The sequence below is a fragment of the Pempheris klunzingeri genome, chromosome 5 (genome assembly GCF_042242105.1).
Source record: "Pempheris klunzingeri isolate RE-2024b chromosome 5, fPemKlu1.hap1, whole genome shotgun sequence".
In the NCBI taxonomy this organism is placed as follows: Eukaryota; Metazoa; Chordata; class Actinopteri; order Acropomatiformes; family Pempheridae; genus Pempheris; species Pempheris klunzingeri.
The window spans coordinates 10,348,785-10,420,873 of NC_092016.1; the positions used below are offsets into that span (position 1 = coordinate 10,348,785).

General features: G+C 41.4%; 2 protein-coding genes across 2 annotated transcripts in view; one reads left to right on the plus strand and one right to left on the minus strand.

Annotated features, from left to right (window-relative positions):
- Positions 1 to 17,653: 17,653 nt before the first annotated feature.
- Positions 17,654 to 50,316, plus strand: tspan18b (tetraspanin 18b). The gene is made up of 9 exons (XM_070830925.1): positions 17,654 to 17,890; positions 36,101 to 36,182; positions 45,538 to 45,633; positions 46,738 to 46,932; positions 47,242 to 47,316; positions 47,599 to 47,697; positions 47,958 to 48,134; positions 48,833 to 48,916; positions 49,428 to 50,316. Exons 2-9 carry the CDS (start codon positions 36,180 to 36,182, stop codon positions 49,473 to 49,475), a joined length of 777 nt encoding a protein of 258 aa, XP_070687026.1. The 5' UTR covers positions 17,654 to 17,890; positions 36,101 to 36,179; the 3' UTR covers positions 49,476 to 50,316.
- Positions 50,317 to 64,993: 14,677 nt separating this feature from the next.
- LOC139201387 (homeobox protein aristaless-like 4) overlaps positions 64,994 to 72,089 on the minus strand; it is an 18,135-nt gene continuing 11,039 nt past the window's right edge. Inside the window, exons 3-4 of the mRNA XM_070830684.1 lie at positions 66,893 to 67,021; positions 64,994 to 66,244 (exon numbers count right to left, since the gene is read on the minus strand). Coding sequence (XP_070686785.1) covers positions 65,924 to 66,244; positions 66,893 to 67,021 — 450 coding nt within the window. The 3' untranslated portion in view covers positions 64,994 to 65,923. The remainder of the gene's footprint in view (positions 66,245 to 66,892; positions 67,022 to 72,089) is intronic.

Genomic DNA, 72,089 nt, shown 5'->3' on the forward strand with positions numbered 1-72,089 from the left:
GGGAGACATATTTACATACAGCACAGCACCCATAGGATCTGAAAAAGTACCTTCAGGAATCTGTCCAAATCTGTCCTTAAAAAGAGAGCGTCATGCATATCAGCTTTGATACTGCTCTATTCTCAACAGGTGCCATGAGTCTGGCTATGAGCCACCGCCCAATAGTGAGTGGTGAGGAGATAGAGGATGGCAGCGAGTGTCATTATAAATCACTCATAGAGGAGTTTTACTGGCTCGTCTGCTGTAGTGCATATGCAGACGTGCTGGTAAACCTCAGAAGTCTGCCTTGTGATTCGAGAGAGAAATTATGGGCCTCTTGGTTAATGGGGAAAGCAACCGGTGGAGGAAGCCTGTGTTTTTCTAGCTCATCTGGCTTAGATTAGAGCACGCCTGCACTCCACTGTCACAGTCAGAGTGGAGAGGAGATAGAAGCATTAAGATATGAAGCGAGCAGAGAGTGAGGAGGGAGGGGACCAAGTGGAGGGAGGGAAAGAGAGGGGAAAGGGGGAGCGAAAAACAATAATAAAGGCAGAAAGCGACGAAGAAGGAGACAAAGAATTTGCAGAGGGTTTTAGGATTTGTGATGAGCTCTGGCTCTGTCACCCCGAGTGCTTAGCACAAGTCAGAGGCATAAACCCTTTAGATAGGCCTTGTGTAACAATGGAAGGGGAAAAAGCTCTTAAGACGAGACCATGAATGAAAGCAGAGGGTCTGGGAGCAGGGAACAGAGCCAAACACGACTGTTTGCCCCTGGCACGTCCTTGCCGGCTAACTGAGAGCAAGTGGCTGGCACAGGAAGACAACTTTCACCCTCCATTCTCACCTTCAAAACATCCCTCTGCCTCAACAACAGCCCTCTCCTCTTCTGCTAATGCACTCAGCATGGCCCCCAACACTCTGACAGTTGCTCCTCGCAGTCTAAATTAGGGAAAGAAAACCACAAAGACAAAAAACGAGGGTATCCATATCACTCACTGCAGGTTAGTGCTGTTTACGTGGGTTGGCAGCTTCCTTGCAACACGCTGTACCTGCAGAGTCACACAAAACAAGTTTCAGACATGCCGGAACTAATAGTCTCTTCTGTTGACAGCTGCACAGAATGATTTCAAAGGCTTTTAAATTAGTTGCCTTATTTCAGCATTGGCGCTCCTCCCATATCTGTTTTTGTCCTGCAACATGCAATGCTTGCAGGGTGTGTGTTTTTATGGGTGTATGTTTTGTCTGCATGTATGTTGTGTCATAAATGTGTGTGTTTATATGTGTGTGAGGGATAATCCAGTCTTTTAGACAGTGAGCTGAGTGGAGGGATTTGATGTGTTTTGAGCCTGTCAGTCTGTTTCAGCTTGTTGTGTAGCCTTCGTGCAGACAGGTTTTCTAGGTCAGGCCAAATTGATGACCTGTATTAATAACAGTGAGTGGCGTGTGTGTGTGTGTGTGTGTGTGTGTGTTCTTGTCCTGGATTTTGCTGTCTCACTGTCCTCAGGCACAGCTGAGACCCCAAACCACCCAGCCCCCAAAAAGCCCACCCCTTGTAACCCTCCTCCCCTGCTTCCTGGGGTTCCTGCTATTTTTGGGAGAGTCAGTAGTGTGTGTGTGTGTGTGTGTGTGTGTGTGTGTGTGTGTGTGTGTGTGTGGGAACGTCCTGCTGTCACTGCAGGCAGGCCAGTCTTTGTCCACACCCTTGTCTATTTTGTCTCTACACTGGGTCCCTCTCCCCAGTGAGGGGTGGGGGTGTTGGTAGGTCGCAGTCTGAACAAATAACATCACCTCTAATCCTCTAATTAGTAGACAGTAAGAAGCAGTGTCACATGGCGGGCAAGTTTCCACTGGGTTATGAACAGAAAGAAATAGAACCTCTTTTTGATGAATTGAACCTCTAATGATAGCATGAATGGTTTCGTCTCCATATAAACGCATTCATGCCTTTATCTGTGGTGGCTGTGGCTCAGGAGATAGAGGTCGTTCGTTTCGATCCCCACCTCCTCCTTACCATGTGTCGAAGTGTCCTCGAGCAAGACACTGAAACCCGAGTCGCTCCCAGTGTGCAGGCCAGCCCCTTGCTGGTGTGTGAGGGTGAGTTTGTGTGTGAATGGGTGAATGAACACTGTTAAGCGCTTTGTCCGGAAAGCTAGGAAGGCAATATATATAGACGCAGTACAGTTACCATTCATCTCTAGCAGCACTTGCTGCTGGAATGGAGTCCAAAAAGACCATAGACAATCACATCACATTCAGAATAGTTTAACAGGAAGAAATGAACTGATTATTCCTGTTCTTAAAATTCTTTTTCTATTATGACTTGACTTTGCTAAAAACATTTCAGGTGGGACAAGAAACAGCCACCTAACCCTAAACCTAACCTGGTTAGCCTGGGTAGCTTTTCTAGAAGAGAAAACAAAGGCTGTAACTTTATTAGCATTAAGTAACATCCATCACAGTTTCTGTAATTGTGATCAGACACAGTTTTCCTGTGGATTGAAGGGCTGTTACAGACATTACAGGCATATTTCCTCCAAAATAAAGTGGAGTAGTTTGTTTACAACCTGTTGGATTGTCTGTTGCTCGTGGCCCCAGGAGTAATACACTCTGGCTCTTGTAAAAGCATTTAGTTGTAGCATTCTGAATGTGCTGCAGCTGTCTTTTTCTTTTAAAGATTATTTCGTTTTGCTTTACTTACTAGTAGACAGTTTAGAGATAAAAGGGAAAGATGGTGGAGAAAGGAGATAACGTGGAAACCCAGACCGCTACAGAGAGAACTCAGCCTTGAGCTATGAGGTCTACCAGGTGAGCCCCAGAGCACCCTTATGGTCATTTTCAGGAAGCCAGAACCATCCTTTAAATCTTTACGCTGACTTCCATGTAGTTCATGGGGTAGATTTTAAAGAGCGTCTGCTAGTTTATGAATCACTTCACTGGTCTTGGCCCAAAAATGCATTTCTAATTTGCTTGAAGAATATAAACCAAACACAGGCCTTTCATATCTCTATGGAACAGTCTACTCGAAGAGCTTCGAAGTTAAAACCAAAAACATTATGAAGCTGCTTTTAGTTACTGCACTGCACACAAATGGAACCAACTTGCTAATGATGTAAAATGTGCCCCAACTCCAGCCACTTTATAGTGAAATGAAAAAGTCTTTTCTGTCCTATATCTTTGATTGATAATTTATGTCCTGACAAAAAGCTTCTACTTTTTATTTTGTTTCATTTTTACTCCACTTCGATTTACCCTTCCTCTTAACTTTGTTTTTTTTTTTTTTTAAATGCATTTCTTTGTGTTATATAAAGCACTTTCAGATGCTTCTGTGTATGAAAGCTGCCATACAAATAACCCTGCTTTGACTCTCTCACAAGGTCATTCCTCTGCTGGAAAAGTGAAGGGCTTTGAGGACAGCTTAAGGGACGGACCCTTGTCATTACAGAGGAACTGTCTCATGGGAGAAATGACTAACTGTATGATGTAAACCCTCACCTCACAACCTTTTTTCATCAGGAAAAAAAAAAAGAACTTTTCCAGCCCTGACTTCTGGTGGAAGATATTATGTCTTCCTCTCACAATGAGCAAACTTCCTCGTTAATCTTGCAGAGCGCACTTTGAGCCAGCGCGTGCATACATGCTGAGTCTGGAATCGAAAGCTGTGTTACCTTGAAAGCAGAAAGTCAGTAAGCTGTTCTCTCCAGAGCAAATCGCTGCTGCTGCCCGGCCTCCTAATCCCTCATGGTGCTGCTGTGTTCAACACACACTTCAATAACTCTCCGCTTCTGTTTTCTGACACACGCCTCAGCTTTATCTGTGCTTCCTGTCTTTCATTTGCTGGAGCTGGAAAGGCCCCCCCTTCATCCACCATCCATCTTCTATCCCACAACCGAGAAATCTTGTCCGTGATCACAAAACTTTAATATTCCCTCGAAAGCCCAGAGCTTCAGAGATCCTACCTTTGAATGTGTGTGTGTGTGTGAGAGAGAGAGAGAGAGAGAGAGAGATGGAAAGAAGTGAAGTAAGAGGGAAATTATTTGTTTGTTTATATGAGTGCTTGTGTTCATATGTACAATTCTTTCAAAATTCCCCCTACGACTAACATCTGACAGCAGGAGGACAATAAATCTCTGGCTGCTTGTTAAGACAATATTTTGGACTTGGACTCAGGCACACATTGGTCTGTGGAATGTGAATGTGATAGCTTGTAATTCCTCACATCTGCTTTCCTCATCCACATCTTTATATGGTCAAAGTATTCTGTGGCTCCTGCTATTTGGTAACAATGTCTAGAAATGGCCTGAGATCACCTAATCATGTCCGTATCCACATTTTGACATCTGTGGTGGAGCATACTAACAGCGGTAACATTAAAGCTGTGTGCACTCTCTGTGGCTAAAACCTGCGTCCTTGTGATGTTCAAGTACAAGTTAACACGCATATTGCCGCTGGAGTGTGCACACTTAATGTGCACATTGTTTCCCTTCTCTATGAGAATCATGCTACTTTTGTCTGAGCAGACTGAAGGGGCCAAGTCCTGCTCGGCTCGCTCGCTGAACTCTGTTGTCATGGCGACAGAGACGTCGTGGCAGTTGGAGTGCATCTCCTTCGAAAATAAGACCAGTACTGAGCATTATGCATCTACTCGTGCTGCCTCTTTACTATTAATGGACATAAATATTTATGTGGTTTGGAAGATATTTTCACGGCGGAGAGCCGGCGGCCTGCGGCGAGCAGAGACATGAGCTGATGAAGTGGTCTGTGTCAGACATTTGTGACCGTGTGCTCATGTGTGGACACACAAGTGCATCTCTCAGCACCCTTTAATCTCGCATGCTTAAACAATAATGATGTAGGATTTTAATGCGGCACAGAAACAAGCTTTTATTGTGTTTTCCATACATTTAAATCCCCTTCATCTCCCGTCCTTTCATTTGAATTATTTGTCTCTGTTGTGGAGTCCTGATTGTGCAGTATATTTACTATTGGATAATTCGTTAATCAGTTTGTCAAGAGAACCAAACATTCACTAATTTGAGCTTTAATATCTCAGCTGTTTTATATCACTGTATATAGTTTTAGGCTTTTTTAAGTCTTTTAAGTCAAATCAAACGTGCAGATGCCACCTTAGGGTTTTAAAACTTGTGATGAGGACTTTTCACTATTATTTGACATAAAAACAAGTAAGTAAAAAGTAAGTAAATCTAAAAATACATAGATTAACTGATTATGGATAAAATCATTAGTTCACACAAACACATTTTGATTATGGTTAAATAAAGCAGGTTTGAACAACAACACAGAATATTTAATAAAAGGAATAATCTGTTAAATATGAAGCTGGAGCCAAGTAAGGGTTATCTTAGCTCAGTGTAAAGATTGTAATAAGCTAGCCTGATGAGTAAGACTCGAGAAAGTAATTGCTCCCAGCCAAGAAATAGCCCAAGAAAATAATCCTTCAAATCCCTCGTAAAATCCCAATATATTCTTTTTAGACTTTTGTTTTTGTAGGTAGTAAAGAAACAAGATAGATGCTCACATAGATACTATTTTCAAAGACAGAATAATAGCTTTGCTCTCCTTGTGATGGGGATACAGTCCAGCCACTTTGCAAAATGTTTAAAGTTTAAACCAAACAATGTAGAGACGTAGAGAGAGAGAGAGAGAGAGAGAGAGAGAAAGCAGGCTTACATTAAATAAATACTGGCCAACCAACAGTGTTTGCTTTTTCTTTTTCTTTTCTTAGCCTTTCACAAATGACACTCTGGCTACAAGGTCACCCTGTCACTTCATTGTGGTGTTTGGGATCTATATTTTATTGGCTTCTGTGCTGCCTTTCATGCTTATCGCGCTGCTCCTCCATTTCTCTCTCCAGCTTTGTCCTCTTTTGTCTCGCCTTCCTCTCTTAAGATTCTCTCGAATCTGTAACATTATTTCTGCTAAAAGTATAGGATAAAGGCTCCTCCCTGAGGGCCTCCCACAGTGTGCTCAGCTTTATAGCAGAATAAATCATAAGTAGAGCCTGTGGAATCATCAGAAAGAGAAGAAAAATCATCTCTTTTATATTTCATTTGCATGCTTCCCTTATCTTTCCTCCAGGCCTTTTGGTTAACGTGACCCACCTCCCATGGCTGTCTCACAATCTATCCTCTCCATGATGACTAATTTAAATGGCTTTGATAATCCGTTTGTACTATGAATTAAATAGCCATTAGAAGAGGGTTCACAGGGAATGAGGTGAATAGAGGATGTGGCCTGAGTCTCCTTTCAATCTTGCCTCTCACTCTGCTTTCACTCGTTTAAAGCAGTTGTTAAAAACAACAGGAGCTCTGCCAAAAGGCTCAATTACTGTCCTATCATTCAAAGTTTATTATCCTTCAAGATAAGATATCACTATTTTGAACAATTATTGACACTGGGCACTGAGTTAAGTCCTTCCAGACACAACAACACCAGGTTGTCATAACATATGGTCCATTGTGTAGACCTGTTTCAGCATTTAAGGGTAGTTTCTCTCACTTTATGTTGACAATATTTTTTCAGTTTTTTATGTAGTATGTGCAAAATATATTATTAAATGTAAAACCCTTATTAAATGTATAACCCTTATTAAAAGTAGAAAATCATAATAATTTTCCACCTCCAATGAAATTCTTTTCATGGATGACTAATAATACCTTTGTGGCAACCTGCAGATAAATCTTCCCACATCTAGGTAATTATTCACACTTATAGTCTTTGACATGGAAAGTATGTTCTGCTATGTCAGCTAATAACATTTTATAAATATGCAAAATATCATTCTTAACTAGATATTCTAATACCTTAAAGACATACTCAATTTTAAGAAATAGCCTATTTTATTCACCCTTTTCGCTGAGGGTTAGATTTGACTTTTGATTCCATTGTAATACGACCAGAGGAGCCAGACTCGCTGTTTCCCCATTTCCAGTGTTTGTGTGAAGCTAAGCTAACCAGCTGTTGGCTTTATCTTCATATTCACTGTACAGAAATGAGGCTGGTGCCAACCTTCTAATTTCTCTATCGCCAAGTAAGAGAATAACCACTTTCCCATAATGTCAAACTATTGGGGCTTAGAGAAAGACATAAACTCACTTTTGTCAAATAGTTCATGGGTTACAATCAGGCCTTTGTACATCTGCCCTCTGAAATCACTATAACCACATCCTGAAGATAGGAGGTAGTCTATATCACTGTGCAGTTAAAACTTCTCTTTTTGTGTTTTGGCAAAAGTCATAAATAATGACACACTCTGGTCATGATATTTCTTTTGAGTCCAGAGTTTGACTCTTGTGGGTGGTATCTTTTGACCAGTGTTTCCCTAAAAGAAAACAAGCAGCAATTTGTACTGGTCCACCATGTGGTGTAGCTTGTCACATCCCTGCTTGGAGATAGGAAAATGCTTTCATTATTAAACAAAGCCCTCCGGCGTCAAACATCTGTATCATTAGCGGTAATTAACAATGCACTTTCCTCCAGGATAAACAGTTTAACAAAGGAACGGAAAGCAGCCGAGTTGAAAGCTCTTGACACAAGGCGAGTGGTCGAGCAGATTTACAGCAACTCATTCTGTAAAGCTCCAACGAGAAAAAACGATGTAGGGGGCTTGCATTTTTATATCAGCAGAATTCCCTGAGTCTACATCTCACGTTAAAATTTCATGTATCTGTCGCTTTCTGAGTGGTATCGAGGAGTCAGAGCAAATTGAACATTCATCCTGAGGGAATATAAATATCACATCAAAGAATCCGATCCTTTTTTATTAAGAATATGTACACTGCCAACTGACAAAGGCATCAATTCTCTCCTGAAGGACACAGGCTCTTGGATTTATGATTTAAAAATGAGCTTTTATATGAAACTAGACAGTCAGGTGTTACCCCCAAACCTACCTGCTGAGTTTTGACATGAAAGGGAAAATAAGAGCCAACGTGTGCTGCTTTGATTTTCCTGGTTACTTCTGTTGCCCTCATTTCTTTCCTCTTTTCATCAAGTCCTTCATCTCATATGGTGTGTAACATGTTTGCCATTTATTCTTTGATTCTGCAACAGATGGATTTTGAAGTGGGGCCTTGATATGACAATCTTTCACTGGTGATACTTTGAGCTCATTGGCTGAGCTGTGAACCACGGCTGACTGTGATCCAAGGTTAAAGCTTCACCTTGTCTCGTCTTTGTACAGAAATAATTACACCAGGGTGCCTCTATACTGCTCATGATTGACCATTCCAATCAATCACCTGGATTATCTTTAGAAGCCGATCGCTACTTCAAATAATGACACTGAGATCCATCTGTAAATTAATGTGTCACATCAGCCAGACATGATGGGACTCATCTTTGCCCTGCTGGACAAATAACTGTCCATTTCTCATCCATCACTCCACTTTCTTTGACACACTTGTTGGCGACATGACCTTTCCAGGCAAAGTAGGTGACCCAACCATAATTACTGGCTTCATTTCAGGTGAATTAATTTCAATAATCTTAAAACAATATCTTAGTATAGATGATATCTTATAACATGATTCTCTTTAATGTCTTATTTATTGATCGTAATGTATGGTAGTTGCTGTGAGCAGAATGCTGGGTTTAACTCCTGTGGAGGCAAGCACCTGGGGGCTAAAATGTCCTGAACTGACGAGACAGGAAACAATTTAATTCATTTTACTTTATTTATGGGTATAAATATTCAATGTACTGATTTTTCAGCAGCAAAAATAAGTTTAAAACAAAACACAGACATATTATCACCTTTTGAGTCGATTTGGAAAACTTGTAAGCAAACAGTTGCCTTTTTACATTTCTATATTCTATTGTGTAAAACGGCTCTGAGAACAGTCAAGTTTCAGGTTGTAAATCCAAATAATGAGATGAAAGATGCTAAAAAGGTCTGTGAAACTGGGGGATTATGTGTGGATTCATCACTATGAGCTACTTATTGTACAATTACTTGGCCATTTGATCCATTTTTGATATGAAATGTTAATCCTAGCAGCTTTAAACAAGCAATAAAACAACTGAAACATATAATTAGCGGTAAAAATTTGCATAGTCTATCAATCAATTGTACATGGTTTTAGCTTACATTGTTTTCTTGTATTGACCTGTCTGCAAGGGTGTTCTACACAACAAGTTCGACAGCTGGCTTGACAAAACCTAAAACACCAATCAGAGATAATGGGTATCACAATGGTGATTATCAGCTTTCTTTCTTAAAACAGGCTTTCCTGGCCAAACTATCATATTTTCCTCAGCTGAGAATCTATGTCTCGTAGAGAACATTGTCAGGAAAGGAATTATTGAAAGGTTGGCACCTTTTACAGCTGGTTAATATCTTAAACTCTAATCTGTTACCGGAGCAGATAAGGGTGCAGCACAAGTCACCATGATGATCTAGCCACGTTAAAAGAGAGCCAAGTTCATGGCATTTAAAATTTTGGCTTTATGCTCAACATACCTCGCTAACCCACAAATCTTTCTTTGTAATGCACCCCCAACCAACTCTAGATGGCAACTTCACTGAAGCTTTGGTTTCAGGGATTATCGGGAAGGGAAAACCTGTGCTGCTGATCTTGTGTGACCATTAGAGGCTGTTAGTGGAGCCAATTTACAGTAAGTTATATTGTATATATAGTATAGAGTAGTTTTATATACAAATTGGCCAATGACCTGATAAGATCCTCTTATATTTCTATCTGTGCAGCTAGTTGGTTTAACAAGAACTGCAACTTGATGCCTGGTGAGAAAAATATCCAAATAACACATAAATGTCAAAGTGTCTCTTTAAGCATGATATCATCTTTTCTCTAAACTAAGGTGTTTATTCATCTATCCTTGGAAATACAAACAGAATACTAACCATTCATAGCAATACGTACTGTTTTGGACACTGATTTTTGGGTATCTTTGTTCATCACTGGAAGCATGGCTGCCACGCATGTCAAAACAGGTTTGCAAACCTCATGGGAGAAACACCTGATTTGTGGTTTATGTTCTCCAATGAAATTATGCATGCAAGTTCTGGCACTTTAAACATGTTTGAGCAATTTTCGTTTTTCTCTGGGACTTGTGTTTACATCCATATCTGGTGACATCTGGAGTGTGATGAAAAAGAAATCCTTTGTTTGTATTGTGAGATATCTCTTCAGAGCATTGGACAGGTGTTTCCAAGGAGCAGGCCTATTTTCCTTATTGGCCACACTGTGCACACACGCACATGTAAGTCCCTGATGGTTGTCCTCAGGCCTGGTGAATCTCACATAGAGCAGACAGTAATGAGAAAAAGGATAACTGTGTTCCATCAACAGCTGAGCCCTGCAGCTCCTGTCAGAATTAAATGCACATATATAGCCGCTGGCCATGCAGTTGCTAAGGAAGTGTTGGTATCCAAGCAGGAGTTGGCAGGGAAACATCCCCAAAGTTGATTCAGGAGCTGCATCCATATTTCATTTATGTATACTAGTTCTCTGAGGGGAAAGAGGAAAATTACCTGAACATCTGTAATGAGCTGCAACGTAAAGTTTAACAGTAGCAGGTCCAAAATAAACTCTGGGAACATCATTATTGGTTTCTGGACACGAAAAGATGTCAGTGGTGGGATGAGAGCAAGAGTTATGGCTCTGAAAACCCCAAGCTCAAACTGTATTAACAGGTCTCCATATTAATCTCGGTCAAGGAGGTCTCAGGCCGGAAGCAAAAAAAAAAAAAATAGTGGCCACCATGTAAATGCTGTTTCCACACCTGGTTACTGCTCTCCAGTTAAAAGCTCTCAGAACCAGACATCCAAGCCCCTGTACATGTGTCACCTGTAAAAAGTTATACAGGAATACTGATGAACATGAAGTCCTCTGACTTTAAGTATTGTGACTTAAAATGTCATTAGTCATGAAACTCATCAAATTTGTAAAGGGATTTGTTGGAGTTTAATGCCGATTTGTTTGCTGAGCAAAAAGGTGTGCCTCAAGGTTTTACTTTAGGACCACTTCAGTTCTCTAGTTTTAGCATATCATCACTCTCTTTTGACAAAGGCTGTGGGAGTAACCTCAAATGTGTTTATCCTAGAATCAGTACAAAAACAGCCAAAGCTGATGTCACGTGACAAAAGAAATGTTGACTGAACTAAGAATTTTAAGTCTATTGAACATGTTTAGCTCATTATGATTTAATACGCTTTCTTTACCGGTGGAATTACAGATCACTTTGCTGATTTGAAACGTTTTGTTCAGTTCAGTACAAAGATCCATAGTCACTGACAATGCAGTTTGCTAATTTTTGTCATTGTAATGTAAACCGCTACTAATATGACATGATTAAGTCAGCCAGTTCTGCTATATGCATTAGTTATTGGCCCAAACCAAATAAACAAACTTACCAAACTCACCTTATTTACTCCACTTCACAACTGAAAGCTGCTGATTCCTCTAGTGAAGATTTGTTGTTGCAGACATCTACTGACCATCTCTGTTTCTCCTTTGTTGTTAAGTCTAACTATCTTACAATGTTTTACAGCGTACTGGGCCACAACGCCTCAATCCACAAATCATAATTCATTTGGATGAATAATCTTTTAAAACCCGCAGTTCCACCTCCCCAGACCAGAAAATGTGTCTGGGCTGGACGAATAACCACAGTTCTTCATACTTGAGCTGCACACATAACCACTGTCCCCTGACAGAAGAAGTCGCTCAGACCTGTTTGAATTAAGCTAAACAGGGATGTCTTGTCAAAACACACGCAGAATGTGAAGCATATCTCCAGTAAATGAATGCACATAAGGAATAAATCTCCAGAGTTAAAAATGCATGTTCCATCTGAGAGAAATGAAATCCCAAAATGAAACGGAGCAAAAGAGGAATTCTGTGTGAAAGACAAATAGATTTCTCCCTCCCAGTGAGTCAGATTTCTGGAGGAGGAGGGGATGCAGCGGTGGCTCCCCTGGCCTACTTTCCTCCATTCACCAGCCAGTTCATCCTCCTGGGAACACTGGAGGTACAGTATATGGAGGGAGTTCAGTCACGCTTGGCCTGTCACTGCAAGACAGCTAAGAAATGGCTGCACTCAAAGAGGTGGATAGGACGTGGGGAGAGTCAGTCAGCACACTTACTGTACATAAAGAGGAAACAAGGGCAAAAATGGTCCAGTCATTCCTTGTTTCCATCTTTACACTCTCCATTTCCTCTCACTCTGCAGTTGCGCTGCCTCATATGTGTTTTCTTGCTGCTTGGCTAAGCTCAGACCAGCAGATGTATCTGTTCTTACTCCTAAAAGAAAAGGTGTATGAAATATCTGGGGAGATTGACATACATCTCTACAGGCTTCCCCTACTTTCCCTCCCACTCTTCCTCACTCGCTCTCTCTCTCTCTTGTGTCCTCAGGCTCCTGTCACTGACTGAGCTACTGCAGGTAGACATCCGTAATTATTAAGGTGGAGGAAACACTCACGATGAATTGCCCACAGGTGTTTGTAATGCAGTGGAATGCACACAGACAAAGAGAAAAAGTAAAACTAAAATATAGCACAGGGCAGTCACAATACGGAAAGCATTAAAGCTTCTTCTAAAAGCTCTCTAATTCCCAATTTCGGATTTTTTTTCTTTACGCCTCTTCCTACATATTCATCCAATTACTCGTTAAAACAGTTTTGAGTGCTTGTTGCTAGGTTACAGACAGGTAACACACACCATAACCAGGAGTTGTTAAGATGAAAGTGTTTCTAAATAAAGATGATTCATTACATTCCAGCTTAAGAGTGAAACTGTCATGTCTATTGTCACCTTCCTCTACCCCCTCACTGTCAGCTTGGCTATGTGACAGACACAGACAGGCTTACTAAGCCAGATGGAGATGCATGAATTCACAGATGATTTCATGTGAAAGCACACTGATTTTGAATGGTGTCTCAGACAAACTCTTGGGGGGAAAAAACGTTTGCCACTTGTCTCATGAGGACGGTTTCTGCTGAAATATCTAGGTTGAGGAGAACTATTTTCCAAAAAGCTTCACCTCGAGACAAATACATGTTGAAGTTAAATTCTGGAACATTAAACTATGACTCAGACAATACAATGGAAAATTAAGGACTGAAAGCCTATTCAGCAGTAGTGTAACTGAATGTGTGCCCGCGCGTGTGTGTGTGTTCCCCTAAAGGGCATCCAGGAGATGAGTCTTGCCAATCTACACCCTGTCTCACAGTTTGATCCTGGTCACGGAGTCATAGACGGGGCAGGAAGCTGTGAGGCATGGCATCTCCCCTGGGCGCTGGCTGATGCCCCCTGACAGATTGAGGCTGCAAGGATGTGTTCGGCGTCTTTCTGTATGTGTCTTAGGGATGTTACATTTATCAGAATAATGGGAGGCAAACCGCACAGTTGAGACAAGACCTCCACCGCTCTGTTTGTTTGTTCAAGCAAATGAAATAGAAAATTTTGAATGAATGAATTATAAAACATCATCAGTGTTTTGTGACTCATCCTCCTACTGTGGTTTCCGCTCTGTTTATTTATTTTTGTTGCCAAATAACTTTTTAATTGCCTTTTTGTTAGTGTGAGCCTAATCCGAACAATTTATGTTCAATCTCTGCTCTAAATTTACATTTGAAAGGAAAAGTTTGACATAAAACTGTAATTAAAAACACGTTATGTGGGTGGTGGTCATGTGGTGGAACTATTTCTTCAGGAACTGCAGCAGGACACAGTGACTTCAAGTCGTGACTGTGAGGTTGCCAGGCAAGGGATGGAGACTCCAGGAATCACTTGTTGGATTTTTCAATTTAAGAGAGAACCAGGCTAGCTGTTTTCACCTGGTTTTGGTCCTGATGCTAAGCTAAGCTAATGGCATTCTGGCTTTTGCTACATGCTTAACACTAGACCTAAAACAAATTTTTACTTTTATTTTGATCATCAATTAATAATTTAAGCTTCTCTTGTGTGAGGATTTGCACTTTTAATATAACGCCTTGGTCTCTGGAAAACTACGACACTATTTTCACTGATTTCTGACATTTTATAGACATTTTATTGTTGCAGCTGTCCATGAGAGTGGAATCAATCCCAGCAAGACAGAAAATAAGCATTTTTCCCAAAATGTCAAACTATTCTTTTACACTCCTCACTATTCATACCTGTTTTCATAGAAATTTAATAGGAAGCTGCACAGTTTCAGTGGAGTTTTTATGCCATTTTAAACCTGGATAACATGGTTCAACATGGGGAGGAAACATTACGTCTTTCTGCTTTAATATTTACATATTCAAAACAACATTTAAAGACAAAGCAATCCATCACCAAATTTCCTAAAAATGCAATACTAAATTACTCCTATGCTGTTGCTGGGGAAATTCCTTAAGACCACATCCCCTGTGTGCACAACAATAAGGCCTACTTTGTGACAGCTTGTGAAGCATGTCCACAGCCTGTTTAATGAGATAGCATGTGGTATGATGCCATGTGTGTGAAATTGCAGCACGGGCTGTATAAATTGAATTAAATGGTTTTGTGTGCGATAAGAATGCGCATGTGAGGAACTAGCATAGTCCGCCTATCAGTGTGAGTGTGTTATGTGATTAACATGGACACAAGAGTAAATTTTATCGCCAGCAGCTTGGATGTAGGAGGAACAAGCTTACTGTACACCAAATACTAGCAGCAATTTAAAAAAGGGGTTTCAAATGATTTTTGCACACATAATGAACACTGTACCATCCAAATTCCCTCAGGTTTAACATCCACATGTCTTCATTGAAAGCTCCCACTGAAATTAATAGTTTGTTCTACTTCAGTGCAGCAGCAAAAACCTTCCATCACCTCATCTAAGTCACCTCAAATGGTATTAATTAGCGATGGATAGTGAATGGCATCCTGGTTTTCTTTTGCAAAATCCTTTCATGAATGAGTTTAAGATCTGAATCACAAATGTTTCCTTGGATTCTAGCAAAGTGACTTAGACCATCACTCAAAGGTCAAAATCTGAGACCGTAAACTGATTTTGGAGCTGTGTATTGACTCGTGTACCACATCCCCAGGGCCACAGATTACTACATTTGTTGATCAATCACTGATTAGCTAAGAAAAACAAATAATCACTGAAGTGATCTGTGTCTGGGCCTGAAGAGCGGACTTCTCCCCAACACCAGTGATCCATGTGAGCGCTCAAAGGCGGGGGGAGGAGTTAGTTAGTGATTCACCTCAGCCTTTCTTTACTCTCTGGGCCCTCTGAAAATACCCAAGGAGCCAAAAAGAAAATACCTCACAGCTGTTCTCTCTGCTGCCAAGCCATTCCTGTGATACTTTTCTTACACAGGCGGAGGCCCTACGTCTGAACTGAGCTCCTGACGAGTCTCTCAATCCAACCTTTCCATAAGCTAATCTCTGCCTTGTTTTAAACTTCACTTTAAACTGCTGGTTGTCATTTACTCTTGACTTGAAAATGCTCTTAAAATGGCAAAAATTCCTAAGGGCCAATAAGAAAGGGATCAAGAGAAAACACAAGGAGACTGGGGGTTGGAAGTATCACGTATGCCACTGGGAATGTCAGTGTCACGACCTTAGAGGAGAAGGCAAAAAGATCTCTGGAGCGCTTATCTTGCTCTCCATCTGTAGTAGATTTTGTGACACGAGGAGCACAGAGGGATAGAAAACACTTCAGGCCCCCTTCTCACCCCCTCCAAACCTGAAACAAAAGCACTCCTCTTGTTTTCTGGCTGTTAGAGAGGCACACAGCATGAATAATTAACAAGGGACAAACAATAACTATCGGCTGCCTATCTGAGAGTTGTCGCAGCTTATCTGTCGCTGGAATCAAAAACAGTGTTGAGCTTGTTTTTCAAGAAAGCAATACTCATTACTCTCATGAAGATAATATTACTTCATCCCTTAGGATACTCTTAAGGAGCAGCAATTTGTTTTAGTCTGTGTTGTAAAACTTCATTAGAATACTTTAATTTCATTACTTTCCCCACAAGTGATGATTGCATCTTGTCTCATCGACTATACAGCTAAGATGTTGACTTCCACCATGTCTGTACGTGCAAAAGATCATCAGGGAAAACATACCAATGTCCTTCACTTCAAAAGAAAAGCCATATCCCCTCTGAGGGTAGCAGCAAACTGTAGAGAAAGATAAGAGACACGTGTGAAAATATTTGAGTTCTGATATCAGTATCTGAGGTAAATCTCATAAAAGTCTTCATGTCCATAATTCCGAAAACAACTTCTTTCTAAATTAAAGCAATAGTTTTTGGGAATAAGCATATTTGTCTTTTCGGCCAGAGATGAGATGAGATGGCCGTTCCCACACTCATATTTATGAAACAGATATCTGTCTGTTAAATATAAGGCTACCGCTGGTTAGCTTATGCTGGCCTTACAACAAACAACTTTTCAAGCAATTTCACTGCCACAAACAAATTTCTAATGTCGCAACAAAATCCTGAGAGTTGGGATACGCTCCCATCATCTCGATCATTAGGTGTAAGGTGATAATAAGGAATAATCTTGCAAATAGTGAGCCTGAAAGATCCCCAGTATTTACAAAATCCTAGTCTGTGACTAAAAATTCTAATCACACATTGTTTTTAGTCCAATAAAAGTCTTTCAAAAGTCTTTTTAAAGTCTTCTAGTGTGTGGAAGGTATTGACTGGAAACAGTTGGAAGCAGCCAACTTGGCCTACCAGCCTCACTAAATGAATTCACAACTTAACAGCTATAGTTTACTACAGGTGGGCCTACTATTTTTAGTTTTGGCTTGGTTTTAGCTTCCTGAAGTCTTGATGTCACCAACCAGAAAAGTTACCTGGCAACCTCACAGGTGACATCAAGACTTCAGGAAGCTACTTCCCCCACCAAGAAATAGTGACTGCAGCTTCTCTTGTGTTTAATGTATGGCTGTACAGGACTGAGCTTCAGCTGGTAGGCAGATTTAGCTGTTGTTGGACAGGACAAAGTTAGCTGCTCGCCCTGTTTCCTAGTCTTTATGTTAGCTTAAAGCCAAAATTAGCAAACTGGCTGCTGTAGTTAACCCTTTAACGCCAAGTGTATCATATTTGATATATGAGTTTTTGATACCTCTACATCATCAGTGTGATATTTTTTGGTTTTTTGTATCTTATCTGTGAATGAACAAACTGTGAGCAATAAATTGCACAAAAATGCCGGATGTAGCAAAAACGATACAAATTAAGACTTTTTAAACGTAATTTTTTTTTTTGTAATTTGTCAGAAGGTTCAACAAACACTCCAGTTTCAAAAAAATCTTTCTGGCAATTATTTCATGGTTCAGGCATTAAATGGTTAAAGAGCAGACCTACCAGTCTTCTCCTAACTCTAAGAAAGAGGGTGAATGGAGATTGTTTTAGTAAAATTGATGTGCTCCTAATCTGAAAAGCGATTTAACGTGTCCCTATAGAAAAGGAGACAAATCAGTGAGAATTAACTTTTTTTTTTTACTTAAATTCAAATGTATAAATCCGTGGGTCAGACTCACTGCTGCTGCAGCTGGTAGAAGCCAGTGTTTCCCAGTCCAGTGCTACATGGGTGACAATGGAGAAGGTGAACCGGAGGCGTGTCTGACGGAGGATGTCTCCGCCCTCCGGAGCACAGCAGCCTGCTGGATGAGCCGCTCAGCTTTCAGTGAGTTCACAAAACTGTTTGCATACCAGTCTCCCCTCAGCACTGCATGCTTGTCCAAACTGGGATCGCAGATCTCGAAGCGCTGGATTTTACTAGTTGGAGGCTGCTTGGCGCAAATCACCCCCGCGGACGTCCCAGCTGACCGACAGCTTTTGTTTAATTTGAACACTTACCTCCAGCTGCCCTCAAATCGGCTGTTAAGTGACATTTTCGCAGGGAAACAGCTTGTCACAGACTGAGGTTTCGGCACTGAGCTGCGCTTTGAGGTAAGAAACGCGTCGCTGCTTTGCAAAAGTGTCTCCAACTTAAATGTTGGGTGAAGAAATGAATGAGCTGAATGATCGCACTCTGATTCGGTTGTTTGTTTATCGTGGCCGCCTTGTTGAACGGGCTCATTATTTACAACAGCGTGTCCAATGGGCGATGCTGCGTGCTGTGTTTGATTCCTGCTTACTTTGTTGCTGCAACTTACATTTTCTCCTCAAATGAGCTGCAGAACTCACAGCAGCCTCATGAAACAGAAATCAAAGAAAAGATAAATCTCATTCTAATTGTTTAAGTCGTTTATTTGGCTGTTCCACCATGTAGATTTGAGTTAACCTCAGATCAGATTGGTGTTTTGTTTTTTTTTCATTTTGGAACAAAACAAGCTCATGCATACACATGAAATACCCTCTGGTGACTAACTGTGCCCTGAATCAGTGTGCGAAATGTGGTTTAACATGCAGTCTGCAGATAGGCTAATAGTAGGTTGCAGTATGAGAAACCTGACATCAGGGGAAATCCTGAGCGATGTGTGTCAGTCTCCAAGCTGGCATCCTTCCCACGGGGGTCCAGCCATAACCGGGGAGCAGGCTGTCTGGAGAGATGTTAGGGGTCACCAGATGGATGTCTCTGACTGCGCTACCTTTGCTGTAGGGCAGGAGTTCACTGTCAGTTTGCATTAATCACACGGATTCATCATCCAAAACCACCTCATCCCTCTCTCCCTGTCTGATCTCCACTGGAGCAAGCATGACGCATTCAAGAGCTTGGAGAAAGAAAACACAGTGCTTCTAAGGGCGCTGTTAACATGCTTTAATGCGATCAGGCCTAGTTTAAAATGAATTCAGGCTGATTTCATCATTTGAGAAAACTTTGGACACCAAGCTCTAAAAATAACAGTGCAGACTCAGAATAAAAAGTTAAGTTTCTACTCACAGGACTCAAATGTTACAGTTAGGGCTGGAAATCAGGTTATAATCAGATTTCGCCTGAGGAAATTTACTCCAAGGGGCCCATTAACAGGCACCAGTGTCCAGGTGAGTGTGCTGTGCTGGATTTTCTTTCCTCAAGTTAAAGTCACAGCCACTCGCTCAGACTTTACGTCTCCCCGAGGCTGGTACAGCATGTCAGGAAAGAGGAGAGAAGAATTATATCAGGCCCCAGCAGCTTGGACAGACTGACAAATCAGCTCCTGTCATGATTAATAAGCTGGGCTACTATACTGCTGCGTCATGTTAAGGCTCCTCTCTTTCTGTCTTTTTGTTCCACCCTCTTTTTCTCCCAAATCTAAATGATGGGGAGTTAACAATGTGCAGACAGAGAAGCACACAAACTGGAAACAGAGGCATGTTTGTTCACTATGTTGCGGGTGAACGTTTGCCTTGTCAAAAAAAAAGAAAAAAAGAAAGGAAAAGAAACAGTAGTATTGATGCTTTTGGAGCAGCTGCCAACACGGATGACTAAACTCCGCCTGCAGCCTTTCTCTCTCTCCTCCACTTGATTCACATGAGTGTTGGGAAATAGTTTTGTTGCTCAGACACACAAGTGGTGTCAGGCAGGATAATGCAAACAGCAGGGTTTGTAAACCTACAGTGTAATTTACACAGGGGATAAAGGTTAACAGCAACAATGCGGAGGATAGCAATTAGGAGTGAGCGCGTTTGAGTGGATTCAAATCTCCTCCGAGCCAAGCTGGTATTTATTCCGCCTACAGACTCGGAGCACCTGGTGTGAGACGTGCCACTGGTGATCAGGAAACTAATTTTAATGGTGCCTCGGATAATATGTTGCTCCTAATCACACATTCACAGTGCCAGCAATGAAACGAACAGCAAAAAAAGAAGAATTGAAAAGGAAGTGTGAGATGGAGGCAGTGTGTATGTATGTGTGTGTGTGTGTGTGTGTTTGTGTGTGTGGTGAGTTCACTGCTCCTCTGCCACCCAGTTCTTGGCAGAGACAGAAAAGTGTGAATTGCAGTGTATGGCAGCTCCTGCTGAGAGGGACAGGGCGACTGACTTGATGCCGCCTGGCCTGGCAGAGCAACGCTCATTAAAAGCCTGAAATTAATCAATCTGCGGTTCCACATGGTTGGGTGCCTCCGATTCCTGTCCCTCCCCTCCTCTCCCTCTAACACTTTCAGTCTTTCTCTCTTTTGGCTGATGTGCCTGTAAATGAGGCTGCTGCCTTTTTGGCCAGTCATTTGATCACTGGCCCTGATTTCACATCCACAATTCAGCTCGCCACAACCTCCTTCCATCTCTTCAATCTGTCCCTCTCTGTGTATCATCTCATCTATTTTTCTTTCTTCCTCTTGTCCCCATCCTTTCTCCTCTTCCCTTTCTTCATTCCGCCCTTATCCAGCCTGCGAAACACGTCTGTATCCATATCGATGGGTTCAGAGCAGCAAGACAGAGGGGAAACGAGGCAGGGTCATCATTCTACACTCGCTTTCCCCTGTATCAGCCCCACTACGGCAGCAGCGGTCTGTAGAGAGCCCGGAACTAAATGGAGTGTCTATTGGCTCAATGAGAAAATTGCTTTTTTCGATTGCTAGAGGACCCTTCATTTAATGTGTGTGATGCAGAGGCCTCAGCCAGTAATGGGTTCAGCATCTTTGTTGTCAGGAGACATGAGAAAATTAAATTTGCTTTTCAGCTGGCAGAAATAATTTACTCTTGAAAAGGTGTATTTTTCATCAGTTGTTTAAAAGCTGTGTAGGTGTGTGTTATTATATATGTCTATGTATGTGAGCGCTCACTGTTCAAACCCTGTGGTTTGATGTTTTAGCTTTAAGTTGTGTCATAATAAACCTCTGCTGCCATATAAAGCAGGCTGGTTTGGTGCCTGCCTAAAGAAGGAGTTTTTGTTGTCCATCAGAGAGTTAAATTGTATCTTCAAAGCAGACTATAGCTGATATAAATACTACTACACCTTGGGACTTTGGTGGGGAAATACACTTGTGTTCTTTGTTTAATGGCTTAATGGCACCTGACTGGAGACTTGAAACCTGACGCTGCAATGGTAACACTTTACTTTAATCCCCTATTTATGGTTCACAGACAGTATACTGTATAAACATAGTAAAATGTTAATGACACATTACGTTGCAGTTATACATCGTAGGACATTCAAGTTTTTATTGGTGTAACTATTCTATTGATAACTTCTTCCATGAAGACATATTTCATTTAATTACAACTGAGTTATATTATATTGTCATTGTTTATCGGTTTACATACCAGCATCTAGTTGTGGATGGGACTACTGTTCACCCCTTGGACCAAGTATAAACCCATCTTTAGATTATCTTTTCATTGTTTTTTGGTCACTCTCTTGCATGAGAAAGTGCCGTATAATACAGTAATATTCACGCGTCCATGCATTCCTTTGGCCCTTGCGTGTCTCCATATGGGCCAGGAAGCAGTGAATGACCTAAGTGTGGGGCAGCTGGCAGCCCCAGAGTTCACCGAGAGCAGGAAGCTGTGGGGCCTCTCTCTGCTGATGCTTCCTTTTTATCAGGAGGAAGCAGGCCGGCTGTTTGTGCTCAACCCAAGAATTCTTTGTGCTTATCTTGCATTCACCCTATTTCCCTCAATAATGGCTGTGCTGAGCAGGTAATGAGGTAAAAGGTATGTATTTGACAAGCTGGGCCCGGCAGATAGCGGGCTCTCCAACAGGCTCACGGCTTGATAGGCGCTTAGTTGAGGGTACACTCAGCCCCGTCTCGGGATGTTCAAATCACATCTATCTCGAAATCCCCCCAGCCATCTTTTGCTCCGCATAATGTTTTTCAGAACTAATAAACCGTGTCACTCAGGTGTCCATTAAAGGCTGCTGGTGAGGACCCGCTGGTCATTACACAGAGCGAGGACACTCAGTAAATCCCTGTGCTTTTGCCAGAAGCTTCCTTCATCACCTCATGCTCTTTTCATCCCCCAGATGTAGTCAAAGCTCACTGAAGGGCTTAGGCTGGCCGAGGAGTCTGGCACTGATAGGTATGCGACACGGGGCTAACGTGTGGGGAGATTACCTGCCCGGTTTTAGAGAGACTGCAGCACCACTCTGATCCACTGAATGATGCTGAAGTTTAAGCACTTTGCAACCTGAGAGAACATTGAACAAACTATAGAGAGCACCACACAGCTTTATGCTTTGTGTGTATAAAATGGAGAGATTTGTTTTCCAGATGAACAACAGTCCTTTACTAACTTCACACAATAGTGCTGGGTTGACTCACATTGGGTTCAGTGTCGGCGCGCTGGGCAGAAGGAAGCTGGGTACTAATCAAGTAGCACCAGGGAGGAAGAGCTCATTTTATGGATGTGCGATTGTTTTCCACACTCACTGCCTAACACTGGAGCTTTTCACTGTAGAATATATTTACGGCCAATTTGAACATGTCACAAATAAAGAACTCTTGTGAGACTTTTTTGCGTGGTTCCTGTGAAGGATTTTGATGAAGGCCATTCAGAGGAATCATTTTTCAACACAAATGAAGGATTGTACATTGTGAATTGTTTGTGATGGAAAATGTGTGGTCGATAAAGACTGTTGTCTGTATTTATGTGAGTGTTGTAAATAAATAAAGCACAAATATGCTTCTCTGTCCTCATGTAAGTAAACAAGCGGAGGTGCCACTCAGAGATATTTTTTTCCCCTTCGTTTTTATAGTTTTCATACAGATTGTGGGCACAATGTTAATGTGTCCAATTTTGTTTCAGTGTTCAAACAGATTTCTCTTGTTTGTTTGACTCACAGCGCAGCCTGTGTTGTTGAGATTTGGGGGGTGTAGTGTTCACATTAGAGCTAAATAGATAAGTCAGTAAACCAGTTAGCCGGCAAAGATGTCACCTTGAGCTTTAGAAAACCGGAATCACCAGTTTCACTATTTCTAACAATTTGTATACCAAACAATTAATTAATTAATAGACAGAAATAATCAGCCGATTCAGCAATAATGAAAATAATTCCAGCCCTCTGCAAACGTCTGTGACCTACATGCACATGTGCATTTGCAGACATATCCATAACATCCGTCTTCACTAAAGAAGAGACACACCCCTGGACAAAAAAAACAAACATTGTACATGTACTTGATAATTGCAGTTCATTTGGGCCACTGTTCTGCTCGTCTTTTGCCATTTTTCAGAGATGGTACTGCCAGCCAAGCTCAGCCCAGATCTGTTTTTACTGCCTCTCCCTGTGACTCATTGGACCTAATGGTTCTCTCGTCTCCTGACTCAGGCATTTTTCTGATGAAATGGGACTCTCTCCCAGCTTCTGGTCTTTCTCTTTTTCTGTTGGCCCAGCCACAACTGTGTCCCAACTCTCTTCTGCTCCAACCCTCTCTCTCTCTTTCTCTATCTCCACGTCCTCCTCCTCCTCCTCGAGTGCTCCCCCTCTTTCCATCCACCATTCTGGTATAAAAGTCCATAGCTTTACGAGAATGCCCTCATTAGTCGTCGGGGGCTTTTTTAATGTGTCCTATTTTAATACACATTCATCTCTGCATTTTTATTTCCTCTGCCTAAAGGGGATCTGAGCCCCTGTAAATATCCTGTTTATTTTTAATCACTGACGATGGGCTACATAGTATAATGTGATATGATAATTGTTACTCGCAAATACAAACACACACTTGCTCTCTCCACAAATTGATGTGGTAATTTTGAGTGCGCAAATTATTGTAGGGATGGACAGTAGGTTGTTAATGATGACCCAGATGATTAGCCCATTATCGTTTTAAACTAATTAAATGCATGTCAGGTGTTGGAGCTGGGTGTTGGCTCATTAACTCACTTTCTCTTGGTTAGATTATGATAGTTGTGATGTGAAGATGGTGCAGTTACATCATATTTATGGACGGGGGAGGACTGTTAGTTGGTATACATGACGTAGTCTTGTTTGCTGTCTCTGCTTTTCCAGTGTGGCTGAATTATAGAGTACCTCTAAGAGATTTATTTTGAGCATGATTTGGGTTTGCATCCCAGTCTGCTAATAACACTTTGCCGTTCCAGTCAGTGATAACCGTGCAAACCTCAAATACACAAACACAAATGTACATGAAGCTCTCCCACACACACCCCTGCAGCCTGGGTGCTGCTGGCAGTACTTGAGTGGAAATGGGGTTGTTTTATATTTACTCTATATGGATGTCATATCTGCTTGAATCTAGGCTAAATGTTTTGAAAATTAACTCCTAAACTTGACACAGAAGAACCTTAGCTAAGTAGAACTGTTTTCTTTATTTTGACATGAAAGTTTATGTTGCAAACTTCAGTAGATGTAATTGGGCTAATGCAATTCTCCTGCTCCCTTCTTGCAATCTGATTATGTGCATTTGTATTCAAATATGCCAATATCAGAGTAAGTACCTTTCACAAAGCCTCAGCATTTTTCTTTCCGCTAGGCTGGCTGCTTTTTTCTGCCTTTGAAGCCCACACACCTTGTCCATAGTGCTGCTCCCTGCATCTGCTGTTGAATAACAGCGATGTTACAGTCCCTCCCACTGGGTGAAACTCGCCACCGGTCTATCAGACATATGGGCTCCTTGTCAGCTTCCACAGCGTCAGGGGGACAGATCAGTGTTTGATTTTTAGAAAAAGCACAGCAGGTTCCAACTTCTACCTGGGGTAACTTGGGGGAAGGGCCGTCTAATGATGTCTCTCCTGCCAGGATCACACGCCCCCGAGATAGACGCTTGTGTTTCACTTCAGCTTGTTAAAGAGCAGGGACTGAAAAATGCTAGAGCTTTACAGTAGCGGTGTAGGTGAGGGCCATATGTTTGTTTACGTTTAGAATCGCTCTTTTGGTTCGCTTTCCTTGTGAAATAATGCTATCTCACTTGAGGTTAAGGCACATAAAGCCCTCTTGTGTTTAGTGTGATGCAGGTCTGTTTTTTTGCAAGATTTCTGCTAGTGTTTCTTCGGTGTCATTCTGTTTATTGCCCACAATCATGTGGTTGAAAAGTGAAGCACAAAGGGGTGCTGACCTGTTACTGACAGTGCAGCCTTAAAGCCAGTTTAGGTCATTCAAGCCCCTCAGCACCCTCCAGTTTTCCAGACCAGTTGAAGAATGCAGTGATGGTACTCTGTATGCTGCTTACTGTGATGAATTTACTCATCTGAACGGCCTCTGCACGTCTGACTGAATAATAGGCTTTGCCTTTTAACAGCAGATCAAGGTACATGCTGTAGACAGTTATTTCAATCCTCAAAGGGGAAAACAATTATACAGTAAAGACTGAGCGCCTCATGATTTTTTGATGGTGCTTTATGAAATTTTCAGCCCACCGCCACTTTAAAAGTGTGCTCCGCGAGATAGCATTCACGGGTCACTGCACTAAAACACGGCCACTGTCCTTTGGGCAAACATTCAGTCAATGCCAGCCAATGTGTTACAGCTGCAAGCAAACCATGCTACCATTACTGTAGAGGGACTGTGCTGTATTTTATAAACTCACCAAGGAATTCTTAAGAAGCTATGGTTTTCTAAGAAGAGAAGAGCAAAAATAGATATGAGATGGTATTTTCCTCACATTCTCTTTGCTTACAGTTATTAGGATAAACACATGCACACCATGAAGCATAATTCCCTTTTCCCCTAATTCTTACCTCGCTGCATCTTCTTTTCTTTGAAGCTTTGGGAAGAAAGAAAGAATCCACTGCGAAGGAAAGCTAGCCACTGTTTAACCATTTGAAGTATATTAAAGGAGTTTGATATTTTCCTGACAATGCAATGTGTTTCAGTCCCAACGTTTCTGACAGTAAAATCCAGAGATCACCTTCACATGTGTTTTTCAGAGATAGCACAGGCACAGCAGGTGTCTCCACTATGTGAAATTAAATTGGCTGCAGTGTTCATTGATTTAAGTGTTTAGAAAAAAAGACTACAGGTGCTCTTGGGGATTTTTTTTCAGTCAAACATCAGGTGATCTTGGATGGCTTCCCACTGATTTGTCACCTGTCCCATGTCAGGACGTCAGGCCAGCAGTAAAGTCGTCCAACCTAATCTTAACCACCTGGGTATGATGCTTAAAACTGTAAAGTGTTTGAGGAAAAATCAGACAGTTCAGGCATTTCTCCAAGAGCTAGTGCCCCAGAGAAACAGGGTCAGATCATCTTTCCCGATAACACTTGGCAGGAGTCAGATCCCATGTGAAGTGCCTCAGTGCTAATGTTGAAGCCAAAGTAATTTTGTGGGTGTCTCTGAAAACCCCTGGATGTGTAGAGGTTCTTTTGGCTTTATCTGTCAAGCCATATATTAAAAAAAAGTTTTTTTTTTTAAATTAAATAAAAAAAATCATCTGTCCTCTTAACTTGGGGCTCAGCTGGTGGCTCAAAACTGGTGCACTAATTAGATAGCCAACAAAACAGCAGGATTCAACAGACAAAGTAGCTTTTAGATTGCTTTTTTTCAAACAAATAATTTAGTCTCAGTCAATAACCGGACATGATCTCATTTGATCTGACCACATTAAAATGATTCATAAAAGAAACAGTGAAGGAGGAGAAAGCCAATGTTGTGAGCAATTACCAAAACCACTTTTGCTTATCTCTGCAGGCAGTTTGGAATTGGACAAGCTGCTTTCTTAATGTAATAAGGAACAGATGTCCAACCTTTTCTTACTCAAAACATCTCTGGGTAAGCTCTCCATATATTTGCCACATCTAGAGCACCCCTCCACCTCACCCTTGATAATCCAGTCAGCTGTATACTGCAAGCTTTCAAAACCTCCCCTTCAAATATTTGGCCTGCTGTTCGTGCGTATATATTTATTCTGTTGCCTTTGGCCTGAACCAAAGGTCTGTTTTGTTTCCAAGACGCTTGAGACTTTGCAGACAGTTGTAGTTTTGCAAACTTCAAAAGATAAAACCTTTTGAATATCTCCTTCTGTAACTCCACAGCTCATTATACTGAATATCTTCTGTAATCTCCTCCTGCTTCACCATTTGGTGGCTGGTGTCAACGAAAGTCTCATAACGTGAAAATTAATGATTTACATTCCCTTCTTTGTTGTGCAGACTCATAAATTGTTTCTGGATTTTCAGCAAAGATGTTATCACAGAAATCCTGAAAAGATATTAGCTTTTTGCACAGGACTCTTTGGTTTGCAACATGCATCTGTGGCAATTCAAAAACAAAAACATCACTTTCGTTACCTCCACAGGTGATTAGCACTTATGTCACATAGTCACTTAGCTTCAGCTCATAGGATTGCTGTTCGTGTATCTCCATGACAAGTGGAGGGAAGATAGCTTTTTTGGTTTTTTTTGCATTTTACACTCAAGTCACATGCAAATGTTTAAATAAGCAGAACAGCAGCAACATGTTTCGCCATAAATATCCCAGCTGTGGTCACTCCAGTGGTCCTGTTACAGTAGTGGAGAGCATTAATGGGCTGTTTATTTATAACTGTTAGGTTTCATTGCGCTGATTGGAGATATGCTTCCCCTGCTAACGCTGCAGTGCACGCTTGGGCGCATTACTCACAATTTCATCACTACCCCCAATTAATACTCAAGACAGCATCAGCAGCATCTGCTCAAGCGAGACGGTTGTCATCACTTCCCTAGAGTTGAGAGAATTAAAAAGTAGCCTCGGCAGTGGTGTTCTTACTAGTCTGAACTTGTTCTCTGCCTTTGCTCCGTGAGCAGGTTCATCGAGAAACTTCTGCGTTACAATTGTAACAGTTGTCATAGTTTAAATCAAAACCAATCATTTTAGATAGTTCTGACCTCACTGTGTTGCCAGTGACCACATTCATCCCCCACACTATTGTCTCAGATCCATCATGTTTTGTGGTAAACCTATTGACTTGTGTTTCTTCAGGGACCTAATCTTGGACCGCCTCCAAACAGCTCAGTTTCCATCCTCTCCCCATCTTTCCTCTGTTTCCCATAAATCAATGTGATGTAATTGCATAAACTCCCTTTCCCACAGCTCAGGCCTGGAGGCAGAGTATTCTCGGAGTGCAAGTGTTTCACGGTGGCCAGTTAACCTTAACCCGCTGATTCCCACAGCTATGGTGTTCCCGGCTTGTGAAAGTTTTATTTCGGCCTTTAAATATCTCTGTTTGCAGAGTTTCTTTCATTAGTAATGTTTGATGTTTCATGCATTGTTTTTCCAAGCAGCAGGGTTGTGGAAGTTATCTTTCTCACAGCTGGTACTGACTATTTACATCTGGCTAATACATTCTAAACTCAGCAGATTAAATCTCATTTTTCTGAGTGCTTTTTGTGCTGAGCCAAGCATGATTTCTCTTGACGTCTCCCCGCTTGTGGCTCCCTCAGTCTATTGAAAGAATGTTTCTGAAAGCACTCCTGCATTTTCACAAGATTGTACCATGGAAAATGTCCAACCCTCTTTTTCCACATTTCAGTCACTCCTGGCTTTCTCTTGGGACTCACTCACAGGCAGGATATCTCCTCAAAGGATATCTTTCAACTCTTTGCTAAGCAAGTATCAAGCTTAGAGTGAACCAATGTGCAAAAGGGTGCATCTTAAGGTTTTCTGGAGTGGACAGAAGTCTTACTTACATGGTTCAGAGTTCCTCTTTATCCTGGTTTCATCTTTTGCTGCTCCAGTAATCCTCCTGCCATCAGTCTCACCCTGCTCTGCTGAAGAACACGAGTGAGAAAACCATTTTTTGCCCCTCATGCAGAAACACATTTTCAGGCTATTTGGCCATTAGTGTGAGCCCATCTGACAGTGTGAGAGACAAAAAGCACGAGTGACGTCTGTGATGTTGTGAGTTTGTCACAGCTTGTTACCTGGTATCACCACAGTCACCACATACAAGCTCATGAAGGATTCGGAGGGATTTGAGGTTCTTTGGCATATGTGCAGCTTTATGAGGTTGTCCCAGTGTGGAGCCCCTCTGGGCTGAGGAAATGATCCAGATGCAAAGCTTCTGGCTCTCATAACCCAGTGGGACACCTGCCCTGCTGCTCCTGTGCAGACCCTTGCGAAATCCACAGAGAGGCAGACTACCATCTCTCTGCATGCAGCAACTTTGTTATTAAGCGCTGTTGCATACTGATTTTCTATTAAGCTTCAATTAAACTTGTTTGTTGGGTTTTAGTCTTGAAATGGAGCACTGCTTTGTGCGTTTCAGTGGAGCACAATTATTGCAAAGCTGAAGTCAAACATTGTTCGCGCTCAGTTACCCCAGCTGATACACCTGGATGTAAACTCTTAACAAATCCAATGTTTGGCATCACTGCGGAGTCAAGTGTTTTACCAAAGTTATTAGTTAGTCAGTTAGTTGCCCTTAAATACATCTTACAACATGAGACTCATTTCTTTTTCCCAGGGGTTTGCTAGGTAAGAAAACTGCTGGACGACCAAAACAAATACAACATAACATATGTCAGCCACACAACTGTTGATAGCTAGAGCAATAAGTACTACTGTTCCCAACATTACTTACAGGTAGGTGTATACATTAATGTATTAATGCTTGCGTTTGTTGGTTTTACGGAAAAAACAAAGTAAGTTGATGCTAATGCTATATTTTCTTTGTGCTGGATACCGTATGCATTTGTTTGCATTTGTGCGTAATGAATTAGACATGCTTTATGCATTACTCAATAAATTTGGGCTCAAGAAATTGATTTTGGCCTCTACATAATAACATTATTGCCTGATTTATTTGAAAGACACTACTGTTAACTAGCTGGGTGCAAGACTGCAATCAGCAGGGATCTCCTGATAGGATACAGTATTGATTCTTCAGGTGCTGATTCCATGTCTGCTGCAATCACCATTCTGTAATATTGCCTTTTAGTGTTCTAGTAATTTCTGGTTGCTTTTGTAACGCTGGACACTGGACTATTACAGTTGATCATATTGATACTACTCTATGATGAATCAGAGACAGGGTAAATGGAAATGTGATTTATGGGTTTAGCAGAGGTGCAACCAATCCTGATCTCAACATATTTCATCTTGTAATCAATTTAGTTAATCGTTAATGGACTAAACAATAGCCACACTCTTTACTTTAACGTATAGCATGTGTTATGTAAGATAGCACTTCTGCTCTTTTCCCAGAAGGTTAATGCTCTATTTCTTAAAAGTGTATTGATTTTTAGGACATTAACAAAGGTGGCCCAGCTAGAGTATAAAACTCTGTGGGGAAACTCTAAGGTGCCTTCTAAGGTGTTTTCAACATCTTGCGTGTTTCTTTTTGGGCAACAATCCTGCCATCTGTCTCTATGTTTGTTTATACTGTTGTATAGTAATGTGACCCACATGTTTGTGCTCTTAAACAAAGGCAGTCAGTGCGTTGTTTCAGCCCACCCTTTACAGTGTTGTTCTACCTTGTTTGGACATGGTTGACAACAACAATTCTATGCCTCAAATATGCCAAATGAAAATATTTGTTCTGGAATCAATCACAGACGTAGATGATTTTATCTGAATTTCAGAATGGTGTGTGAATAGAGTAGTTAGCTTTGCTGGGTGTGCTCAATAAGATATGCAGTGAAAACCATCGGCAATGGGAACCAGACCCACTGGGCTTCAGAGTTTGGGCTGAACTGATGTTGAGACCACCAGGCAGCAATCCAAGTGTTCCTCCTTTTTTTCCCTTTTGATTATATTGTGATTTATATATAAGACCGATCATAGTTGTGTCAAAGTTTTTCATGCAGCATAATTCAGGTTAACATAAACAAACTGCTTTGGTGTAGCTTTTTTGGATATGAGCAAAATAGCTATTTCAGATTAGAAGTTTTGCTTGTGGTGGAGTCCAAACATGAATACTCTCCACTGGTTTTGATTATGAAAATAAGGTGCATGTGGTCCCATTGAGAAGAGAATCTGTTTCCACTTCTTGTGCATCTTCTCAGTGAGATGTGTACCACATTGTTTGTCAGCACACTAAACAGCTTAATCAGTCTTTAGAAGCCATTTTAAGGGCAGATATTCATAATTCCAGGTAACTGCTAAGGACCTTGTGGTTCTGATCATTGCCAAAGTGGTCTTTGCTACAGAATATGATTTCAACAAATATACAGAACCTACTGCTCTATGGTATTTTAACAAAATTTAAATGAGGCCTAGAAATGGTTGCCAGATGTGTTCGGAACACATGTGTAAGTGGCTGGTTTGAGTTATAGGACAACAGTGGCCACATATTTCAACATTCAATGTCTTGAGGAAAATACAAGTACAAGTACAAAATACCATTGTTTACTATGAGTATTACTATTGGATTCCAATGCTTCAGGTTCAGCAATATAGCAAAACATAAAACAAACTCATCAATTATTGTGGTACAAGTGTTAAAACTGCCTTACTTTGGTTAACATACTTAGGAGCTGGGTTTGGGACCAGTTGCCATTACCAGAACTGAAAAGAGCAGTGAATTAATCAATTAACTGACCAACAGAAAATCAATTTGCAGCTATTTTGGTAATCAATTTATTGTTCAAGCATACGTGCAAACATTCTCTAGCTCTATCTTCTAAACAGTCAGGATTTAATGCTTTTGTTTTATATGCTTTTGTTATTAAAAGTTTCAGAACTTTTGGTCAATTAAAACAATTGAAAACATAACCTGGGTTTTAGGAAAGTACGACTGCTTAAGTCTGTAAAAGGTTTTAAAATTGTGCAATCAGTTAAGTCATTGACAAAATAATTTTTACAATCGATAATAAAAAAACAGTTATTTGTCTCAGCTCACGTCTAGTCATAGCTTTTCTAATTTTGTTGTCTTGTCTGTCTTCCAATTTGATTTGACAACAAATCTGGTGTGTTGTCTTTCGTCAGAGGAAAGCATCCTGAGGGAAGACTCTATACCAACTTTCTCTTTGTGCAGACAGCCTGGATCTTCATCTCAATTCTTCTGTAGGTTTGAGGCTCTGTGAGCTGTAAGCTGCATGATTCTCAAGCTTTTCTGGGCTTTAGGATTTAACTGAGATGGAAATGGTTACCATGCGGCTGTTCGTCAACTCGCAGGGCCAGTGGGTGTGGGGAGTGTGGGGGGGGTCGGTGTACAAACTGGCGAGAATTTAACAGCCCTAGCCCCCTCTGTGTATGTAGTAATGAACTCTTACCTTGGTTTGGAAGGCTGCACTGCTGGTATCCTTGCTGTGTTTTTGTAACCCTCACTAAAAAAGCCTTGCTCTTAATTGTATCCCATGGGGGCCTGGGCTCTCAGTATTCACAGCCTTTCCTGTCCCTCGTACTGATCCTCCCCCTCTCCAAACCTTAGCCCCATCATCCCAATTCGACAGGTCTTTCCTCTTTAATCGCTCGACTTCAAAGCGGTGTTGTGATGCCCCTCAGGCCCCTGGCTCCTTGGAGACAGGAGGGCTAGCCTTTGGGGCCTGGGAAGTAGGGTGAAAGTGTGGAGGTGTATGAGGCAGCTGGTTAAGTTAGACTGACATGGGTTAAAGAAAATAACAACAAGTAGGTTTTTTTTTATCATATTGTAGAAAGAAGGTTGAGTTGTCTAATTATAGATTCAAGTTGCAGATGTTTGAAAGGGTCTGTGTAAGACACTTATGACTAGTCTTTGATTTGGGCATCTTTGTAGCGGTGTGAGATACGGGCTGCTGCCTGAGGAACCTGCTACAAAGAGAAAAGGCCTGGCTAATGTTTGCCACTGACATACTGAAGAGGGGGACACACTGTCAGCTTTCATCAGTATCAAAATGGCACCTTCCAAATGCCTTTCCAGGGGCTGCATTCCTATCAGGTTTTCATTTTGCCTGAAACAATCAGCACAGAGAAAACCAATGACTGTGGAATGAGTTAAATCTGCATCTTTTCGGTGGAATAATTGTACGCTCCAAATGAGCGAATGCTCTCTGCTGCGGTGTGTAACCCCGAGTGCACTTACTGTAGTGAACAAAGAAAACAGTGGGTTAGCTGTGGCCCGTGAGGAGCGAGAGTGAGTGATTAATTGAGCGATGCCCTCTGATCAGAGTGGGGATTGTTTCTCCATCGAGGTGGTTTATCTTTATCTCTGGTGGTTGACTCACACTGTTCGATCAATAAATCCAGATGCAGTAAGGCGATAATTCTGCCTTAGTATTACCCTCATTAAAGCGGCTGTTCAGGAGATATATGACTGCCTGCAATTGCCCTCTTTCCTCTTTCTATAATATCATCACATGATGTATATAGACTGCATCAGTATTTGCTCGGAGATCACCAGGGATGGCTTACATCTAGAGCTTTTGATTTTTCCTTTTATTAAGAGTGTTTCTAAAGAATTGATTCAGTGCGTAAAAGGCCCCATAGGTCATTATCTCTAAATTTGGAGTTGCCTCTAAATCTCAGAGGTTTGCTTTTGTCAATACTGGTGAGAACATGAACTCAAACCCAGCTGTGAGGTGCAGATGGAAGAATTGTCACTTCCTCCCTTGTTTTCCTGTCCCCAGAGGAAGTGTCGCTGATCAAACTCACTGCTGTTCTCTGACCTTTGGCATTTCATTCAAGGTTTTTCTTATTGAGGCAGAGAAAATACAAATCATGAGTCCCTAGCCAGTTGCACACATATAGTAAAGGCTGAGCTGTGCTCAAAACTAAAAAGTTTATACTTACCCTATTCTGAAGGGGATCTGAGCAGTCAGACCCAACCTGAGAAAACCTGAGAAATCCTAAATACAGAATGCGGTCGACCCAGTGAGCCTAATATAGAGAGAACACCAACAGCACAGCATGAAGTCCTGTTTTGATCTTCGACACCAACAACAAAACGCTCTGCAGTCCACTGTGTGACAAAAGATAATTTTTGAATCAAATTCGAGTATGAATCTTTTTCATTGGCTGCTGATTTCTTAAAATCATGCAGTGATTATGATGTGCCATATGAACGGAGAGTATGCTCGGATCCATTTAATCCAGGTTTTAGACGTATTGACACACAGACTTGAGACCTATGGCAGTAAAGTAAGACCCAACCCAACCTGAGTAAATCAGAGTATAGTTTGGACCTGGTCCGACTTGGGCCTCACATGTGGGGATCCCAGAACAAAGTAAATAAATAGATCCATGAGGACCTCTACTGTGCACACCAATTACCATGTGAAGTTGATGTACTGACTGTACATCCATCATACGTCTGCTTTTTACTAATTGTCAGTTTCTGGAAAGTTACAACAGTGGGACACAGGTTAAATGCTGTTTGATGATCTTTATTTGAAGCATACTAGAAGCATTCCTCTTTATGGCCACTGCAGTTTCCTCTGCTATCTCTATTGTGAATACGACTGCAGGGGATAACTACAGTACACACTGTATGTAGAAGCGTATAATTTATAATGTGCTGCTGTGCTACGCATAGGCTCGATGTTGGTGATGCAATAATTTTGTAAGAGCCTGAAATATCAGCAGAGCTTAATCAATTAGTGGCTGCCACGATGTTTAAATTGCCCACAATGCTCTTGAGCTTAAATGTCAATGACTAGTTGGCGCGACAGATTTGCTTAAAATGAAAGCCATTGAGCGGATGTAGATGAAACCTTCTCTCTAGTGTTGAGTTGGTCCCTGCTTTGTTGGACCCTCAACGGCCTGCCCTTTATGGTCTCCCTCGAGGGTTTGTCCTATTGTTGTGCTTTCTCAGCCGTCTGTGCCGATCTCTCTTCTCACCCCCATAACCGATTCAATGAGGCTCTGCGATCCTATTGGTGCTCCACTTTCCAGTGAAAAGGTTTCCATGGAAACCAAAAAATAATGCAGACCCTCACCACTGTTGCTCTCCACCAGCTAATAGCTCTCAAAACAGGGGTCCAGGCGAGACCACCTCTGCAACAGGCTTTTGGACAAAATTTGGCCACTGTGCTACTCAGCACCGTATTACAGACATGAGGACGCCGATTATGTATCTATCTGCTGGTGTTGTAATAGACTGAAACAAAATGGAAAGAGATTAATGTGTTGTATTGCTTGGGGATATATTTGCTAAGCCATATGGTGGATATTTTGTAGATGACTCCTTCAAACACGCTTCATTCTTTGGCTCCCTGTGCATGTGTAGCCACTGTGGAGATGTTATTGATTCCCTGAGCATGTTCTTTGTAGTGTCTGAATTCATGGCTCAGTGATAAGGGAGCGTATCATTCCAGTGCATCTCCCCACTTCTCAGATTTGTCCGTTTCCTCACTCAGGCTTTGATTGCCTTTTCTAGATGTTATCAGAGCCCTGTATTCTGTATGGGGGATGGTGTACTGCTGCCACTGTCAGTTGGGTTCTATGTCCTGGTGAATCTGATGTCTGCTGGCAATATGGTGTGTCGGCGGGATGATGTGGCTGGCTCTATCAGCCAGAATACTCCTGGGATATTCTCCATCCCCAGCCCTTGTCAAAATGAGAATACCCTTCCTGTATTTCACCATCTAATGTGAGCTGCACACTGTTCATGCCTCCGTAGGCAGCTCCCGCCATATTTGATGCTTGTAGTTCTCAGTGCCAGTGCTTTGAAACCGGCTCCAAAGTATTGTCAGTCAAAACTGTGTTGCTGACTATTTTTGCACATCGAGGCTGGAATACCAGCAGTTTAATTGGCTCTCATTGCTATATCATTATTTTCAGCTGGGAGACACTTGTGGCAAAGCAGTTTAGAAACAGGAAAAAGTTTAAAGCATTTATGGTCATTAGACACACTTGGTTGGAGACGTATCATACACTGACAGTTAAAGCCAGCAACGCCTGGTAAGAAAGCAAGATATTCTTTCTTTGAATAATGCATGAGTTCAGGTGCTCATCAAGGTCACGTCAGAAGCTGTATGAGGAGACTGTGGTGAGTTGAGTCTTCTAATACAGGATAATTAACCAAGTGAAAAGGTACACAGATTCTAATACCTCATGGCAGATATTAAAATTTTACCTGACCAGAACACAGGCCTGGACTGCTGATATTAAAGGCAGTGCATTTTTTTTATTCTTTCCTTGTTAATTTTGCCTTCCAGCTGAGAAGTGAAATATTCACACAGATAAAACACTGTTGCAGTCTTAAATTAGCTCACTGCTGGGAGCGAGTGCTTCATACATAATAAATGCAAACTCTGTCATTTTAAGTGTCCTAGAATTTTATTTTCTTCGTTTTTTTTCCCAAGCTTGCGGTCTTATTCTGCTTAAATTACGCACACCAAGACAAATGTGCCACTTTTCTGTCTCCTTGCCAACACCTCACTGTTTATTCATCTCATCGGCTCAATTCTGACCTCTGCTTCTTGTCTTGTGCTTCTGTCCAACAGCCCATGAAAACAGGAGAGGAGAGAAAACCGAGGAGTCATCAGCTTCACCTGAACTAAGAAGAGAAAGAAGCAGATACACATGGTATGGTAGTATCTTATCTGTAAATGAAGCACACATGGTCTTGCACTTTTACTTTTATCTTCTATATTCCCATGAAACACATTTCTGCCCTTGGTTTTCCTTCAGCCTATGTAATGTGGGGGTGTTGCTATGAATGATTTCCACCAAATCCAGCAGTAATTCCACTCCAGTGGACACATGTTAAATCAGCAAAAGAAACTGCAAAAACAGCTTGTTGACAGACACCTTTCAGTAAGATGCTGACAGCATAGGCGCAAAGCCATTGTTACCGTCAACAGGAGGCACAGTGCAGGCAAGAAACAGCGGGTGAATCCGGTCCTGCAAATAGGCAGAGAAGTGCTTTTGTCCCTTCACCATCACAGCAGACCAGCACTGGTCTTTGTTAGTCTCTGATTTGCATTGGTATTTGTAACATTAGTATTCCTGGCACGGCTGAGTCGCAGACATGTATAGATTGAGAGGTTAAAGGGGAGTTAAGACCCAGACACATCAGCTGTAATCAGTCCGAGCACATAACCATAAAAGCAGCCAACCAGACAAATAAATGTGTGTGTTAAACGTGCAAGTGACATGTAAGATTATAACCAGATTCCGGAGCCATTTTTGATTTTATAACAACTGACTTAAAGGATAATTTAGCTTTATTACAAATTGGGTCTTGTCTTCTGAGTTTTGGACATTTTTTTAGTTAATTAATTCATGTGAGAAAACTAATGGGAAAACTACTTATCAAGTAGCCACAATTGAAAGAACTCTAACATGGCCACTTAAACTTGAGCTTCACTTACAAAGGCCTTAGTTTACATGCTAGACACACATGTAGCCCACACTATCTGGAAGCCATTTAACTACATCTGAACTACAAACACGTAAAGCAGCTTTAACCCAGAAAATCTACCTGGAGCCAAATAGAGATAAGACTATCTCTTCCAGAAAATGTCCTTGATTTTAAATTGACTGTACCCTACATACCTCAGCAGGACCACGCCATCATCCACCTGTTATTTTTGCTGAATAGCTCCTGGTAATGCTTGGCTCCACTAGTTTCTTGATTGTGTTTTCCACTGCCAATAGTATCCCCTCAATGTTGGCTGATCACCGTGTGACGTCATCTACAATGGGACACAAACAAACAGGAAGTGTTAACCTTCCTGCCTTTCTTTACTGACATTATGCCAAGGAACGTGCTGCCGTACTACTTTCTCTCCCCTGGTATACTTCAAATGAAGACATCCAGTTTAAAGCTTCCTTTGGATCCTCATTTAGGACTTTGAAATAAGATACCAAATGTTTAACACAGATCATACAAGATCTCTTTCCTTTGTACTCTGTGACTCCTCTCTGCCTTACCTGGTCATGGTACGGTGAACTCTCAGTTATTCTGACTTGCATTGATTCCACGAGCCAAAGCTTCAGGTGAGCCGTGTTCAAAAGCTATCATCAAGATTTCTTGCGTCAATATCATTGAGCTATCTTTACCTTTTAATGTTCTTTGCCATGATTGATGACTAAAGACATCAATTTTAGTGAGCAAGTATTTATATGTAAAACAGTAATTTTTAATCTTTCATTTCCTCAAGAAGGTCAATCTGATGCTCGTCTTGAGGAGTTGGTAACATTTGGAGTTGTCTATGATTTTCTGCCCTCTTCTTTTACTAATTCCAGAGTATTGCTCATTTAGTAACTTATTCAGCTTCCGTACACCTGATCCCTTGGTATGATTCAGACACTGCACCATCTTAAGACTTCAAAGCGACTGGTTTGCTGGCAGACAGTAATGTCTATCCACCCTAAGCTTAGCGAATAAAGATCTCTATTCCTCCATAGCCTGACTAGAGCATTTTGTTGAATTTTGTTTTTGACATTGGAGATATCCTCACACATTGATTGCTGTTGTCTTTGTCCCACACATAACACCAAAACAAGACAAGTCAAATTAATGGTTAACTGCAGATCTGTCTGTAGCTAAATTAATAGAATTTATATCAAACATTCCTACTGCATGATGATCCATCCATCCTTTTTCTCTATACTACTTACCCTTCAGGGTTGCAGCGGAGCCAATCCCAGCTGTCATTGGGTGAGAGGCAGGGTACACCCTCGACTGGTCACCAGGCAATCACAGGACCGACACATAGAGATACTCACACTCACGGGCAATTTAGAAAGTACATTGGTAGAAACACAGAAAAGCCCCAAATGATGCTCATGTTTAATAAGTTCTAATATGTGGCGACATAAGACATTAACACTGTGAGCGTGTGTTCTATTCACTAATGTTTTCTGTTCAGTTAATAATTTGATTTTGGCTGGTTAATTGACCAAAGATCATATACACCAAGAATGTTGATTGTATTCTTCTTAATTTCCTCATTATCGGAATGAAAATGTATTTAATACTTTCTAGCAGGCTTGATAGCTGTTGCTTATTTTTTCTAAAACACTCAACCAAAAAACATGCCAGCAACTTAGTTTGCTCATAAATCACTCAGTTAAGAAGTATGTAAACTACTCCTATGAATACATTCCTATGATGTTAAACAGAGTGGTGGAAAACAAAATTTTTCTGTCCGAAACTGACAGAAAGACCAATATCTGCTATAGTGAGGGTTGTTATTGCTAACCATTAGCCAGATAAGAGGTATTAGCTTTTTCCAGATTAATTGAGAAGCTACTCTACTGTAAAGCAGAGTTTGCCCAGTTCTTGTCCATTTTGAGGAGATTGAAGTTCATTTTTTTACCTTAGAAACAGTAGTTGACAAAACAGTCCCATCAGAAGCAAAAGAACATTTTAGGGCAAACATCTCTTAAGTAAGGTTGTGTGTTAAAATTAAAACCTCTAGAACAGCTACTAAATGGACCCTGTAGTGAGATTATTTTCTCAGTTACAAATGAAAAGTTTAAATAAACCACAATGTTTAAGTTCTGTGATAAATACAAATTGTGGTTTCAACCAGTTGCTCACTTAGTTACAGAGTCAGATTCTAACCACATACAGTACAAGGTGCTTCCACTGCAGCGAATCATAAGAGACAATAAAAGAATCGTGAATTTTCTGCTACACTGTTCATGTGAAAGCATCAACAAACTTTCATTCATTTCTATGAAGTTATTTGCGATGGAGCCTTGAATATATGTGGGTATCTCTTTCATCTCGGAATCCAACAAAAACACAAACACTCACACGTTTCATCCTCAAGGCTTTGTTTTAATCTTTGCATTGCACTCGAAACCTCAATCTGTAACACAAATTAGGTTACGCTGTTCCTTTTGCTGTTTTTCTTTGTGTTTCATAGAACTTTAGCTGAGTGTATGAAGTTTCAGATACGTGATGTGTTTCAGAGTCAGTAAGCCATCAGTAAGCGACGAAACAGCTTCCAGGTCCTCTATATGGGGGAACTAGCTGTAGTCAAACTAACATATGGCCTTGCAACAGGGTGTGAGTGATCGCTCATTAGACAAATGGCTGGCCAAGCTGGCCAAGCTGTCCCCTGTCGCAAAGTGCTGTGCTCTGCTCCCCTTTGTTTTCTAACAGGAACTAGTGCTAAGTGGAGATGCCAAACACTGCACTGCAGACAAAGGCCACTCTCGCCCCATATCCGGGTTGCCGTGGAGACCAGTGTCCTTATTGGCTAGCTGGAAAGTTTCCAACATGTGCTAAAAACATCTCAAGGATTTCACAAAATTGTGCATTTGAGCCATAAGAAAAAAACAACTTAGATCATTTGTTTCATCGCAGTGCACGTTTTTCTTTGTCAGGACTTGCAGATCTCCGAGCACTGTTTTGTGCTCTTGCGCATGTTAATGCTTCTAAGTGTCCTTTTGTGTTTAGTCCCCTGAGGTTGAATGCATAGTCTTTCCTTAAATCTCCCATTGTTTACTTCTTCTGAGGCCATCTGTGAAGTTAACTCTCTTTCTATGGAGATTTAAGACAACAACCTCATCTTGAACAGTGTTTAAAACAAGATCCAGAGAGAACATCACCAACTATTTAATTGTCTCTTGCCTGAGGATCAAACATTGGTCAAAGTAGAAATAGTGAGACCATTGATTGATTATTGATTTCAAACTTTTCGTCAAGCAATGAACCACTGTTTATTGCAGTCCTCATTACTCTGACATAATGAGGGGATTTTGGCAAAGATTTTGGGAACTTGCAAAAACACCAGTAAAGAAAGAACCAAGCGAGAAGGCAAAAAGCAGAAGTAGCATTGCGGGGAAATAATTCCCCCAGTTGTCGTCACAGCAATTATTGAGCATTTAGTTTTGAATTGAGTTATAACTCATTTTTGTGGAAAGCCCCAATGGCTATGTGTCATCCTTTAAAGTACCCCATGGGAAAAGCCAGAGCTGAGTCCTAACAGGCGGCAGTGCCGAAGTGTTTATGTGTTCATTGTGTGTTGCTACCACATATCCTCATTGCCAGACAACCAGCAGACTACGAGCTGGAACTCCGGGATGATCAATGCATCATTGACCACGTGCCTGGGCCTCGTATTGATCCAGTCCCACACAGCCAGATTGTATCTTCAGTCAGCCAGAGAGAGGTGCCGATACAATTAAGCGAGAATCTCTGAATTGAGAGAGCCAGGATCACACACACACTAATGTTCAATAGAAGCCAAAATCTGCTCGTCTCAATCACATGTCCTCCGCTCGAGTAAACCAAGAAGCTATCGATGCCCTTCTCCGTTCCCATCTTTCTTATCTAAGGAGCTGTAGAATCGATTCAACTGTAGGAGTATGAGCAACTGTTAGTACCGACCTAACAGCTGGATGTGCGCCCAGTTGGGATGTCAAGAATGTGGCCTGCAGTGCTCTTGACAACACATGGCCAGTCTGTCTTTGACTGTGCATTTGTTCATTCTGGGAGTCTTCTCTAGTTAATCAGCCTGTTGTTCAGGAGTTTGTCAGCTGCTTGGTCAGAGGACTTCTGCCCTCAGGGATTCACGCAATCTCGTTTCCCAACTGAAAGGGTCATGAGAGCGCCACTCGCAGGCTCAGATAAGAACTTCTTTAAATTCACAGCACGCATAAGAACAATGGGCTGAAATGATAAATGACTTTGCAAGGCAGAACGAATTCATCAGAGACTGCCCACTTTTTTTTGTGGTGAACTAGCACTGCCCATAAGTTGCAGAGGCTGATGATGTCTACCACCTATGCATGTACTGTGAAAAGTCATTAAGCAAAGCTTGCCTGAGGGTGGAGTATTTGTATGTCTCCACCTGAGCATCTAACCAACAGTAGGACATTTGCTGCAAGCCTAGCAGATTCATGAACTTCCTAACCCGACTGAATTTCCATGCTCTGCTCTCTGTGTGAGCTACACCCACACGCTCTGTGTGCTGGGTTGCCTTTGAGCTACTTTCGTACACTTTCTCTCTGTGGTTGTTCCCTGTTGTCTGCAAGCTGTATGCCCTCTAAAGCAGCATACAGTGCTATAGCTGCTTAGCATTCAGTACACTTCAAAGCTCCTCAGTGTGACAGCACAGCCCAGGGCTCATTCTCTCCTAATTGGAGGTTCATTAAGGGACATGGTGCACCTCAGGGGAGCCCCGCTCACTGCCAGAGGAGCCTGTCTTTATTCGGATTTTGGGGTGTTTACTTGCTGCGGCTGATTTAGGAAGTCAGGGAGAAATATGAAAATTGCTTTTTAATTGTGATAAAGGGTGCTATTGCATGTGTGTGGTCCCCTGGTGTCATTATCAGAGGGTATTAGTGCACTCTGGAGAGAGCATCAGATCGACATTTAGTAGATTGAACAACACACCTTTTCCAGCTGCATCAGGGAGCCAGAGGAGGAAATGTGCTGCCCCCAGGGTTCAACTACAGGTGATCATTTAGAGGGTCAATGACATTTAAAGGGGTCAAGCTCAAACCCTTATGATCTCAACAGGGTTTCAGTATTAATGCTTTTTTGTTATGCAAGCTCATGTTCAAGATGAAGTGAACTGGCTGATTATCGGGTGGGGCAATGGAGGGTGGCGACAGTTTGGCGAATAGCAGACGCAATGTCCTTGTCGTGCTGATCCATTTGTCCTGGGCGGTGGCTAGTGAAGCAGGGGAATATGGACTCACTTCATTAATTGTGCAGAAAGTGTCAACTTCAAGGAGAACCACCCAAGGGTGTACTATTAATATGTATATAGAACTCTCATTGTGGGGCTGTGTCTTCCTTATCTTTTAATTACAGCGAGTTTACATGACCATCATGGTTGATTGTGTTGATGCCGGCCAAACAGACCTCTGGTTTTCTGAGTTAAGTATGAAAAAAGGCCTCTAGTAGTGTTTCAGAATTCCTCATCCTCATGCTAAGAAGAATTTAGGTCAGATGGGTTTGCCCTCATTACAGAGCTCTTGCTTCTGTCGGTACTGTGAGTTGATTTAGGATCAGCTCTCATTAATCCACCGTCAAACTCAACCATGCCGAGCTCCATAGCCCAAACTGTCTGTGGATCAGTCTTTGCCAAGAGTAAACAATAGGATCTTAGAGCCGTGTGGCATTTCATGATGTCAGTAACGGGAGATGCTGCAGACGTAGACGGAGTTGGCATTTACTGGATACCTCAGGGCAAAGACTGCCACTCAGATTGTCAGATTGAGGACATACATACAGCATTTCCAGCTAACAAACACATAGTCTGCAGCTAAAGCAATGCAGTATTCCTTACTACTGTGTCGTGTTTGTTTAGACTCGGTGTTTTTTTGTTTGTTTGCTTGCTAGTGTATACAAACACAAGGCCACACTTCTTATCGCTGGCTTACAAAGCAGCACACCTGAGGAAGATCTGCTTTTAATCTAGCAGTAATTTGTCGATGTTCTTCTTGCTGCAGCTGATGGGGTGCGAACCATGTTTCTCTTGTCCACATAATGTACACTGCAGAATATTCAGAAAGACTTTGTGGTCTAATCTTTACGGCTGGGCCGTGATCGATGAGGACCTGTGATCCCATGGGAGTCATGGGAAAGACCAGTTTGTTTACTCTGCACTTTCTCTGGGGTCTCTGTGGCAGTTTGATTTATACTATGCTGGTTTGCACCGTAGGCTTGTTATTTGGAGGCTGGCTAGGCCCATATAGTCCACTTCATTCGTAAGCATCCAATGCATTTTAATGCAGAAAAGAAAATTGGCTCCAGATCTGACAGTTAGTTTGACCCTGAGATGGGAGCGGAGAGCAAAAGGGTGAAGCTGGAAGAGAAATCAGACATTTTGTTTGGAGAATGAGTTGTGAGCTAAGCCCTGAGAGTTTTTCCAGCCGACCCCTTCCTCCCCCTCCTCGTTCCGCCTTTTCATCCTCTGCTCCAATAAATACAGTTTGCACTCTTTATCGGGCCCAGGACTAACAGTGGAGAGTAGAAGGGATGAGAAAGGGCCTTTTCTGATGCTTTTTTCAGTGAGACTATAATGTATGCAAATCTCAATTAAGACCTCCTGTGCCCTCATTAGGCCTTTCAGTGGGGCTTAGGAAAGGGAGGGGTTAATTAATACCCATCTCAGGCAATGAGGCTGTTGGTTGCTCTGAGAGTACCACTAGGAGGGTGATCAATACCTAAGCATATCATTATGATTTAGAGGAGCTATTTAACCATAGCTCTAAATCAATTTCCCTGGGTCTGAGGAGGAAAGGAGAGGAAAAAATAATAAGCCTGCAGGCTGGTGGGTGGAGGAAATGTTAACTGCCTCCCACAGCATACACAGACTGCCTTTACATCTATAGCATTGTTCAATTTTATTGTCACAGCAACTTACACAATCGTATAATGAGAAAAAAAAAAAAACCTTCTCTGGAGCGTTGCAATTAAAAACAGAGGGTAAGGCAAACCAGTACAAGCAAAAATCAATGAAAGAAAAACAGACCAGGAATAGATATGGATTATGACTTTCTTATTTGCACAATTGACAAACCTGGATGTAAAATAATTTCAACAACCAGTTGATCAGCGCTTGGTTTAGACAGTGGTTTCTGGAAGTTAGGGTTTATTTCATCTGAAAGCGTGTGAATTTCAGTCAAAGGGGTAAAAGGGTCTTGGCTGAATTGCATTTGAGCGACAGCAGAGCCCCTTTAAAGACAGACAGGAATCGAAGCTGGTGTCAGAGCTGCCTCAAAGAAGCCAAGAGAGCAACCAGAGAAGGGAGTCATCTGACTGCACATCAGGCATTGGACAGACCGCCTCAATATTATGAGATAACATCTAACGGCCATGCTGCAAAGTACGGACAAAATAAATGAAGAAAAGGCATTTTGATTTTTTTGTTTTCAATTAGGAGTGGTGGCGTGTAGCTGCCTAGTTGTGTAAACCTATTTGCAATTCCTCAGAGGAATCGCTTTTTAATCCGCTTGTTACCCAGCCTCAATCCTGGCTATCGCTATGGGAGAGCAAATTAATAATCACAACTACAAAGCAAAGAGTGCTGGTTCGTTTCTGCCAAATAATTAATTCTTCTTTAACTGAGACTGCAATTATAGCTGCCCCACAGACTGTTTCCACCTCAGTTTCTACAGAATATGTAGAGGTGATTCCTTGGACAATTCTGATCGTCCCTGAGGGGAAAATCCTGTTAATTTGCAGCTTGGTAGGTTAAACAGATGCTTCAATGAAGGCTTTGTAGTGCATCAGATATATATAGATATACAGGGTCATGGACACTGAGACACCCATGTTGTCTCCTAACGCAGGAGAGGCGTTCTTCATTAACCAGGAGTGCTTCCAGGACGGGCCCTCATCAGGGAAAGTGTGTTTATGTCAGACAGAAGGTTGGCTGATGGGAGCACATGGCTCCTGCCTCTCATTACATTAAGAAGAAGAAGATCCATAGAGGCCATACGTTGTCGGTTAATGCACTTGGAGCCCCTGTCAGGACTCGTATCCTTAAAATGCTCTGAGACAGACAGCCCCTTGAGTCACACTGAATCCAGAGACCCCATCTGTCCAGAGACAGAAAGTGCTGATAGGGAATCCGGCCATCTGACTGTGAAAGCGCGTTTTAAAATTACATAAGTTGTCAAAGTGTGTGGTGAGATGAGTTGTGTCAGGTTGGGTTGACATGTGTAGCCCAAACTTGTAGTTACTTAGGGATTGCTGAGGAACCATAGCCGGTACAGGGCGCCTGAGGGGATAATACAAGGATTTCAGCTGAAATTAGACCAAATGAACGGAGGGGCCTGTGTGTGTTTATTTGTATTGTAAGTTTGAGTGGCAGAACTCATTACAAATGTGAGCAGGTTTTTGCAGAGTATTATTTTCTTGGCAGTTTCATCCGAATGCCTCTCCAAAGTGCAGGAGAATGGGAATTCTGTGAACATTTGGCTGGATTCACTAAGAGGCACACTTTATGTTGTTTTCTCTCAGGGGCAGGGAGAGGCTTCAGCGCGGGGGACAACCATGGAGGGGGACTGTCTCAGCTGCATCAAGTACCTCATGTTTGTCTTCAATTTCCTCATCTTTGTAAGTATGTTTCATCTCTTTCTCAAAGACACTTAATCTGGCTATCTCTGAAGTCAGTGTCAATCTAATGATTTAAAATGGGCCCCTGCCCGACAGACTAATGGAGCCACATTTGCATTTCATTAGACAGAGGCAATCTTGATTCTATCAAATTCTCTTTTGATTAGATTTTAGTGTGCTGACACACATCTGAGGCACACTGTGCCATGAAGACTTTGTGACTGGCACCTGAGTTTATCAGCCTTGATCAGACAATCAAACGTAATCCTGTTAGTCTGAGCCTGTAAAGGGGGGAGGGTCAGAGTAAGAAGGTTTGTCTCTTTTCCTGCTTTATTAAGCGCAACCAAACCGTTTAGTGACTCAGCCCAGACATAGTTGTTCCAGGCTGGGGTAATAATGCAACCAACAGAGCAAAGAATGAACTTAGCTGTTAGCATCACTCAATAACAACCACTGTTTTACACTGCCGTTCCTTTGTTTCTCTCCATTGCCATTTTACACTCATGTAACACAACAGCGTTTTTCTAGCCCATTTAGATTTCAAAATGGCTAGCTCCTTTTCTCATACCGCAGCCTCTGCCTCCAAGATAAGTGGCATTCATTATCAGAAGCCCAGGTCTCTCCCTATGACAGGAAGAAAGGGATTGTGGCAGAGGTGTATCACACTCAGATCCCACCTTCACCTCAATACCTTCTTTTCTTAATCACATGAGTCACCCACAGTGGCTGTGAATAGGGTTTTACTGAAAGGGAGGATGAGAGAGGATGGAGATTGCAGTGCTGTGCATGTCTTTAGCAGGTGGGGGGGTTAGTTGCGGCAGGGTAGATATTTCTACCCACCCCCACTATGGCATTGTGGCTCTGTAGATATCCAGTCTTTTATCTGCCCTCAACCCTCACCCCAACATTTCAGAGATTTTCATTGCAAGCATGTTTTCCTGGAAAAAAAAAAAGCACACATTTATTTTCCATTAAATGACATCCTGTTGAATGGTTTGTATGCCACATGGGATATGGAGCTATCCTTTGAGCTCCCATTAATTTTTAAAATGCAGCCAATTTCTATTTTGTCTAACTAGTGTCTTCTTTCCTTTTCTCCATCAGCTGGGGGGCTCTTTCCTCCTGGGAGTGGGAGTGTGGGTACTGGTGGACCCTACAGGGTTCAGGGAAATTGTAGCAGCGAACCCCCTGCTATTCACTGGTGTCTACATCATCCTGGGCATGGGAGGCATGCTCTTCCTTCTGGGCTTCCTGGGCTGCTGTGGAGCTATCCGTGAAAACAAGTGTCTGCTCCTTTTTGTGAGTCAACTGACAAATTCAAAATGTTGTTCTGCTACTGATCTTGTTTGTGTGCACGTGTGTCTCTTATTCTGTCTGTCTGACAGTTTTTGGACTGTCATGCTTGAAACAGAAAGCCAAAACAGTAAAATGTCCTTCTATTTGTCTTTGTGCCTCAAGTCTCATGCATAGTTAATGCTGAGTGAAGCATGCCCAGCCAGAATGTGATTTTTAGAGACTGACGTGCACTTTTTCTGACACTCATCCACCTTGTCCTACCCTCTCTCACTCTCTCTTACTCTATGCCTTTTTTATTTTGTCTTATTGCAGTTCTTCATGCTCATCCTCCTCATCTTCTTAGCAGAGCTGGCTGCTGCCATCCTGGCCTTCATATTCCGAGAGCATGTGAGTTGCTGCAGTATTCACTTCACCTTTCATCACCAGTATCCAGTAGGACTACATGTCAAATTTCAATACCAAAATGTCTCTTATAGCACCGAGCATCAAATAGCCAACAATTGGCATTTATTGCCTGCTCAGATTCATACTTTCCTTTACCCAACTGTTTCTGATTTAAAAAAAAAAAAAAAAAAGTATGCTTAATTATGCTTACATAACTTATACTATCAGATTATATTAACAGATATTATCCCTGTAGTGATACAAACCTGTGCACTCGTTTTGCAGTTGACCAGAGAGTACTTCACCAAGGAGCTGAAGAGACATTATCAGGGCTACAACAACACTGACGTCTTCACCTCCACATGGAATGCCATCATGACTACAGTAAGGCCGCAGCACACATGGCAAAGAGCTTACATACTGTAGCTTTTACCAACTCATTTTCTTCCAACCAACAGTCTGTGGAAAAAATGAAGGTTTGCAGCCTGGCGTCAGGGGTCTATATTTTATAGATATAAAAATTCTAGACATTTAGGTCAATATTCATGCTGCATTGGTGCACGCACACAGTGGACTACAGGCCAGTGCACAAATAGGCACTCAGCAATGAGGGTTTCTTCTCCTATTCTCTCCTCTCCCATCAGTTTGACTGCTGTGGGGTGAACAGCCCAGAGGATTTTAAGGACAGCCTGTTCAGGCTGATCAACCAAAATCATATGGTGCCAGAAGCCTGCTGCCAGCGTGCCAGTCAGACCGGGGAGTTGGCCTATATCAGCCAGGAGCATTGCTTATCAGGCAATATGATGTTCCGCAATAACAAGGTAACTTCTGACATCTACCAAGACAACCTCTCTCTCCCTTTCTCTTTCTCCCTCCTTCCAAACCACCTCCAGGCTTAATTAGAGCAGAAGACAGTTGAGGGGTGACATCCAGGGGTTCGCTGACTCCTCCACGGGTGATTAGTGCTTTTCCATGTTTTGGGTGTCATGGGAGACCATTCTACTATGTGTTATAGTGGGGAGACACCAATGTATGTACGCATCTCAGTGTGTGTGTGCATACATTGGTAAATTGGATTTTTTGTGGACGATGCATGTGTGGAAAAATAGAGATAATGATTATATGAATATGTGAAGATGAGGTGTGCTTCACACATGCACACCCACACTCCCTGCTTCCATGTGTGTGTGCTTTACACACCTTGGAGTGAAATGTAATTACAATGAAAGCTGATAGGAAGAGGTTTTTACTCTGCTCTCCACATGTTGTTTTTCACACCAATAGAACAATATGAGGTGTCCACATTGTGTGTGTGTCTCTCTCTGTTCATTCACACAAAGAGCCCTCATTAAAAGGCTGTGATGCTGAAGGCCCTGCTTCCCACTCATTCAACCAGGCCTTTGTTCAAAGCCTCACTCGATTAAAGCTGTGATGTTACTTTAATTGTCTTCTAATAATAATTCTGCAGTGTATAGCCTATTGATTCTCTGCTGAGCGTCATGTCTTTGTGTGTCCACAGGGCTGTTACTCTGCGGTAGTTGACTACTTTGAACTGTACATCTACGTGGCTGGAGCGTTGGCCATTGTGGTACTGACCATTGAGGTATGACGGGATTTCACTTTAGTAAATCATCACATATGCAGCATTTTCTTTGTCTCTCCAGTGATGTGAATATTAATTTCACAAATGAGGAATTTTGCATTATGCTGAGGATATTTGCCTTTATTATAGTGTTATTTGAAAGCTCTTTGTATGGCAAGATCTCCATCTAGTGGTGAGACAGAAACATAGCTTTGACTGGGGTACATCGTTTTTTTATAATTGGTTACTGCATGACTTTGTACCAAATTCGCTTGTTCCATAGTTCACGTTTTCTTCACACTGTTCTCTTTATCAACATGCAGTTCAGTGGCTCAACAGTTATTCTGACATCCATAATACACTAATGCAACACTTACACACCTCAGGATTAACTCCTTGACTGCTGTTGTCTAAAAAGGTTTGAAAAAGGGAAATTAGTATTAAGAAATGCATATAACCAGAGTAGTGCACTGCTGTACATATTTGACATTTTTATGTGTGCTAATAATTTCTTTTTCCTTCCTTTCCTCAGCTCTTTGCCATGGTCTTTGCAATGTGTCTCTTCAGGGGAATCCAGTAGAGCTGCTCCATCTGTGTGAACTCCTTCTTCTTTTTTTTTGTAAAAACATAAAAAAAAAGGGAATTCAGGAGAAAATAACAAAATGGACACTTGTAAATTTGTTGATCTCTTTTTCTATTAGTTAATTGGTAGAAAACTCTCAAACTCTTGTACTTCACAGCTGGACTTTTGAGGTACTTGGTAGCAAAAAAAACAAACAAAACACATACACACACATAAACCATAGAAAAAGTGTGAGATCAGAGACAAAGCCGATGTAAAAAGATTTGTGTGTAAAGTGGAAACAGTAATTTTTGGACCAGGTCTAGCACAGACTGGGCGTAAAGTGGACGAGGCATGAGGCCCAGGTGAAGCCTGAGCAGAAGGCACTGCACTGACTTTTGGATGAAGAATATTTATATTAAGTAAAGTTGGCTTAACTGTAAAAAAATGTGTTTTATGTACACTTTGGCTGTTCCCCTTTCATACTGTATACTGTAACACACTCCCTCCGTATGCCTTTTTTTACAGCCACTCTTCTTTAAAACTGTATTATACAGTATAAGCTCTGTGTGTTGGCGTGGATGTGTGTGTGTGTGTGTGTGTGTGTGTGTGTGTGTGTGTGTGTGTGTACATACTGGATGCTCTTTTTGAATGTGTATGAACTAATTTGTGAGCATATGAGCTTGTGGCTCTCCGTGACCCCTCTCAAGCTTGAAAGCCAACCTCTGACTCTTTTTCTATTTGTACGGTGATGTTTATTGCAGTAGTGATTATCTGTGGTTTTAGGTGGTGAAATGTATGTGTATGCATTTGTATTAGATTCTTGAAAAGTCAGTGACATAAATGGCATTCTAAATGACTGTCGTGTTTTTGTTTTTTCTTGCAAAATTTCAGATTATTTTTTTTAAATAGCATTAACCCTTTGTGCGGGGTTCAGCAGCCAATGCTAATGATAGTGGATCCTAGCACGATGGAAACACATACACAGCATGAAGGTTTTTGCAAGATGTTTATCCAGTCTGAGCAACAAATTGTTCGTTCATTATTTCAAGTTACAGTCTGACAAGAGAGACAGAAGCTTTACTACTTTGATGTGAAATAGCTTCTTTCTTTTCTTTTTTTCTTTTTACATCAGGCTCCAAGATAAAATCAGTTTTCTTGTGAAATTGCGAAACCAAGATATTTGTCAGAATAGACAGTTATAAATTTTGCTGCAACCTTCTGGCATTGGTGATTAGTCTTTGTTAATAACCTACACCCTTTTGACATTCGAAGTGTTGAAACATAAAAGATGGATGGTTCATCAATTCAAGGTCCATATAAGGTCCTGGTGTTATTGTTATAATGAACTCAATTTCACCTCGAATGCATTAGTCTATTGGTCTTATTTTCCTGCAAGAAAATCCATGATAAATGTGAACAACAACAGAGAGAATAAATAATGGAAGGTGGAAATCGGGCCATTGCAGCAGGCGCAGTAAAAGGATAAAGCAAAGAAAAACTGAGAGTGAAGTAAATGAGGAGCATTAACAGCATTTAGGCTACAGCATGAAAACAACACCAGCAATTTGTGGGAACAGCATTTGGTGGCATGAAATAAATGGGGGGAAAATGAGGTAAACAAAGATATATGCCAACTGGAGATGTGAGTATTAACATAATAATATCTGATAAATATTAAATCTACATATAAATTCCCACACAGGTGTTTTGCCTGATTACACCTCTGTGTGATCATTTTATCTCCTGATCATTTTATTGCGTCCGTCAGTGTTGGACAAGTTGCTCTTTTATCATTTTAGTTGATGCATGGAGTTTACCCTCACAATTCCTATTATAGTATAGTGCTGAACTTCAACCTAAGAGGTCTAATCTGCCAAAATAACCATCATGAATGTTCAAGAACACAATATGATGCAACGACAGATAAGTAGAACACATGCCCCTCATTTGTCTTAACAAGGACAACACAACAACACACAAGGACGTCAGACTGACATTCATACTGTTGTACAAACCTGCCCAGACCTTGAAGACGTTGCATTGTGTAAATTAAGAGTCTCTGCATTGAAAAAATATATACTTATTTGACAGACCTCCATGTCCAGATATATCCACTCCAGCAGCAGCAAAGATTCTAACAGCAAGGCTACAAAAACATTTTGACAAGTGCAGAAAACTCACTGGAGGAAGAGGAAATATAGGTCCCCGTGGTTTCTATCAACTCTTCCTCTTCTTGCCTCTTTCTCCTCATTAATTCATTCATTTCAGAAATAGCCCTGAAAATGAAGTCTTTATTTTTGTGCAGCTGAAGATGCACATTAAAGCTTGATAGATTTTGGCCACCAGGGGGCAGAACAACATGAAAACAAGAAGTAGTTCAGAAAAAATCAGCTAGTTTACTGCTCGTAGCTGTCTCCTGTTTTAAAAGCTCTAAGTGCGCATGTTCACCGTGAACGGACCCGGAACGACACAATCACCCATCTGGACGCATGTTTCTGGCCACCTGATGAATGTAAGTCCAATGCTCATTTTAGATTTGGCTCTGTTTGGATTACCTGGCCCGGTAGCTTGCCCACCTGTGACCTCAGTAGTCACATGGTGCTTGTTCATTCATTGAACAAAACTACAGGTTAAAAGAGGCTCCAACGCTCTGTAGAGATGAGGAATTTGAGCACTGGAAGGCCTAAATAACCACACAAAGCTACTTGTTTATCTTGGCTGAAAGGAATGAAAAACTAGTGTTTGCGTTGTGGCCTGTAATTAGCAAATACTGAGAGACTGAGCTACATACATTTCCAAATTCTGTTCTGACAGGATTTCCATCCAAATATGCACTGCAGTGCAACAAATATACACATAGAAATAAAAACAATTAGTCGATTAATTGATTGGTCAAAAGATGCAAGAGATTTTGATAATTGGCTAATTGTTTAAATCATTAATTAGGAAATATGTGTGATTTAATATATTGTAAATTGAATATCTTGGGGTTAAAGACGTTTAGTCAGAAAAAAACATGAGATGTCCTCATGGGATCTGTGAATTTCTGGCATTCAATAGACTAAATGAGTAACTTATTCACAAAAATAATAGCTTGATAAGCAATGACTGTCCTATGTTATTGCATTGCCTGGTGTTTGAATTGTGAGGGAAGTCTTTTTGCAGGGGTCTAATATGAAGCCTTCTGTAATGTGCTGCATGTACATGCTGAGGACATTAGGGCATCCATTCTTGAGCAAAGAGCATCATCATCAGGCAAGACTGAGTGGAAAATGTGCCGGAGAACCTGTGTTAGCTGACTCTCAGCACTCGGCAAGGTTTACTGCTCTGCCTCCCCAACTCTGTCCTCACATGGGAGACGCACACCTACGGTTTTAGTTGTGTAACGTGGCTGGAATGTAAGAGAGAGAGTGAAGAGCAACATCAGGCCGGCCCGCTGAGCTGGACAGTGGACATAACTGGACTGAGGCTCCCCAGTCAGCAAAGCAGGTGTTACTCATTCACACTTTCCTGGTTGTCCTCCACCATTTGTCCTGGCTGCTACAGTTGTTTTTTTTTTTTTTTGCCATCTTCCTCCTCACCTCCCTCACACTGTTCTGGTGGAGCTTATTTTCACTCATCTCTCTGTAGGTGTTCTTTCCATCTTGGTCTCCCAAAGGCAAACGTGGAGTCTGGTTTAGATCTAACAAATAAGTAAGTCTTCAGATAGACATCTTTAGTTCACCAGCAACAGTTGAAATTTTTCTTATGTTGCTTTGACTTGTTTGCTGTGGATTCTGGGTAAATTAGGACTCCTCAGACTAGAAACACATCAGAGCAGCGCTGCAGCACCGAGCTGCTCAGCACTGATGAGTGAAGAAATAGCAGAACAGTTTTAATGGCTTTCTTCTACTTTTACTTTTACTTTACTTTTTACTTTTACATTGTTTGATTCCTGACATTGTTCATAAACCACATGTTGGCTACATTGTGACTGGTTTTATAGAAACACTGCTATTTCTTCTGGGAAAGCCTGGCACTACTTTATCTTACTTTATAACTATAAATGATTCTCACTTATCTTTGTGAAAACCGGACAGGTGTTGATACTGCTTTATCAACTTATTGTCACTCCAACTGTCAGTTATTTTCTTTCTACGAGAATCACATTGCTTGCACTGTACATATCAGGAAGCTCTTATTCTTACTATTAGAAACTTAATTTGTTTGGTTTGACCCAGACTGCAGCTTCTTACTGGCAGAGTGTAAATGAAAATGTGGTGGGCAAACTATTCTCTTGCAACAATCCCAGATAAAGTAATGTGCTTTGCATTTAAGAGCAGACTTAAGTAACTTATTCATCTTGTAGTTTTATGCACTGTAAGCAAAGTGAATATTCCTTTACACAAAATGCAGAGATGTCAATTGTTTCCGATGTAATCAAATGATTTTGTATTATACTGAATGGCAGTGCATATTTTCAGCCTTCTTAAACATAACAGATAACTATGCTTTCAAAGTGGATTCCTCAATAATGTACTTTAATTATACCGTGTTTCACTTGGACCAGTTTTTAAATAACTTTAAGAAATAGTGAGACAAAACTGACTCAAGCCTACACAACACAGCACAACACGTGCACAACACAGGCTAATTAAGAAAAACACTTTTAGACTTTGAAACTATATGAATACTTGCTGTTCAGCTCTGGGCAAACCGAACAATGGTGAGCTGACTTTTTTTTTAGTTTCCCTGCCTCATTACTATATGCTGGAGTTCATTACAGTCGCCTCATATAAAAAAAGAAATTTGCAGCTCTGTTTCTTGTGCTAAACAGGCCGAGGGCAATCAAGAATGGTCACAAAACAGTAGCCAGTGGTGCTAAGTATATCGCAACCAAACTGAACCATATAAATCCAAAAACCTTCACAGCCTCTCACAAAACTACATAATCTTTAGAATTATTCAAAATTTATTTTAACTTTTATCAGTCTTTTCTTTGGCTCTTATTTAATACCTTGCACTTGAAGATAATATATCTGCTCACTGAGGGGAAAAACTTAAAATGTTATGCTTATCATACAGTGTACCTCTCCCACGTGTCTCAAATGTGAAATGCTCAATGATAGATTATTAATTCAGCCCAGTGTGCGTAACTGTGTTCAGTAGTCAGCACCGACTGTGAGAGCCAACAAACATGTAATTGACCACATGAGGGCGGTAGCATTCCTACAACTCCTTTACCCGCTGCTTGTGAAGGGGTGTTTTCTTCATAGTGTCAACAAGAACCCTTGTATAGAGACCGTTAATGACGCATACAGGAGGATTCCAGCATGTGTTTATTCATCATTACTTTAAATGTCAGTAGTTATGTAGTTAGTTCTATGTATGTGTTTTTTAATATTTAAAAATGAAGACTGTAAAGCATATTTTCCTCATTTGCGTTGATTAAAAATGAGAAATTAATGTTGCCCGCTGCACAAATAGAACACACCACCATCTGCACACATATGTGACATGGTGTCCTTCCACTGACTCTGTAAACATTAACACCAATGCACTAGTTCTCAAGAGGGCAGAGATTTTTATCCTACAAACTCCAAGTGTTGACTGAAGCAAATTTGACATGACTATAAGGCCGGACCCTCAAATTAAAACAGTGTGCCTTTGGTATTTTAGGCACATTTTGTGTTTGACCTCCTGATCAGTAAGTAAGCAGCGGTAGCAGTCAGTGTGTCAGAGCCCCCCCCCCCCCCACCGTCTTCGCTCACCACCTTCCCTCCCATTTGAAGTGTCTGCGTTGGTTCAGGTCAGGATCTCATTGAGTATTTAACAGCTGCTAAGTGTTTCTGGTGGTCAGCACGAGCAGCTCCTGATCCTGGTGGTTTACTCTCTCCAGCACATCACACACGAGTGGTATTAGCGCGAGCCTGAGGTGTGCAGCCCTCCTGGTGGCGTCGTAACAGACACACACTAACAGCTAGTGTGTAATACTGCTGCCATCGCCTCTGCTTCTGGGATTGCATGAATCAAATTTAGAAATAATAAATATCAAAGTTTGGCAAAAATCAACCTGATGCAAATGTGGTGTGTGTGTTATGTCATACACACTAAAGGCTGCTTTCATCTTATCTGAAGAATACCAAAATAAAGGATTTATTCTTTTGAATTAGTTTATATGAATTGACAGTTTGTGGTAAAACTTCTCAGAGATTCTTTGATTATGTCAGCATTTTCCATCTTGATTGTGGCCACCAGAAGATCCTTGCGAAAGCTCTTGGACCTTCTTGTAGTAACAAATCTTAACGGAAGAGCAGAGACACTGAACAGCGTGTGTTTGACAGCGCTCCTTTGTTCTCATCATGTAAACCAGTTACAAGGGTACGATTTATATTTCTTGTGCTGTTAGAGGACCTTCTGTAAAAGCCCTTTAAAATAATGTTTGATTTTTTTCTGTTGTTTGGGGTCACTGTGAAGGATTGATGTTGTAGTATTTACCTCTTTGCTGTAGTGTAGTCTAACACCACTACATCTCTTCTTTCCTCATAAAAATTCCTACCAGGAAAAAAGGAGAAGAGAGCGAGGGATGGGGGAGAGGTGGGGCTGAGGGGCTCAGTTTGTTTTAGACCCGTTTGGAGAGGAAACTTTCATTGCTTGATGATTTATGAGTGGTTAGACTCCCAAGGGAGTTAGAGAGTCCTTTTTCCTGCATGTAGTAACCCACCCTTTAACATAAAACTTACATTTCTCCTTTGTGTTGTGTTTATCCAGTGTGAAAGGTGTTAGGTCCGGTGGGGAGTTGAAGGGCCCAGAGAAGCCCCTGTGGACCGTTCAACACAAACCATACTGTGGAAACACTGTTCACATCTGCTGCGATGTGACCGCTAAACCCATTGTGAAAAAGTGAGAATCTAAATGTATTCACCCACACGGTTTGATATACAGATCATGCAGTAAAACCAAATAATAGTGCAGACCACTGTAACGGCCTTGCTGTTGTGGCATAAACCGACTGAATTGTCCCATAGAACCAGTGGCCTCGGACTCGACCAGGCAGCCTTTGTGACGCACAGTGTGGTGCCCATGACCCGGCATGAAACAGGAAGTGAGCTGGAAAGGCCAGGAAATTAGTCTGTAGGGATCGTTCGTTTCTCAGGCCGAGCAACGCCACTGTCTTGAGAGATCTCTTGTGCTCGGTGACTCACTTGTGGAGCATTTGTGTTTCAGGCCACAGGATTTGCATTTGGATGATGACTACAAATAGATGGCCCATGCTGTCCCATGTGAGAAGACCACAAAGTGCTCTATGGTTACAAAGGAGAGGAGTAATGTTTAGCAGCCAGCCCATCTGCTGAGTGATAGTGACTTTGTGAGGCCACTTCATTTTTCCTCATTAGTATCTCGTTTTCACCTTCTCTCTTCCCCTTATGTTTCTGTGTCACAAAGTTTCCTCACAACTGGAAGCTAAAGCAGCACTTGGCTCCTCATGGCACACCATATTTTCACACCTTGTGGCTTTTCTGTCGAGACGTCATCTCTGCCTGTCAATCAGGTCCAGAGCGACCCGGTGCACATGAGTCCGCTTAGAGGTCAGCTGTTGTGTGTGTCTGACCTTTGAGCTCTGCAGCAGGAGGGATTCTTGAGCAAATGCACCGAACAAGGCCGGACTCGAGTGCACAATAAATCAGAGGGATGCTTTCACAGGATTCATAATTGGAAACATATTGCAGAGCGGAGAGACAAAAACCTCTGGAGTAAAGAGGTTGATGGGGCTAGAAACACTGTCTGATAACAAACTTGAAGAGTGTTTGGAGGAAATCAGTGGACAGCCTGCTGATTTTAGTGTGTTTAATTCTAAAGGGCTGCACACAGGCAGAGAAAAAAATTCAGGAATCAAGAGGGTGAGTCATTTTATTGTTGCAGGATGCCAGCTGACAGTTGAAGCATGTTTTATCAGGCATATTTGTTATGTTCGAGCATATGTGTCTTGTAAATACAAAAAAGTAAACTGCTTTTATACACTCAACCAATCTAGCCATATACATAATGCTTCTGCAAATATGCACTTTTATATTTGCTTGTTACTTTAACAGTGCTGCTGTTCTATAGCAATCCATGATTTAACCCACTGACCCAGTGGTTAGATCCACTCTGTTCACCTCCTTTAGTCTGCCCAAATCCTGTGTCAGTACCACTTTAAATCCTCTCCCTCTCTGTTTATGGTAGCATGTCAAAAAGCCACACTAGACATTTCCACACTATCATAAACTGGAGTTTTATTAGTGGTAGTCAGTGAATGATGTGCGCCATCGGGAGGCTGTTTCCATGGTTACAGACCACAGGGATGCCTGTTAGGCAGCTGTCAGGCCATCGGCTGTTTGGTGGCCATTGTCAGCTGATGAGAATAGAGGATAGGCTGGACACCCACCAGAGAGTAACAAAGCTAATGCCTTCTCAGACATTGGAAGATGCTCAGTGACCGCTAATGGCAACAGTACTTTTTTGATTGTATTTTACACCAGGATTCCCCACCTCTCTTTCCTATTGACAGTTTCTCGAATCGGCCTTGATACCAAACAGACAGGAGAGTCAGAGGTGGAAGAAGCATTCAGATACTTTACCTAAATAAAAGCAATACCACAGTACGGAAATATTCCACTACAAGTAAAAGCCCTGCACATAAAAGGAAAATTGTGTACATTATGCATTATCAGCAAAATTTCAAAAGTGATAGTACTTACACAAAAAATGTCCCCTGTTAGTTTTACTATGATGTTTTTGGATTAACATTACTAGTGCAACAATGTGATTATTGCGTTTTACTGCTGTAGATGTTTGAGGTTGTGGTAATTGCAGCAACTCTTTCTTACTTTACTGAATTGTTTAATCTAGAGCCATGTGTCACATTCTGTAAGATCAAAGTGTATTTGTTTGTCCTGTGAGTCGTGTAGCACTAAAAAGTCAACATTTCATGAAAAGCAGTCCTGTTTTCTGCTTTCCTACAATGCATTTTCCAGCTAATGTAAGGGTCATTTCGTTTCATTTGTTTAGCTTAAGACGTAGGAGATTCTTTGCTTAACTCATAAAGGAACACTTAATCCTTAAATATATCAGAAAAAGTGAAAATCACAAAAGTTCGAGATGCATTCAAGATGATTTTCACTGGATAGGGAGGGTATGGAAAATTGTTTGCCTCTGAGGTGTAGTAGAGAAGAAGTATAAAGTTGCATAGAATGAAAATACTCAATACAAGTACCTTGACTTTGCACTTAAGTACAGAACAACTACTGACGTACGAACACTACTGATGAAACGTCACTTTATTTGCTCTGTATTTCATTGTGGTTACTTGCTAAATGGATTTTTTTCTGCAGCATCGTATTGTTTCCTCACAGCTCGGTAGGAAATGTTCCCGAGGCACTGATATCTGGCCCAGGGGCTTTGAATCCTCTGTTTTAAACAATACTGTATGTCCTCAATCAACTGAAAACTAGTGAAGAAGAGGACCGCTCAAAAAAAAAACCTAAATAAAGTTTGTTTCTAGATAAGTTATCTAATAAGAACATATACATGTTTTGATCTGGTATGACTGCATTGCAGATGTGCTCCACAGTATGAGCATCACAAGAGATGAAACTGATTTTATTGATAGAGTTAAGTTGTTGATAAGGAAGGCTTGGCCTAGAGCCAGATAGCCCATTAGAGGGAGCTCAGGAAAGTAAGGATCCACGCTCTTCTCTCAGTAAACCTCCACTCTGATCTCACCTCTGATCCATGTCCTCCTCCCACACCACCCTTCTATTGCTGACACAATGACCTGTCAGATAGTGATGCACAGATGCAATAACATGCAAACACATATTTGGGTTTCGTTTATTTCAGTCTGAGTTGCATCCTGAAATGTGCTTATAATGTCCCTATGAGTATGTCTTAGCTTAGACAGTACCATGTTGTCTCATGCTCATGCTGTTTTTCTGTTTTCCCTCTTTACCTGATTGGCAAATCTTGCTAAAAACAGATGTCACTACTTTTGGATCAGTGGTGTATTCAGATTTAGGATTGGTTTCTTGTGTGTGTCAAGAGCTTAGCCAAATGTGAGCTGTTTACTGGCATTCTCGGCTTGTAATGAGGGATGGTTTGCTGGATAAAATGATGTATGTTGTGTTCCTTCCTCTTCAGCCGCCTGCTCCTCTCCACAAAGCTGTGTTGAGTGGCTGCAGTGCTGAGGGGCTGCACTTCTGACTTATGGTCACAACAGGAGACTGCTCCGCCTTTTATGTCCCTCAGGACAGCATCAATATATCAAGCTTCTGCTGGCTCTTCTGATTTACGACAATATGTCACTTGAAGTTATTTGAGTGAGGTAGACTTTGGTTTCATAGTAGCAAACATGGTCTGTGTGAATTTACATGTCTGAGTCTGTTGAGGGAGCTTTTTTTTACTTGTCAGCGGGTTTGTCATTTTGCTCTGGCTCCGGTCCTCTACAGCTCAGAGGAGTCCCGTCACTGGTTCAAAAGTGAGTGGAGAAATTTGATTTACAGTGCAAGCACCAGCTTTATTTTCAGAACCAAAGGGATCATTTAACAGTGTAAGCCAAAGTGTCAGCTCTAAAATATAACCTGTAAGAAATTTTTTGCTGAAAGACGATATAAGCACTGATTTACAGCCCTGGCCTTGCTAACGATGGCTCTTAATGAGCAGCTCAAGCATCCCCTTGTTTATGGAGCAGGCTGATTGACAGGCCAACCAATGGAAAAATAAAGTAGTGAATGAGGAATTGGATCTGTCCCCTCTTTGCCATATCAGCAGGGCTCTAATGTAGTGGGGTGAACTTTGAAGTGGCCTAATGGTCTTCATGGTCCCTTAACCATGCAGGCTTCTATTAAGGGTGTCAGTGGAGCCTGGCTGGAGCAGCGTGACCCATTACATTTAATGAGTGCTGTTCAGGGCACAGTGGGCTGCTCTTCTTCCTCTGTGAGAGTGTTTATTTATGTCATCTACACGCGTTTTAGACAGAAAGGGAGTGTAGAGGCAGGGGGAATGTCTCTAGAAGTAGCGTCCCATTTCGGTGTTTGGGTCTTTGATTTTATCAGCCCTGTGATGACCGAACTCAGTCTGTGTCAGAGAGATGGTCTCACTGGAATCATAATTGGCACCTAAAAGTTTTTGCTTACTGATGATTTATTAGATGTTATTGGAGGATTGGATTGGAGAAATTGTGTACTTTTCACAATGTTAACAAAAACAAAGACCAAAACCAACTTGGAATTTTTCCTAACAAGTTTTATCTCTATAGCTAAAGCCTGAAATTGTTGTCCAAAAACTATAAAAAAAAATACAAGTGGCCTTTCATTATTATGATCATCAGCACTGTAGTTTTTTTTTTTTTTAGCCAATCCCACATACACTGTCCAAATGCATCATTTATTCCAGTTTGCTTAAATGAGTTTGCTAAAAAAAAAACTACAGTGTCCAGCTGTTTTAGGAAATTATTTTGAGTTTTTAAAAGTGAAACTTTATATTCATGGCTGTTTTCAATGACTTATGTCTTCAGTAGGAACCAGTGGGCTTGGAGTTGACAGCCACCAACACGCTGGGGACGTTGGAAAATATTGAGCGACAGACTAACTTATTGTTGGTTTTGGTCCTTTCACTGGATTTGTTGGCAATAAGAAAAATATAGAATATGCATTGTCCAAGTTGTTTTGAAGAGTTCTATTTGAATCTGCGTTTTGTTACACATCATGAATGACATAAAAGAGGAAAAGGCTGTTGTATTCTAAGTGTTTCATTTACCATGTACAAGCCTGTACTGAAGCAGGTCCTCTTTTACCCTTCCTTTGCAGTTCTATTGATGATCTCCAGTTTCTCGGCTAGAGCTGGAGGCTTTAGTGGGTGACAGCAGGCTTCTCTTGAGTTTTCCCATTCTCATGCGATCACAGTGCTCCAGTTAAACTCTTGCACAACTGTGGAAAAGACAGCAATTGTTGCTGGGAGCGAGCAGAAATGGGAGAGATCCAACATTCTTTGTAGGGCAAAGACCACAGCGATGGTAAGATGTGAATTGGCACAGGTTATCCTTTTTTTCCTGGCCATGCCTTCCCTTTGTCTTATGTGAGAGTCCTCCTGAGTGGTTGTGCCTTCTGTGGATGATATTCCACAGAAAGTTTGAAATAAAGGGTGGATTGATTACAGACGTAGTTTTTGTTGTATAGGAAAGAAGTTTTGAAGTGATTATAAATGTTTTTCTGAGGACTGTTTTGTTGCATGATTGAGCTCGTATTACAAAAACAAAGAACATCTGTGTGAAACGATGTTAGGTACTGTATTGCATGACAGCTTTCTCTCGCCCCGGCCATAGCTATACCGTTAGCCAAAGACCACCTGGAGGTATTTAAGGCCCATTCAAACTATTAGGCTTAACTTTGGGCCTAATGGCTCGGGCAGAGCATCCCATCTGGAAGCTGCTGATGCGAGAAAAAGAATGGGATCATATATCATCCACCTTGAACCGCACACTCACACACTCACACACACACACACACACACACACACACACTCGCACTCACTCACACAAACACACATACACACACACACATTCATCTTGAGTCTGTGATGTAAGAAATATTTCTAGAGTTTGCCAATGCATGTTGATTGTATTAAGCTCTTTATGTCATTACCTATCAGCATGCAAATATCTGTTAGTGGTTCAAAACTTTGAAACCAGATTTTTCTCTTAAGTATCATATTCATGACGAAAAAAACAATCAAAGTTACAGATTGGGGGCGGAACATCCTTTATTATTTGTTAAAGGAATAGTTTGATATTTTTGGAAAGCATTTGCTGTCTTGACGAGGGGTAAATGAGAAGACTGACTCATATCTGTCTGTCAAATATGACACTACAACCAGGAGCCAGTTAACTTAGCTTAGTATTAAGCTTAAAGTAGCAACTATTCCTTTAAGGCTTTAACACTCTGCATCTGACTCTACTCCCCGTCCACTGCACCTTATATACCCCCAACCATTTTATTTGAATGTCCGAATTCTGAGTGTGAATATATAATGTACATAGTGCCCTAAAAAATTCCCACCATGAAATGAAAAAAGCTGTGCCCATGGCATTCACACTACGTTTTGCTACCATATGCCCGAATGCAATGTGTTGGATTCTTTAGATGTGTTCTGTGACACTACACTGGTCACAGAAAATGCAAAATGAATGAAAGTGTATGGAAGTAAAGTAATGTAGTTATGCAACTGTCTGTTATATTGGGAGTACGATAGTCTGCGACAACTCAACAACTGTCATTTTGATTGAAATGTTGCTAAATTCTTGATTGGTGTGTAGAAATATGTGACATTATCCTTTTCCACTTGAGTCTCTCCCACTGAAAAGAGCTCAGACCAAAACTAACAAACAGAAATATGACATTTCATGTCCATTCTAGCTTTGGCAGACACATGTTGTGATCATGTAGGACCAGTTACAGTTGATCAGTTACACTAAGAAACTGAGAAAAGTTGTTTTCAGGGCCAGTAAAGAAGAAAAATCTGAACTCCTACAACCGTTGGAGATTCATTTATTTCAAAATCACTTCATAACCATCATCAACAGAAACCGCAAGTTACTTCTGTACAAACAAGTGTCCAGCACACTGAACAGATCTCAGTGATACTGTTCATGGTGCTAAATATGGACGGGACTGTTGGGACAAAAAAACCCACATGACTCTGGCTTTAGCAAAGAGACCACTATCCCAGTCGAAGTCAAAAATTAAAACAAAACTTCTCCAACACTGTAAGTGCAATAACTTATTGCAATGGCACATTATATAAAATCACAATCAGACATAGAAATACTTGATTAATATACAAAAAGCTGCTTAAAGCCATGAGAAAATTAGAAAGCAATTTCAACCTCTGTAAAAGTCCAGAGCAACTCTTCAGAATAACACACAAAACATAAGTTTACATTTCTTGGCAATATTATTGTGATACTTCATTGGTTTATCTCTGGAGGTCCATCATTTGACAAATGAGCAAAACAAATGTACAAGCAAAAGAACAATATCATTTATATTGTTCATATTCACACAATATGACATAACTATGGATTTCAATCGCTTTATTTCAGTAGTATCAACATGGACGGAGCTGCAGAGGAGTGGAGCACTGAGGGGGAGGACCAGCAAGAAGACAAACACACAGTTTACTCAACAAAGTAGGAATTCAGTCACACGTAGTCATGAATACATTTATTTTGACCACATGCTGTTTTTATACTTGAAATTTTGAAGATATTGTTTTTGATTTTTAGCATTCATAACCAACAAAGTCCATTATTGAATGGACGGTTCAGTTTTAGAGCATTTGGTCTTGTCATTCAATGGCTTCTGTTTGAGTGCTGCCAGTAAACCCTCTGTATAGAATATATTAACAGCACGAGCACTCGTGTCAAAGTAACGATCACGTTGTCACCTACTTTACTCACTGTTGATAGGAAAGGGCTCGATCTTTGTCACCGAGGGAATTTGAATGGTATTAGGAATTTTGAAATGTTTTCTTTCCTATCAAAAAGTGAAAGCTTTTTAATTCTTTCTATGGTTTAAAATAGGAATTACAGATACTGTACTCTCAAGTGGAGAGTGGATTTGGCAAACAATTAACCAACAACTATATTCATAATCATTTTAAAAAATAAAAAAAAAATCTCAAGCAAGAAAGGAGTGTCTGAGCATAAAGTAAACAGAATATTTTGGGGTTTGGGGCAACAAATCCATACATCTGAAGATGCCACATTGGGTTTTAGGAGATTGTGATTGTGCAGATTATGCAATACTGGAAATAGTTGTTGGGTGCAGTCCTACTTTCAAGCAAGAGAGCTGTAATAGGCACCCATATGTTACAATGATCAACCAGCTGAGGAGCAGAAACAGATTCTCTTGCCATCATCCTCACAGGGGAAAGAAAATGGATATGTAGCCCAGAGGGCGTCATAGAGAGATCAGCCAAAAGACTAATGAAGCCTGTCTCTAGCCGCAGCCTGCAACCCAGCTCTGGTGACAAGCTTATTCCAGAGGGGTAACACACAGAGACACCCCTGCAATCATTGGACATACTCACCACATTCCTGCAGTCCAGCTCTAATGTCATCACATTACCTAAACATCACAGAATGCTCTTCGGGACGACAGGGGCCACTGATTCGGTCTGCAGTCTCTGGCATGTGACGGATTCTGTGAGCAAGCTACAAATCCACGAGTCATATCCGCTGAGCCCACGTCTAACGATGAATTGATTAGCGTTTGTGTAGAACTGTGTGTGCAATATGTCCTCACCATGTATGCTGTGGTGTACTTTGGTGTTTGAGGGCAGGACGGCTCACTTTGATGCTAATTAAGTGTGTCTATTCCTGTTGGTTGCTGATTGAAGCTGGCGTGGCTAGTTGGTGCTGAAGGCTGCTGCTGTGTGTTGCTGGGCCTTGTCTGCCCGTGGAGACAGTGTTTCCTGTAACCTGAGGCCTGAGTCTAGCAGGGGAACCTGTAGAGGCAGCCTTGGGGGAGGAAATGACACGTTGGTTTGAAATTGCTGCCACTCCAATGCCTGCCCTCCTCCTAGACTAAATTGGCCCAGGCCATGTCTGCTCTCGCTCAATTAGACTCTGTTCCCTTATTGCATTCAACCTCTGTCCTTCCTTGCAGGGACATGAACTATTCACCATCAGCTAAGACAAAATTAATGTTTTCTCTTATAACCAGTTATTGTTTGCTTTTAAGGACTGTTTGCAATGGCAACGGTCAGAAAAGAAAACTCTCAGCAATGCAGCCGAGCGTGCTCTCATCAATTGGCCTTGTTTTTAAATGGCTTTTAATATGCAAATATTGAATGTTCAGAAACATAATTATACGACTTTATACAGTAGGAGAGACAAGTCTAAAGTAACGCTAAAGAAATAAGTGGGACTGTATGGCATTGAAAATAAGCTTAAAGAAGTAAATAATGTGAATTGAGCTTAATTCTATGAATTAAGCTATTGTGTGATTATGGCTGGATTTGGCACTGAATTCCTGTATTTTATGAAAGTATTTTGTAAACCATATTTATTGTACTTGCTTATTTCACTGAAACCTATCACTATCGTGAATGATACCCAGTTCATTTGGGACTAAACCCCGTATTTCAAAGAGACCTGAGAGATCAAGGAATCAAGAATGATACAATTTCTTGGTAACAACTTTTTCTAAGTCACATCTCTGTATTTCTCTCACTTTCAGCATCTGCTGATTGTCACAGTCACAGTTGTTATCTTGGTTGTTTTGGCCGCTGTCTTGGCCTCTGTTATCTCCACAGTCTCTCCCTGTTCATTTGATCTGTGTTATCATTAGTGCTCTCAGAAAAACTCCCTCCTCCCCCACCGCGTATGCCGATGGCTGCTCCAGAGAAGAGGGCCAATGGGGGCAGTATGGGACTGGGTTGGTACATCATGTAGCCCAAGAGATGGCTGCACTGTGTTCCTTGGCCTTCATACGCAGTGCAGCTATGCTGGAGGACTTGCGGTCTGGATCAATATTGAGATCATAGCCATTGATTCCCCCACCCATCCCGGGACCCCCAAAAAGGCTGCCCATATGTGTTTGTCCCATGTGGCTGCTCCCTGGACTGGGCACGCCCAGGAAGTCAGAGACACCTCCAGGACCATGAGGGTGAGGCGGCATACAGGAGGGGACGGAGTCACAAGGCACAACACAGCCAGGAACTGGAGATGCTCCACTGCTGCTCCCGATCCATGAAGGGTTCTGGATCTGAAGGAGAAGAGCAGGAATTAGGAGTCAAATCGGCTATAATCGTTATTTTTGTAATATCAATGTATCAAGAAAATACAATTTAAAAGGGTTAGGGTTCTGGTCTACAACTTTACTGTTTTGGTTCACTCTCACCACTTGCATTGCCTTGTTTTTCACCCACAGCAGGCTGTGATTTTCAGTGAAAAACCTCTAAAACACACTAGACACAACCTGCTCAGCACCAAACAGCAAATAGACACAGTTAGTGACTAGCTGTTGAACATGGTGAAACATTTAGCATCTGCAGAGCCAGAAATGTCCCTCAGGAGTTGGTGGAGACCAACAACAGAGCCAAATAGAGTGAATATTGGACTTCATCAAGAGGCTATAAACAGAACTCCAAATAAATGATAGTGTTCTTTGGAACTGTTGGATGTGGAAATAAGCAGCTGTTTGTTAACAATATGTGACAATATGTCAATGTCATGTTCACAACTTCCCCCAAGTGGCCAAACAAACTCAGTTCTTGCAGGTTAAATGATAAACCTTTGCAATCACTTGATCATTTCCACCCTCCATAACCATTTAGGATTCTAATATCTCAAATCATGTGTATCTGTGCATGGTAATATTCAGTGAGCAGACCACCGCTTTCTCTTCCTTTACCTGTGCATAGTTCTCAGGCCGAGTCAGTAAAGGCAGCTCATAAGCAGTAGAGAAGTGTGTCCGGACCTGTTGCATCTGGCCAAAACGTTCTCTCTTCCTCCACTTGGCTCTGCGATTCTGGAACCACACCTGCAAAAAAATTATCTATTAGGAAAACACCCCAAAGTATAGACCAGCCACTTCCAAGCAAAACTTGGAACTTATTTTAAAATTTTCTCATAGCTCTCATATCACATGCAAACCCAAGTGCTTTTTTGCAGAAAACAAGATTATCCTCTCCGCCCAGCAAGACAAAGTAAGAAAGTGAACCACATAAAATGAAGATAGTGAAGCAAATAAATTCTGCAGCACATGAAAGTCCAGGCCCAGGTTTTTAAGACTTGACGTGTCTTTAAAGTGCCGTCCACACGGAGCTATTGATGTGAAAATGGTGAGTCTCCCCTGGTGCTGCACGTTTCAGCTCCTCCCTTTGATACGCTGGCGTCTGCCTCCCTTCAGGCTGCCAGCGTCGACAGATCCACATCTGGGCCTGTAGCCATTCATAAATCACTCTGAGAAAGGTGTGCTCTCCCCCACATGTCAGCGCAGTGGGATACAGTGGGGAATCCCTCTGTATAATCCATGAAGCAAAAGTTCAACTTTTGACCAAGAATATGCTTCTATATATATAGAGAGAGATAAATATATTTCTCTGTCTTTCTTTGGGTTTGTTAAGTATTGTATGTGGTAGATGAAGTAGGTTTGTCAGGGTAATTTCTTTATGTTAGAAAGGGTGCACTTTCAGTACCTGCTGACAGACCAAGTGCAGGCTCCCTAACAGTGGAAGACATTGGAGGAAAGTGGTACTGAAGGGCAAAATACTGGTATGAAAGAAAGAACATTATGAGCATAATAGTAAAATTTGTAGCCTGAGAGAAATTCACTGAAGTATTTCTACTGAAGTCCTGGTTTTAACTGTCAATGCCGTGTAATCTCTACATACTTTAATTATTTATATCTACTCTGTACTCATGACATCTATTGTATGTCTGCCTGTCCTGGGGGAGGGATTCCTCCTCTGTTGCTCTGCTGTTGATCTCAAATTGAGGCTTTAAGTATAGAAGGTGTCTTACTTTGTACAGATCGTAAATCCTTTTGAGCCAAATTTCTTTTTTTGTGATTTTGGGCTATGTAAACATTATTGCCTTGCCTTGCTTTGCATTGATTTGACACAGATAAAGGCAGTAAACAGTAGAATTGTTAGCCCTATAAAGCAGCTACTGGATATTGATCATAGACATAACCAATTTCTAGCTAATATGCATTCCTTGTCACAAGTAATTTCTTTTGTTTCAGTTTTGCCTTGTCTTACATTGCTGTTGGTTAAATATCAGCTATCTTGATACCCCAGGCCAAACATATCTGCAGGCTCCAGAGCTGCAATGATTCATCAAGAAATATTCAGCAGAGAAATATCTGTGGAAAGAATTTAAAGTCAATGTTCAAGCAAAAATGCTTGATGGTTCCAGCCTTCCAACTGGCTGCTTTTCCCATGTTTTCAGCACAGTTACTTGAATATCTTTGTGTTTTGGACTTTTTGTCGGGCACCTTGTACTTTCAGGTGAATGAAGGGCCTTTTTCTCAGTTTTCTGATATTCTAAAAATCTATTTTTGGATTAATCAATAAAGTAATCCCCAGAATAATCGATACTGAACATAATGGTTGCCTTAGCATGTTGTGCAGTAATCATTTGATGTAGGGTAAAGTCTGACTAAAAGCAATGTCTGCCTGTCAGTGAAGTTAATCAAACCAAAATGATTGATATTGATATTGATATTAGTGATATTCTTACCTGTGTAATACTTATTATTTTGTTTTAATAAAATGTAAGCCAATGGTCGCCACCTCATATTATTATTATTATTATTATTATTATTTCTCCACATTTTCTCCTTTCCTAACTATGCATCTCTGCTGTTCCATCATTTCATCAGCTGTATATTTTGCAAATCTTTTTTCTACAAAACTTTCTCACATCTCCATGCAAGAGAATAGAGGAGCAAAGGGGGGTAATGGGAGTCTCCACATGTTTATCTGTATCTATTTATTGGTTGTCTGAATCTTATCCTCCCAAGAGGGAAAGGGAAACTTCTTCAAAGAGAAAAGAGAGAGCGATCCTGCTTCGACACAGGGGTTTGAACTTGGATTGTGGGTTGATTCCCAGCCCAATCAGCTTGTGGTTTCCACAGTCCCTGACATGCAATTTCCCTTCAGTCAACCTCCTCAAATCTCTCCTCTCTCACTGTTTCTCCTAGTCAACTTAAACATACTACAGTTTAGTGATAAACATGAGAAGTGTGGCACAATGGCGTGAACTTCACAAAAGAGCATGTATGATATTATCATCTCATACTGAGCGTTTCTTATGGAAAAGGAGTGGATTTTTATTAAATACGAAAAGACCAGCTATAAGAACCCCAATCTATCATTTTCCTATCTGGATAAAACAACTAGCCGGATCATTTTCAAAGTGAGGACCATATATGGACTTCTGTGGCACGTATAGCGCCTGTGTTTTTGTGAAAAGCTGACGTAAAGAAATGTCGTCTGACTCCAACATTCCTCAGGTCAGCTGGTGAGATTAGAGCACAGCTCACCCTTGCAAAGTGGTAAACTGATATCTGAGGTTGTGGCTGAACCCCAATGTCAAGGTGAGGGGTTGCTGCCCTTTGAATTATATCATATGTTTGGAGGGGGACTCGGCCTCTATGTTATGCTCCCCCAGAGGATTTGGGGTCTATTATTGTTTAAGGTTTGTCATGTCTTCCCTTTGGTTATGTGTGCTCATAACATCACAGGTTCCCAAATATAGTCCTCTGCACAAAAGGCCCTGATAGGACTGATGAGCTTAAAGCTCGCTTACAGTTATAGTTTTAGTGTCTAGAAAGTTAATGACACTGTTTGATTTGTTAGCAATTAATGTCATGTATTTTCATGACATGCGACTAACATGTAACTAAAAAATAAATACACTGAAATATTTGAATGACCCAGAAGGTTATTTAATAATAAAAACAATACTCAAACACACTTCTATCGTGAAAAAAAATTCCATCTGCTGCACATTTCAAAAGCTTTTCAACCTGTTTCCCAAGTGAAGCCTCTTTTTCCTAATTTAAAGATAGTAGCCAGAAATGGCATCGTTTTGTGCAACACGAACAAAAATGAGTTATGTTTTTGCTTATGTTTTACAAAATGAGCCAGGATGTATGTCATTGTTGGCTACCTAGATCGTAGTTATAGTTATAACTTCAGAAATGGGTAGAAACCTTTTTTATATGATGTAAAGCATCTTTTAGGATTCTGTAAATACTTTCACAACAGTGGTTCGTGGTTGTTGAACAACTTTCTGTGTTTTTCAAAGATGGCTGGGCATTTATTATGAGGAAAATTGGATGCTTAGCTGTATGACTCTAATGCAGTAGTTATGCATGAGGCGCATGTACTGGGGCCAAGGTCAACATTATATTTCATAGTATTTAAAAGCACCACTATCCTTTTTAAAATGTGAAGTTTTATCAGTTACTGAGCTGTCATCTTAATTGTGACGGATCAAGATAACTTTAGGTTTACTCCTCTTCTCTTCATCTGTGTGTCGTACTCCCACCCCACTGTGGAAGCTCAGCCTCATCTCTCCCACTCCAGCCCCTCTCTCTCCCCCCACCACCAACCCCTCGCTCGGTGTCTCTCTCCTCCCTCCTCCCTTTTAAGTCAGCGAGGGGAAGTGGGGATATTAGAAAGTGAGATGGGAGAATGTTCAAACTGGAGCTTGTTTTCATTTCATGTTTAATTTCCTGACGCCTAAGCCCTTGGCTTTCCGCAGCTAACCCCTCTGACCTTTCGGAGGCGTACAGACGAGAGCAGCGGACCAGGCATACACATACACACACAGGATACACACAGAAAACACGCATTTACATACCATGTTATATACAAAATTCAAAGTCAGTCACTAACAAATGCCTTCTTCTAACTTAGACACTCTCACACACACTCACTGGAACCTGGAACAAGCAAACAATCTCTTAGCTCATATGTGCCCCTTGTCTTAGTTTCTTGGAGTGTGTCATGTTTCACAGAGGGTTCGCTCTACGTAGCTTTGCCTTTGAACGGCTGTAGAAATGAGACCCAAGCCAAATAGTTTGGCAGGGAGATCATTTGGGGAACATTATGAAGTCAGATGTGTCCTTTGCTGCTCCATGTCTCTTATTCCCCAACTTCTAGACTTCTAAGTTCATTAGAAAAGAAACCAGTGGTGTATTTGCACAAGTAAAATTACATTTGCGACAAATGTTTATTTTATTATTTCTCATAATGGTGAACAGTGACCCATCCTGTAAACGAAGCCTAAGAGGATGATATTTGCAAACTGCAAATACTACTACTTTACTATTCTTCTTTATTTTATCTAGCGGACATCTGCAAGGGAGGTGGCTCGGAGCTCTTGGAGCTCAAAGTGGTTGGCGGTGATACAGTAATTGCTAAAGACGTTGACAGCAAAAGGCAGCTTACAGAGCCATTAAAGAGCTTTATTTATGCTCCAGAGCCAGCAGGCAGAGAGGGAGGAAGAGGGAGAGAGGGAGGGCAGAGTGCACAACTCCAAAAGCAGCTTTGAAGTCCAGCCGTCTCACCTCATCTCTGTCATCCAAGACCATGGCGATTGATAGACTGCCTCGGCAGTCACTCACACACAGCCTCCTCCTCCATAAAAAGTAGGCAGTGTGGTGAAGTTCAAGTCTGAGGTTGAGAGCTAATTGTTCTAAATAAACTAGTGGTAGCAGAAGTCACAGACGTGATTATGGAAAACTGCAGCCTGACTTTATGAAGACATTCATCATCAAACAGAGGATGAAACTGTAGGACCTTGACATTGGCATTTTGGCAGAAAACATCTGTACTCTAGATTTCAATGGCTGTTGTTTCGCAGATGAAAAGGATTCTCCCATTGCTTGCCAAGCTTCAAGTGCCCCTTGGTATTCAACAATTGGATATCCCTGGACTTTGTCTTGATGGACCTTCAGTTGAAATTGTGGGGTTTAGTCTTGATTGCGTGCATATTTAGGGTCTGATTTTAGAAGTATGGGTCAAACCTCACAGTGCTCAACGGAGTCTGCTGTGTGCCTGTCAGATGAGGAAGTTAATTATATTCATCTGGGG

Coding starts and splice junctions, on each gene's coding strand:
- tspan18b (XM_070830925.1), top strand. Junction 45,634..46,737: donor TCTTCAATTTCCTCATCTTT/GTAAGTATGTTT, acceptor TTTCTCCATCAG/CTGGGGGGCTCTTTCCTCCT. Junction 47,317..47,598: donor CCTTCATATTCCGAGAGCAT/GTGAGTTGCTGC, acceptor CTCGTTTTGCAG/TTGACCAGAGAGTACTTCAC.